The sequence below is a fragment of the Trachymyrmex cornetzi genome, unplaced genomic scaffold (assembly GCF_001594075.2).
Source record: "Trachymyrmex cornetzi isolate Tcor2-1 unplaced genomic scaffold, Tcor1.1 scaffold88, whole genome shotgun sequence".
Classification (NCBI taxonomy): domain Eukaryota; kingdom Metazoa; phylum Arthropoda; class Insecta; order Hymenoptera; family Formicidae; genus Trachymyrmex; species Trachymyrmex cornetzi.
Window position 1 is genome coordinate 806,865 of NW_017300223.1, and position 63,907 is coordinate 870,771.

General features: G+C 34.5%; 1 protein-coding gene across 1 annotated transcript; it reads left to right on the forward strand.

Moving 5' to 3' along the window:
- Positions 1–18,058: 18,058 nt before the first annotated feature.
- On the forward strand, positions 18,059–49,363 carry LOC108769244 (zinc finger protein 628). The gene is made up of 6 exons (XM_018520120.1): positions 18,059–18,367; positions 25,064–25,366; positions 25,687–25,905; positions 27,013–27,233; positions 34,488–34,638; positions 48,083–49,363. The coding sequence occupies exons 1-6, from the start codon at positions 18,361–18,363 to the stop codon at positions 48,394–48,396; spliced, it is 1,215 nt and encodes a 404-aa protein (XP_018375622.1). The 5' UTR covers positions 18,059–18,360; the 3' UTR covers positions 48,397–49,363.
- Positions 49,364–63,907: the final 14,544 nt, after the last annotated feature.

The window sequence follows — 63,907 nt, forward strand, 5'->3', positions numbered from 1 at the left end:
ATCTGTCAAAACGTCTACTCGTCGGTACAGCAATGTAACGAATGGACTTGCAATTAACACGGGTTAAAATCCAGCTGAATTTAAACGTAGCGCGTAACAGAATCTCGCAACGTTCCGTCTACCACGCACACTGTACACCGGCTATATCAGTTCGAATCGACTGATCCGACCGTTATGTCGACGCGCACAGGCATCGCGTTATAAGTAGAAACGCACACGACGACGCGAAACATCCATGTGCTTTCGGGGGCTCGCCGAAGAGGGGCTCCTCTGCTTGCCAGATGACACCAAGTAACCACTGTCCGGATCCACCACGGTTCCCCGAGCGTGTCCAAACACACACCACACACAGGCTCGCATATAAGCGAAGGGTCCGAAAAAAAAGGGGGCACCTTATGCCCCGTACCCCCTTGCTGAGCGTCGTGTGCCAGTCGCGTGCCTTTGATAGACATTCCAGGATTCCTTCCGGGATTTTCTTGATTACTTTCTAGCCGCTATACAGACGATGAAATATATGTACGAATCCCTCAGTTTCATTATTATTGAAAAAAAAAAAGATATTTTTTAATCAAACAAAAATTTAACAAAAATTTTTCTTCTTTAATTCGGTAATTATCCTGTTACACGGAGATAAAGTAGAATAAAAAATTTATTTAAAATAAATCTACGAGAAAAAATGAATCCAATGAGATCCAGAGTTAAAAAAAAGTCCCGTGAATTCTTTTCTGCTGATATGTCGGTGGCGAACTTCTTACTAATTAGAAGGCACACTGCAATAATTCAGTCTCTTCCTGGATCTGAAATGTCAAAGCATTAATCTATATCATATGAGTGGACGCCTATCATCATATGCACCATGCCATTAAAATACATTGCAACGAGGTGGAGATACGTGGAACGAGAGTAGAGATCACGTAAAAAGCGAAGGTGGACATTAATTATCCGTTACGTGCGACAGGTTTCCTCGCTGCGTGGACATCGCGACTAATTTTTCCTTTTGGATCCGCAGCGGCAGCACGCGCTCATAAATTTGAGGCCAGCCCGTGCATTTACGCGTGATACTTCTTCTAGTGTGTCATGTCTTTATTAAATGCTACAATTACGCTTCTTCACGTATCGACGGGGAGAGAGCGGGAACAGACCTTCTTTGCCTTCCTCGGCAACCGCCGGATTAAATTAATCCACGTCAGACGAACCATCTTTTTTTACCGTCGCGCATGTGTGTGCTCACAGTTATTGTGGGCCAACGGTTTGGAATCTGGGCTACCATACGAAAAACGAGCGAAACTTTGTGCAATTTCAAGGAGCCGATTCAGATTATTATGGGACAACTAAAAAATTAACGGAAGACCCAAGTTCTGTAAATTCATTTGAAGAAGTGTAAATATAGTGCCGCACTTGAAGAAATAAATTAGTCGTAAATCGCCCGCAGAAGTCATTAGCGTATCCAATTATATTATATATTTGTCTGGATTCTCCCTTTCGAATCGACAGCACCATCTTACATGCGGGACGTCAGAAATAATTAATAACTTTCAGTAATTGAGATTATTACTTAAGTAAATAATCGATAATGTATTAACTTTCCATTTATCTTTTTTAATAATTCTCTAATGATCAAATTCCGAAATATGAGAGAGTTAAAAGAGAATTACATTATTATAGTTACATGTATATACACAATTTTGATTTCGAAATTATCAGTTTTATCGCTAATAACAATAAGGATCGTTACATTGCGCCAATCAATTTAAAATGCGCGATACGCGCTTGATTTAACGAACGTTAACAAATGTAGATGTAGGATGTAGATGCCGGCGCAGGTGTAAATGTTAAGAGTAGACACACGGTTTACGACTAGGCACAAATCATTCGATGTGTATACACGTTATATTGTTCCTCGAGGCTGGCGTTTCTAGTGGCAATAAAGCCACTTGGGCCATGAGTGGATAAATGTAAAGATAATATCGTATTTTAGCGAGACCGGCCATAAAGTGATGACGCGTGTACGAAGAACGCTCTGCCAAGTAGGCAAAAGTGATGCCGGGATCGCGATAATTACTTCTTTATAGCCTCGCATAGGTCTCACACAATTCAGGCTAACAATTATTAAGGTTAATACTAATGTGTTAAAACTGGTAACCCTGATGCTATCGTTTTTCACTCGTTGCTCTTGCTCAACAACATTGCGCGGTGCGATTATGAGCATTGATAATTTTAATTCTCTTCATTTATCTATACAACTTTCGTTTTCATATCATTTAAATTAATTCTTTGCTTTCGAATTTTCCTGATATGGGCTATAATTACTTTTTAGCGTACATCAGATCGACACTTCTTTTAATCGAATAGTTATATATTTTTATAAGCGATAAAACATGTAGCATTATAAGTTAAACTTGGGCAATTGACTCTTCGACCTCGACAGAGCGACCTGCTTCTTGTCTAAAGTTTTTGACGATATAGGGGTGCAACAGCGTTTCACGGTTGGCCTCCTTCATGAATTGTGATGCTTCATTTAATCACCCTGCAGGGGATGAACGGCCACCATACACGCGTTCCCTGGTCTGTACCTATGGTACTCTGAACCAGGTGTTCCCGTCCACGACGCGCCGACTTTTAACCGGCTCTCGTCGTGGTGTAAGTGGTTTAACTGGGCAGACTTTAACTTCGTTGTGTTTGAATCCAATGGTCGTTGTCGCGATTGCATGACATATGCTATGAACGCACGTTTCTCATTTTATATGAATGGAAAACATATCATGTACATTTTCTGCAAAACCATTTTTCTCATGTTTTTTCGAGTTGCGTAAGAGATTCTCTCTGCGTATAACAATTTTTTTATTTTCATAACAAAACTGCATTATATATGATAGTAATCAAATATATTGACTAAATATATATTTGCAAATTATTATAACGTTCCTATATTATTATAAATTGTTAAAAATAACGTTCTAAAAAGGTTGAAGGTTTTACATGGAACATCTTAATACTTTTAAACAAAATGCTGACCTCTGTATAAAAAAACGTACTGCAATATATCTACATCTAGCGAAAGTGAAAATGTCAGTGTTTAGATGTGTTCAGCGTCGAAAACAAAGTATCGAGATACTCTGTTATTGTCGAAGTATAAATCTAATTGTAAGTAAGGCGTATTTTGTTATAGCATATCGTTGAAGCTTCCGGGCTACCGGTGAGACATTAACTCGCCTTCACACGTATGCGGCTCTTTCTCGTTTTCCGCTCCTCGTTTTATTTAATCGCCATTCTCCGCAAAGCGTGTGCGGGCGTATACGACCGTTGGCCTGCAGCTGCTTCTTCGCTTCGCGCACGCACACAAGTGCGTGTACGCATCGTCATGACGTCAAATGGATAGAGGCTCATATATAGAGGCTCATAAAAAAAAATCGGTTTATCTAATCGTAAGTTAGTTGCATTTAATTGCATTAATTCCTTCATTTTTGTATTTTTGAATAATAATTAACAATTACGCGAAATTTACATATCCGTGAAATTTCTTTCTGTAAACAAATGTGTATGTATTTGTTATCGTATAGCCATAATTACAGACGTAATTAACATGTATAATTTATAATTGGTGTCTAGATAATTATTAATTAGGACTAGAAGTAAATTTGAAATATAAAAAAAAACAGATTTATTTGCACAAATAGCATTATTACTTACTATTGTAACATATCTTCCAAATATACTTATATTTATTAAATATATATTAAGAAGAGCTACAAACCAAGTGAAAACACAAAAATGTAAGTGCTAAGCAAATATATCAGTAAGCGCTAAAACAAATTAAAACAAAAATAAATAGAAATGAATATAAAACAAACGGCGTTTCGATTCCAATCGGGTCATTATCAATGTTAGACGTGTAAAAACTTTTAATAAATTAATAATATAAATATATTTGAAATAGCAATGACCTATAACTAAAAATTACAAACTACGAAAATAAAAACTTTTGTAATTGTACTTTAGCCGGATGTACAAGAAAGTAGTAAAATAACATACTATAGTTATCGCAACGGTATTAAAAATATTGCTGTTGTATCCAATAGAGATCATCTTTGTAATTGTGCGCAAGATGGTACAGAGAAAACTCGCTATAGACATGTCGCAAAACGTTAGTTAATGTATTAAGTCCATGTTGATGAAATAGCTAATAAAACAGTTCTTCGAAATATTTTCAATGTTAAGTATTAATAACATCAGTCAGAATGTGAAAATATATAATATCGGTTGTATAAAAATTTGAGATTCAAAAAGCAATCAGTCTTAAAATTAGTTCCAATGTCAAATAAAATGATATCAGTCAGAATATAAAAATATTGGTAGAACAAAAGGTTTAAAACTCGAAATACAAACAGAGTGTGTCGATATATGTACTGCAATAAGATAAATAAGCAAATTGCTATGGTGCTTCCTTGACATCCAAAATGGTAATCCATTTATATTTATATTTATGAATACATATCATATGTATTGGTAGAAACAAAAATATGTATAAAAGTTTTCAGAGTCGTCTGTGTAGAAGAAATCGAATGAACAGTAATATATTATAACATGAATCTCGTAAAGAAGAGGGATTAAAAGTGTCTCTCTTGAAAATTCTGCACGCGGCAGGTACCTTTATACGTAAGTGGTATGGAGAACGTGTCACGTGTTCCCCGCTTATTGAATAATGCATGTCGCCGTAAAGCGAGGATTTTCATACGACAATGACACTCCTGCGTCGAATCCGACAAGCGTTCGTTAGAACTTGCAACGCACTTTCACGTATTACTTTTCGTGTCCATTTATAACGCGACTTATTGTTTCTTCTTTCCGGGTTAAAAATTTTTATTTTGAGCATTGTTTTTTCAAATGTATATTTATCATCTCTTTGCAATAGCGATTATATATTGAAAGTCAATGTTCAATTTATTATAATTTTTTGTGAGAGAAAAATTCTAAATTTGCATAGAATTTTTATTTAAATTTATATAATAATTTAGATAAATTTAAATAATTCTATCACGAGTGAAGTTAGGCAAAACGATATGATTTTAAAAAGCATCAAATAATGAACTCAAAAAGATTATTAATATTTGTCATTGCAAATTAGATTAAAAGATATATTTATCCATATATGTGTGCGCGCATGTATATGTGCAAATACATGTGTACGATTTTTTTTTATGTATGATTGTAAAGTAGCAATACAGTAAAAGAAAAAGTTACAACACTGGCAACTTTTTCTTTTAAAATAAAATTGTGAAATATTCTTTAGATAAATCCTTTCTAATCTCGGATTCAAGTAATAATTTTAAATTGGCGAAAAATATTAAACGTCAGGATAGACCGCATGTGAAGACACTTGCCAATATAAAGACAAGAGAAATAACTATATATGAAGATATCCAATGCAAAGCAATAAGGAAGAAAACGTGATTGAGAGAAGGAAAGAGCGTTGAATGAAAGAAAAGGAAAAAGAGTAAGAAAAACTTAAAAAATAAGTAAAATAATAGCGCGCACAAGCCGTATATAATATATAAACGAAACAAAAGACGAAAAATGCAAGAAGGATTGAATCGCTACAAGAGAAGATAAAACCCATTTTCGATAATATGTCATTTTTGTCATAATTCAAATAATTTTATACAATACAAAAATAAGATGATGAAAAAATCAGAATATGTAAAAACTGTATTGCATATAAAATTAAAAACAGAATTCTATCTTGAAATCTGCTGCGAATAATTGATCATCCAAAGTAACGAGCTTAAAATTAGAAAATATAAAAGATAAAAAAAAGATATCGGGGGGGGGAATGAACAAAAAGAGAAGATGATGGTAAATAGAAACAAAAATAATGAGAGTAGAGTACATTTGAATTTGGCAGAAAGACAAAAAAGGAAGAGATGGAAGAAAAAAGAAAGAAGTTGTGTGAGACAGAGAGAGAGAGAGAGAGAGAGAGAGAGAGAGAGAGAGAGAGAGAGAGAGAGAGAGAGAAGAGGGAGTAAGAAATCGAGGGAGAGAGCGAGAGGCAAAGTAAGCGAGAGGCGCGTGCTCTCCGTGAGAAACGTGGCGCGTGCCGGCGTGTGCCCAAGTCACGTGCTCAAACATTGGCGTAATCACTCCTTAATCCGACAGGTAAGATTGTTTATCAGAACAATTGTGAAGTCGATACGAGTTCTTTTGATTGCAATAAGTAGTAGAGATCACTATAATATGTAACATTATTTCTTTTAAACGGGAAACAATTCACTTCTTCATAAACTACAAGAAAATCATGTCAAATACTTTCACAAATATTCTTTCGCAACGATGTAATATTCTTCGTAACGTAATCTTTTTTTAAAAATATAAAGTCATCTAATTAACGAATAAGTTTATTGCTTGCTTTAGAAATGCTTATTAAGAGAAAGGTTGCAGATAAACAATTTTTAACAAAAATGTATTAAAAAGGCGACTTTGAAAGAATAATGAAATTTCTTGAACATAATTATTCTTTACAGTTTCTGATCCTTGATGATTTACATCGACACGTTGTAGGAAATATTAACCGTACGCCAATGACGTATTCGCTTATCTTTTTTGCCCAGGGGAAAGGAAGTCGGTTGTATCCTCGCGCGAACGTGTGTCGGGTGCTCGTTCCGGTTGATGCATCTTTAGGTACATCCTTCGTGCACGCATCTTTGACCGATTTTAGGAATTTAACGCATTATGAAATATATAATATAAATAAACTAAAGCAGAGATATTGATTTCAGGAAACATGTTTTTCGACAATATTGCACGCTGTACAATTTTCTTAGTACATATATAACGAAACCGCTTACTTAATCTTGGTGGCGAGTGATGAGCGCAGGTGGCCAGCCCCCGCTGGCTTCGTGCACGAATAAAAGATTACAAATTCAAATGAGAAAGGGTGGCATTTTGTGAGCGAATCCTACGATTGGCTTACCTCCCCATGAAACGTTACATGAGAATTCGAGATACACAGTGCGTCAGAGTGTATCTCACAGTATGCACTATTACGATCTCGTGTTTATAAATAACGCTAATTTTTTATTAGGCAACTCGAAATGTTGTGATATCTTCTGATTTATGGTTAAACGACGAATGATCTATGATTGCAAATAGATGTTATACCTAATACAACAAATTATATCTTAATTCTCATGTTTTGCTTATACTGAAGTATTAAGTTTTATTTCTCTAAAACATATACTTGGAATTAAATTAATTTCATTGAATCACGCAAATTTTAATATTGATTTCTCGATTTTGTGAACTGATCTAATATTCTTGATTTGATTCAAAAGATATGCGCGACTTTCATACGTTGATGCCAATCAATGCATAATTTTATATACCTAATTCGAAAGATGAGGGAGAGAGATAGTGAGAGAAAGAGAGAAACTATAATATATAATATCAAAAATCATCGTCGGTGATAGAGGGAAAGAGTGAAACCTGTTCTTTTCGAGCGCCCGTATATTTCATATTGCATGCAACAACTTTGTTGGGAGAAGCTTGTCAGAGGAACATATGAAATCTGCAACCGCCTGCAAGCTTGCGCGTGCACACGGGTAGACACGCGACAAGCGGTGCGACGAGTTCGGGTTGACTTGGGCGGGTCCTGAAAGCTAACGGGAACCGACGAGACGATCCGCAACCGAACTGCAACGTGTTATCCGTACGTTCTCGACACGTCGGTATTCTCTGCCTTCTCTTATTCTCTTCTCTCTTCGTCGCTCCAGCATCCTCGTTCGATGCGTTTTCGTAATTACTCGTATCTGGTTAATTGCTGCCTCATTTTATCCTCACCCCTCCCCCTTCTGTCTTCCACCCTTAAATCTCCTACTGGTCGTATGCGCGACAATTTAACATACACCTGCTGCGAAAATATCTTCTCTCTTTGCGTTTATGGTAAACATATAATGTCAAGATAAAGCGGGAATGTAATTTGTATGACGAGACTTTGAGACGCTTCGCATGACAAAGATAAGAATTGAAGTTTTTAATGGCACCGTCTCTTCGTACGACTGAATGGGAAACCGGTCATTACTGATGGTTATATCCTCTGGTTCGAGAATTAACGGTTGTTACACCGTAAAACATAACGATAAATTTATTCGTGATTTTAGCGTTGCAATCGTATCACTCGACAATCTGAAGATTGTATATTTATCACATTTTTAGATATATTTATAAATTATGAAATTGCATAAAGGTGCGCCGTAAATTAATTTAATGTGTATCATCGAAAATGAAAAAATATACAGTTTTTACCTTCTTTGAAATCATTATATAGAAAGCAGAAAAGTATTATTGCAAAATATTTTTGTTGGAATACAGTGTTTTATTTATATTAATTAATAGTAATAATTTTCTTCTGTGTGTTTATATTTACTATTTATGTTTATATTAGTTATTGTTTATATAATATTAATATTTTATTATTAACGACTAACAAATTAATCTTTGCAAAAGGGGAAAGTTGAAAACAGTGTCATATTTTGAGGTAACAAATACTGAAGTAATAAATTATAACGAATCTTTCTTAAAAAAAAATTATATGATTAAAAACAATAGATCTTTGCCCTCTAAAGGAAGAAACAGAAAAAAGTAAATTATCAAGAAATCATTAGAGACAGATTGCAACAAGCTTTTCTAATGTTTCTTATTTTTAGTACTATGTTTCCTGTTTTTAGCTCTATGATTAGTTTAGATTTTTCCCGGATTTATTACATTGCCTGTCGTATTAGCACATCCGAAAATGAAGCGTTGTCCTCAAAAGGACGAGAATTCATCGAAATGCAATTACTTACGCTCGATATAATCCATCAGATTAAATTAATTAAGAAATTGAAACTGGATATTACGAATACACGCTCACCATGCGATCGATAATTATGCTGCCCTTGCTGTTAATTATTCCCCCCTACTTGACATTTTTCTCCGCTGTCGTCCGCCAAGCTTGTTATGTCGTTCTCGTTTTGCACCTGCAACGGGAGTTTCGTCCCAGAGCGATTTGGCAGATCGCGATAAAAGATTAAGGGCTACAACCCAAGACAAATCTCGATCGCGTGCTGGATTACAAAATTTCATTACGGGATGCCGTTGCATTAACAAGCGATAATTATCATCGGAATCGCTGCTCGTTCTGTCCGTTGTGCTTCTTTCCGTGAGTTTAGTTCGACTGTAGCAACATGTTTTCAATGGAAATTAATAAATCTCCGTTAAAATAAATTGATTAATTTGCCTTATAATTGAGAGATATGTACTGATATACTAACCTGCAAAAAACCGACTTACTGTAACGTACATATAACTTAATTGATTCCTTTAATGACTATATATAAAAAATTCTCAGTATTGATTAATATAATAACATTGCAACGAACGTAACGAAGTAGTGCAGCTAAAAATAAGAATTTTAAAAAGTTCAACTTGATTTGTCTTATATTACTGAAAATCTCATTAATTTTAATCTTTTATGGATTAATTTGACTTATACTTTGCTTCGATAGACGTCCTTGAGTATCTATTGCGGATAATAAAACGGGATTTAAAAACGAAAAACTCAAGCTATTTTAAGAAATTTTGCAGACGAACAATTAGACGGATCAACACTGTGAAATTATAATAAAATAATTTTTCCCGAAATTTTAGCCCTACTTTCAATCTCAATTAAACCTTATACACCTGTTTTGATACTTAAATAATTAAATAGGATATAAAATATTTTTTTAATATTAACTAATCTACAGCTTCTATTTAAAAAACTTTTTTTGAACCTAAAAATAGGAAATTTTCGGATAACTGCCATTTACTCGACGTAGGAATTTAATTCATTAGATTAGAACCTATTATAAATCTCTAGAATCTACATACGTCCTAATTATAAATCTTTAGAGTCTACAACGTAGACTCTACATACATCCTAAAACTTAGGTTCAAAGTAGGAGCAAAATTTCGACGCAAACATTAAATTTTGAGAATCTCAAGTATATTATTATATTAAACATAGTAATATGAAATATTTTAGAGTATATTTAATAATCCGCAATTTGATATAAGAAATATCGATAGTGAATTTTGACCGAATAACCCAGTTCAAGTACCTAACGTTTCACTTCGATGTTTTGGAGAACGAAACCGCAGACATGTATATAAAATCGACCGCGACATGCGAAATGGACAATCGCGAATGATCTCTCCCCCGTCCGAGATACACCTCATCTCAAGAGAGTAGAGAGGAGACGCTCCCCTTAAGATTTCCGGTCACACACGGGTCTGGGAAACGAGGGCGTCCAGAATTGGCACGATGGGCGTAGCTCGAATCGTTCTGGGCATTCTCCCGAGCAATGGTAGAATTGCGAAACTTCCCGTGAATTGCGAAAGTGGCGTGGATTCGTAACGGCGCTGAAACGTGGATGCGATCCGCCGTCGTTGTCGCCGCGAGAAAGATCACGCATCACGCATCGAGCCATAAGTACTGGCATTTACTCTTAACAAAGGACGTCCTCGTCCTCGGTTAAAGGAGACAGATCGCGTACAATCCGACTCAAGAAAAAGTCTGTTAAACATCTTTGAACACTTTCATCCCCAGCGAATGGATTTGAAAAAAAAAAGCGGAGTAGATTATTTCAAAGTAATATAGATTGAAAGATAATAAATATCTGTGCGGATATAATTCGCCACGTAAAAAATACGTCTAAATCTGTTTTTTCTTCCTTCTCAGCAGCAGTTTTTACAAAAGATAAATAATACTTACTGTCGAAATTATTTAACAAAAATAATTTTTAACGCTTGCTTATCATCATCTACTTAATAATCAGAAAATATCCATATGAGATTAAATCTGATCGCGACACACTCATTTCTCACGATAATTCTCACTTTTTCAATTTACTGTACTTGCGACGAGATCGCCTGCAATTTTGCTCTCTTTCATCTCGATTTCGGTCGAGGTTTTCAAGGAGAGAGATTTCGCGCATCCTCATCGACCGATATGGCAGGAAAGTTTCTGGCGTGAACCTTCATACTTCCGCGTCGTACAAAGACGGCCGCATTGCAGTGACATCGGTTAACGTGACGTGGAAGTGTTACTTTTGTTTTCCCTTTTTTGAGAAGAAAGAGAGAATGTTGCAACGGTTGTCTTCTTAAAAGAATGGGCGTCTCCCGAAATTTCCCGCGGCCCGACTTTTGACATCACTTTCCCGTCACTTCGCCGATAGGTACTTTCCACCGAGGAAACGCCTTCTTCCTTCCGAATGTGTCGTTCCGAACGGTAGTTGTCACTTCGCGGATATGAATAGTGACCGATTGCATGTTGTATGGATGTTTAAAGTAAAAATGTCGCGATAACGGGATGACCGTGCGAAGAAAACTTTCGCGAAGGATCCGTTATCCTTTTATACCTAACATCACATGCATAATATTCGTGTTATTTTAACGTGTCTTCTTTTCCTCTGATCGTTTTATGGAGAGATATCTTAAAATTTTATATAATGTTTCATTGTTTCACGTAAAACTGGCAATATTATATTAATGTGCTACAAAATTAAGAAAATATATATTACGCTCAATATGAATAAAATTCAATTAGTATACAATAAGGGCTTTTCGAGCCTAGCAAGATAACGTATGCTATAATTAAATTGGTTTATTAACCTTCATATAAACAATATTTCAAACGAAAAACGTTGAAAAAAGATCGAAACGTTTGAAATATTGTTTATATGAAGGTTAATAAAACAATTTAATTATAGCATACGTTACCATGCTAGAAAAGCCCTTATTGTATACTAATTAATGTACTAGTTAATCTGTTATAATTGAACAAGTTCTTGCAATATAGCTTCTTTTAATTATTTTATATATCGTATGTTAACCGGAAATATCCTTTTTCTTCTTCTGTAAGATTCTTATATGTCATAAGATTTTTTAATACAGTTTTTTTTCTTTATTTTAATCGCATCATGACTAAATTAACATTATCTATTTTCAAAACTACCCGCATATTGGATATTCATACTTCCCATATATACGTAAATATTAGAAAGTCTGAAAGCAGCAAACCTCTTCTACCACAAATAATATAAAAATACAATTGCGATTCCAGCTGCAATTACAATAATACTCACAGTTGCGCTTGCCCTTCGAAGCGCGACAATTAACGCAGTGTATTTGTACAACATATTAACTTCTACGAATTTATCGATATTACTTCAATTCTTGGAATCGTGAATTGTGCGTGCCAAATTAAGTTGTATCTGGACACAGCCGACAGAGGACACGATGTTAATTGCGGATTGTAATTAGCTCATTTTGTTGCGAGCCATTTCGAGAAAGTCACTTAGTGCCCTCGCACGTATGTGATATTGAAGGCGATCGCGATTTGCCATAAACGCGATGTTAATTAAGCATTTAAAAAATACCCTCCAAATAATTTATTTACCTATTGCAAAACACTCTTTTGCAATTGCGCCTTTATGACAACGTTATAATAACGGCAACTGTATTAATAATCAACCATGGCTGATCAGCTCTTTCTTTATTCAGATTTTTCTTTATTCAGTAATAATGAAGAAACTTATTTCATATGCATTTTTTGAATAACTGTTATTAATGTTAAAATAATTTCCGCAACAATGTATGATAAAATTGTTTCGTTAACATTTTCATTGATTAATAATATTTTACGTTTTAGTTAACTTACTGCAAATTGCAATGAAGATGAGAATTGCACTAATGTTTACTTTAATCAACAATTTGTTATATTTATTAGTAAAAATAATTTGAATGTCAATGTATCTTGGAGTTACAACTTAATAGAAACGGAAATCAATCGAATATACGACTAGCGAATCAACTTAAACCGACGAAAAGACGTTGCGTACGTTGGAAAAAAAAATTTCTAATAATACTCTAAATAATAGATAATTAAAAAAAGTATTCAACAACTTTTTCTTATCAATGATATATATACAAACGTGTTGAGCAGAGTATACTTTACGAAAAGTTTAATTGAGGCTTTTAAGGAAAAATGCATTACAGGGCTTCTTTACTTATATGATAAGTATTATTTTACCTCTATTTACGGTCTAATTGCAAGTTTCTGTTCTAGCATATCGTTATATCTATCCGTAATTACCGTCTCGCTACAAATTGCACCGTATCGCGACTGGCGACTGGTATTTTATCAATTGTACTACGCGATATTTTTACCTGTCTGTAACGGTTTGGAGTCGTTCTAACAAAGCGTGGAATGTGTGCTAAAAAGATTGCAACACTTGTTTAATGTATCTTTAATTGCCATTGTCTAATCTAATTCACTACATTCAATACTTTACAATGCATATGCATGTATAAAGAATATTTCATAGACACAATAATTTGAAGGTAATCTGCATGCACATAGAAGCAAATAATATATTGGTAATACGCACACATAGATTATAATTTTTGTAGAATATTTGTAATTAAAAAATTCATCACGTATTTACAAAACACTGTATCTTTGCATCATATTATTCAAAACACTGTATGTTTGTATTGTATCATTCAGTAATGATCATCTTTCTTATCATATATTTTTATTAAGTTGTACTTTTAAATCTAAATTTAATCATTGAGACATTCTGTAACGCAAATCTCTTTTAATATCTTTATAATCAGGGATTCCTTGTATACGTTGTTACAGTTACTTTTTTATAACGATTTAGTAAAGACGTTACAAGTTTTATGTCGGTAACGATAACGCCAAGGTTGAAACAGTCACTGTTGAAAGTAACTTGTTACCATTAAGCGTTACTCATTGAAAAAAAATAACTCGCTATTTTACTCGTTACGTCATGAAAAATTGTAACATCATTTCCAAATCATTATTATAAAAAGGTAACGCTAATGGGGCGTTATAAGTAACCCCGTTACTCGCTATCCTTGGCAATTACCTATATTGGCTACTCTCGAGAATATAATCATCCCTCGCGGGAAACCCAAGTTCTATCTGTAGATAGATAAATATACGTGCGACTTCTCGGCCACATTTGTAACCTCGATGCAGTCGTCGTCATGCAGACTTCATAGTGCAGGCAGGTGACTAAGAGGGGCAGAGAACGAAGTGAAGAGAAAATGAAAAGGTAAGAGCGACGAGGCAGGGCGAAGGAAGTTGCAGTGCGCTTGCATTGTTCGCACAGCTGTTTACCCAGTTTTCCAGCAGCAGCAGTGGCGCATTGCGATGCTAATTTCGTTTGCATTGTGCGACGATATACGCGCATGCATTCATAGCGCGCCCCGACGCGACGGATCGAGAATCGTGGAGGGGAAAACAAGAAGAAGAAGAAGAAGAATGCCTCGATCGTGATCTATGCGGCGATTCACGTCACCGGCCGAGCTAGTCTTGCATGTGTGATGAGAACACGATCGTAGTGAATCATTCAATTAAGTCGAATCGAGAAACGTCAAATCAAACCAGAATTCAATATTTTAATGGTTGCTTTTTAGCCTACCTCTTGATTGAAAATAACATGAACTGCAATCCACTTCAGACCATCCCATTTTCAATTTTATATTGTACGTTGTTGCGTCACAAATTGCCGAGGATTATCTATCCGGTATATAACGAGGCGAAGGTGACGATAACGGCAGCTAATGAAAGCCCTTGCGCAGTTGATGACTCGGTTGGTCAATCGTGATTAACCGTACTCATTCGAAAACTTGCCATGAGCTAATCGCAAAACGTTATCTCCGCGAGGTGTGCAACACGTTAATCGTTCCGTTCAGACGATACGTCGAGTAAATATACTGCGTATCATGCGAAAATGTCGTTGCGAAATATATATAACTATAAGTGCCTTGAACTAATGGAAGCTTCAAACTCCTATTGGCAAAAAAGAAAAAAATCGAAAATCAAAAGTCTGGATTTCACACAAATAAAACACTATCTCTAAATTTAAGATTGAGATATCAAATTTTATTGAAAGCTATTTTGAAAGCGACGTGATTTAAAATCTAATCTGGATTTTGATTACCGGTGATTTGATATTAGCAAGAAAAAAAATTGCGAGCGTCGAATGTTGCGACGCGAGAGCTAATCGGTGAGCTGTCCAGTATTTCAGAAATAATTAGTCCACTTTTCGAAGCCATTTATGTTTTTCCGTCGCGTAAAATTGTGCCCATAGATAATGGTGCGGTAATTACGGGTTTTTTTTTTGTTACCTCACCACCGAGGTAGAGTAATTAAAGTATTCTGGTACATGCGCATTTCATTCCCGATCATTACGTTTAATTTCTCACTGATCCTTTGGTGATATCATCTGCATGCTTTACGATAATTTAGAGATTCGATCTATGAAAATTATTACATCATTGTTACTATGTCATTTCGAGTTTCATGACTTTGACATTACGTTACGTTACATCACGCGACGTTGATATTATATTACATTTATGTCATATATTTTACTTTAATTACATCATGCTTGTATAGCCACAATTATTTATATAACCGGTTGGCTGTATTAAAAATTATCGTTACAATATTTCGCTCGCAATTATGAAACGAGTAGGGTAAACGATGTCTAAATTTAATAATTTGTTTGTTATGTAAAATGAACATACATGTAAAAGAGGACAATGTGCCATCAATTGACAAATGGTGATAGACAATCTTGACCTAGATACAGCAGTTTCGAGTTGCGCTTGTCACAGCGACTTCAGCATCGCGATTATACTTACGTTTAATTCCAAGGTCATCGCGAAGTGATGTTCCCGGCCCCGCTTATCATTCGCCTAGGATACGGCGGGTTTATGCAAGCGAGACGGCACCCTGCCTCTCTCCTAGGAGAGAGCAGCCAATAGAGAACGATTCCGACGGCGGCGCCGACGCACTCGGCCCTCTCCTACTCTCCTGAGATAGTCTGCCGAATCAAATCTAACGACGGATATCTCGTGCGCGCGCACGGCCGCTCCGGAGAGTGCCTATTGGCGTCTGCACCCAGGCGCCGAGTTAAGATGGACGTTGCACGATGGTACCCTAGATCATGGACCACGCATCTGTGATGTTATTAGACAGCATCATCGAAATCTCCAGTTTCTATTTTTAAGATGACTTTGACCAAACGTCAGTCTACTTAATTGATGATTTACTTATCGAGTGCTACCTCTACTATTTTGTTAACATCAATCAAATTATCAAGTTTTTATCGTTTAACATATCGAGAAAAAGATCAGGGATGACAAATTATACAAATTATACAAATTATAGAAATTTTGCTTCGAACAATTCTTCTAATTAATCATCGATTAAGCTAAATGGAGTATGAACCAAATCACCTTCATTGATTATTCATCTTTAGACGTTGATGATATGGAAGTTAGAATTAACACGTTTACCTTAATTAATAATTCACGATGAATTTAAAAAGAAATTTTACAGCGCAGTATTATAATAAAATATCGTGTTTAATTTTAAAAAATTGTTGCTACAGAAAATCACTATAGAAGTCCGAAAGACCACAATACAAAAGTCGTATTAAGATTCAGTAGATTAAGCAGATTCAACATCTTGTTGAACAGCCAGATCTATTTCCAGTCACCAAGTGAATTTAATTTGACTGGATGAATTTAATCTGGCTCTCTTTGTTTGATAAGCCTATTGAATTTATTCATTCATTTACATTTATTACGTAATAATGAAAATGATAAAAGTTATAAACATCTCAACAACTGCTATCTAATAATAACTATTTTGAATAATTATGATTTAACAATCTGCATATATCTCTGTATTTCAAGAGATATTAATCACGATTGATTAGATCATTGCGATCGGGATAAATGGGTGTTAAAGTTATTGCATAAATTAATCTCTTATGTAGCAAAGATAGCGCGCCGTACCCAAGAATCTGTCACGTGCTATCGCCATAAGCCAGACAGACGCGCGCGATCAAGAAATTTCAATTGCAAAACAGGCAAGTGCAACTTAAATTTAAGAACACTCAACGCCGCTCGATCGTTTTTCATGCGCGGAGAGTCGCGGAACCGTTAATTAACTAACGATCCACGGCGCGTGTCGTACGAAATGACGGTGTCATACAGCTTGAACGGGAACGTCGCGTTTCCAGCACATCTACGCGGACGCATTAATTCCAGTCGCTCTTCACGGGGCAATTAATCCGCTATTGAGAATTTCGCGTTTTGAAACAGTGATACGGTCGAACACCTGCACCTCGCGATCCCTTCCTGCTACGGCTACGACAAGGAGGAAACCGCCCACCGTTGGTGCGACGACGCTTAGAACGCATCTCCCGCACTCAATCTACAAAGGTGGTGGTGTGGTGGGGTTAGATACCGTGGAGAATACACGTTTCTACCGTGCTACCAGCGATTTCCGCGGGGGTAGGCGAGGGGATGAAGGGGAAGGAGAAGGAGGATGCGCGCGTTGTGTCTTCTCTCCGTTTCCCACCACGTCGAACGCCGGCGTACTCGGCCACCACAACCGAACGATGGTAGGCGGAGTCTCCAGGTAGCACACGAGACCGACGCGCAGGTGAGAGAAGAGCGAAACCTGAGCGAGGAGAGACAGACCAGGTAAGGGGAAGCTACGAGCCGGCCGACACATGTTCGTCCTCACACGCGAGAGACCGTGCGTGTCCTCCTCGGCCACACCGCGGGGTCAGTCGGGGTCCTGCTCTTAGTCAGGACGCTCCGAGAGGAAAGAGTGAGAATTTCTTCTTCTTCTTCTTCTTCTTCTTCTTCGCACGGGCTGACAGCTACCCTCTGCTAATCTACTATCACCTCGGGCTACTCTCGGCGATACGTACCGTAGATTAATGTGTTAGTCGTCACGAAAAACAGAAGAAACAAAAGGAGAAAGTCTACGTAAAGATTCTGTTCGAGGGATTTAAATCATCTTGTTATTCATGATTCTTCGAGGTCTCAAATTGGAGCGACTTTAAATATCGACGAGGATTGGTTCGAGCAGTGATTTCACGTCTTCATCACGATTAACCTTGATGAATCACATGACTTCCGGAAGGAGACTTCGACTGGCCGGTCGGTGGTGAACGGGGGACCAGTTCCAAGGCCGTCCAAGAGAGAACACTTTTAATCTCGCATTTAACGGGCGCTCAAGACCGCGTGCTTCCGCGAAAGTATTTGTGCGAGAAGGAGGCGACGTGTGCCGGTAGTTTAACGTTTGCCAAAGAAATCTGTGTGATTCGCGCCGAACTGATCTAGGTAGGCACAGTGCGTGAGGACCACACCTCGGGAATAGTGCGCGACTCCATGAGCGGCATACAATTTTAGCACGTCGTTTTCACATCGCCACAACACCTGAACGTGATGTGTGGTGAGTAAAGGATTTTTAAATATCTTCGGACAACAACGATCAACACGTGATACTTGCCGACTGACTTAACTCTCCGGTAAACTTCGACGATCGCGATCATTTTCATTTGTTACGCACTTTTATCGTCACACGCACTTGCCGAGAATTACATTTCATTCTACGCGTCAGTTTTACACATATATCACGTATAACATTCTGGGATTGGTAAGAGAAATTTGTGTTACAAGTTTTTAATTGTTATATACGTGAAAAGGAAGGAACGTTAAATTATCCATAGTATATTGAGTAAAATTTATTACAAAATTTGATTTATTTGTGCGTTTTATAATTTTATCGAAAATTGACGTATGTATAATTTCTTCTCTAGATGGAAAAAAATTACGTTGTGTGTCGAAGATCAGTACAATGAATCTATAAACTGTCAGTTATAGAAACATGATCGAATATAAATAACAATAAATTTATTGTGCATGAGAATGTGTCAACGTCACGTACACTATTAATCATCAACGATTTTATCAATCGAAATGATATAAATTTGATTTTTAACATCGTACAATAACACGATTTAAAGCTAATTTAAAGTTGACCTTTCTTGAAACTTTCCACGACGTCAATCGCAACTCTTATCAGAAGTCAGAATTAATCACTTGTGTTTTTTTTTTCGCCGATCCGTTGATCTTTATCATCGTATTTTAAATAGTCTTGCAAAACAGTCTTCGTGAAGATTACTCTTGTCCTCGTCAACTCCTTGAACATATTCCGCAATTATTTTGGCGTTATCATTTTAAACAATGCCAAGCATTTTAAACAGACGCATTTGCATTTTTTCGTGACACAAAAGTACTTGTTATTCACTTATCATAATAGTAATAATATTTAATAATAATTTACTTGTTAATAAAAATCATTGATAAGAGTACATTTGAAATCCGCTCAGAATTGTTTCAATTCGAATATAAACAAAATTATAGCTAATTACTTAAAAAGTTATCGAATGTTTCATTTAGTAGCTATTGTGCTTTATGTGATATTATATAGATGATTTATCTCGAATATTCAAGAGACGGCAAGGTTTCATCACATTTTCTGAACAAACTTCTATTGCCAGGTCACACATCTGCAGTTGATGAGATTTCGTGTGATTCTTCTATAAAAAACATACAGATTATTTGCGTAAACTATTCTAACAAGTGACATAAACTCTCCATTTGTTTTTTCATTCAATACTTATTCATAATTCTATAATTTCAGATATTAACTTTAGCTAAATTCATTCCGTATGATTTTAAAGACTCATATCTGCAAAATATATTTTTCTTTCCCAGAAATTTTGTCATTTAATTTGCGTCTTAATGGATCTTTATTTGAATGTGTCCCCCTAACGCGGAAACGCAAAAGATTTTTGTATCTTTGAATTGTAGTTATTTTAAAATAAATGAATAATATTTCATTTATCTTATTTGACTTACTATTTGTTAGTCGTTTGCGTATCTTAAAATAAACTTGTTTATTATACTGCTTGTGTTTTTACTTTCATACACGATTACACTTAAAAAAAACGTAGGTAATGTTTATGAAGCAGGTAACATTTATAAGAAGGGCACGGCTTCTTATACAAATGAAAGATTTTAGCGACGTACGTATATTATCCTAATCGCAAAAGCGAAAAAGTACTGCGGATAAGCTGCACGATGATAACCGAAGCACGAGGCATTAGAATAGCTAGTATTTTAAACATATCACGAATGCAAATGTAAGAAACATGTGTAAATTTCCAAAACATCGTCGCACTTTGGCTGCTTGCATAAAATGATGATTAACATGCATATGGCCACTCTTTATTGCATAAAAAAAATGTATATAAAACATTAATGTAATAAATAGTTTTTCAAATAAAACTTTGCAAAATTATTATATATAAAAACGTTTAATTTAGATATTTATAATAATTGTTTTTGCATAATAAGATAAATCATTCAGTATAATGAAATTTTCAGAAAATACGTTACTTTAATTCTTAGATTCTTAAATATAGATAGAATTCTTAAATAAATTTTTTTCATAATGAATCAATTATTTTTAAATATTTTTATTTTTAATTTTATTAAATCCGTTAAAAACCCGCATATGAAATAATGTGTTATCACATAATGCCAATGTCTTGTTTAATGTTGTAATATTGAAAAACTGCATTTGTCTTTAAAATTAAAAATTGAATGCCTATTTTAATCTCCGTTCAAAAATGTAGCGACGACAGTCATAACTTAGTCCAAAAATCCGTCTTAAAGAGGCTCAGGCGGAAAGAACATCTGACACTTGTTCACACAGCTTAATCAAGGCTTTGCGTAAATATTCATGATTGTTTTTTGAGATTTCGTTGTGACGTTACGGTGGGAGTTACTTTCGAAATTAACGAACAAACAAGGTTAGCCGTTTACGAGGCCTAGAGTTCTGTTTGTTATCAATTAATTAATTCGTTAATTGACAGATGTCTTCTCATTGTCTGCTAAGTCATTTGAACTTCATAGAACGAAATATACAGACTGTCGTTAAATTTTGCTGTAATTGGAAATTTCCGTTAATATGTGTGAGTCACATAAATAAAAAATTTTATTCGATTTCGAAATTTATATGAATTGAAAATGTTTTGTATTCACGAGAATACCGTAAGTCAGAAGTGATTAATGAATAATTAAGAAATATCTATCTGACCGCTGTAATTAATTTCTATAGTGAGAAGATAAACGACTCATCGATTCGGAATTTATTTTGTGAATGTGAAACGCGTCGAGCCTCAAGTGTGAAATTAAGAAATGACGTAGTTAATGTATCCCGAATCTGTTAAAGTTCCACAGGTGGCCATACGCTAAGTCAATTAATCTTCGTCATTAATCGTCATAAAAGATTTTTGGTATTGCACCGATTATCGCACACTCCTCAGTTTGTTTTTATCTTGTCGCGTACTAAAGATTGCAAAAACACGTTAACATTCGGTATTAAAGGTGTTACATTTACAAATTCAATGTTGATTAAACGCTAACATTTGAAGTGATAGAACATATTTTTTACGAAGCAGTGAACTTTTATTTTTGTTTATTTATTCTGTCCAATCGATAATAAATAAGCGCACTAATGTATGAACGTATATACTATATAAATATATTTTTAATATTACCATATATTATGTTATTACATTTTATTATGGAATATATATTATATTTTAATTTACATATTACATTTTTTTATCATACATATTACATATTACATAATGTTTTCGACATTCGTGTTTGATATTATTCACAATTTATTGCTTATCGTCGCGTAAAATTGAAAGGCTAGCAGGAAATCGGGTTTGTAACGCTCATGATTTATTCTTACACATACAACAAAAAGAACATGGTTTTTTTATTCTGTGGGCAACGTAATGCATCGATGATAACAACGTAGAAGTGCAGTATAATATATCGTTGAATTAGCCTCACCTGTTTAAATACGTGCCTATCTAATATCGAGACCTCGAATTTCAACACGAGTCATTGAAAACTTTCCATATCAAAATCGTAGTTCTCGAGCTGCTTTCCTTTTCCGCTTCATCTTTAACGAGCAAAATTTCTATAACATATTTAAATATATATTTTATCTCAAACCATTTTTGTGCTTCTCTAATGTCATATATTTCCATTTCAACTTATTATTAGATTCGAAACGAAGATTGATACATTTGAATCATCTCTCTTCTGCTTCCCTTTCTCTTTCTATGAATGATTATTTGATAAGTTTGCCAAGGAATTTTTCATGACGTTTATCAGCGGCATGCTTTTGTTCCTTTTTTTTTGCAACTATGTTGGACGCATCTTTATGAGCTTATTTCCTTTTTCAATTCGCTTATTTAAAACCGAAGAACAATAATTCAAATTCGCAATGAGAACATCCTCCGGCGATTGGCAGGAAACTATATCATGCACGGCCGTTATCTATGGAAACAAGTAACAAATTCTCGCTAGCGATGCGTTCGCGCATGAATTATGTAGAAATGCCGCCTTGTAAGAGCGCATTACAGATTTATTCAAACAACGAGTAGTGGTCATTAGTCGTACTTTATGTCCAAACGTGATCCTTATCGATACGGTAGGACCTTCGAGCCAGTGATTTACTTCGTGGTTTACCATTTGCGTCACCGACTTTCCGACACATCGTCGTTTCAAGCAAAATGGCTATTTCTACTTCCACTCATTCGTGTGTCTTACAAATGAATCGCTCTAACGCAACACTATATACATTCGCATTGTGCTCTTGTTAATTATTCGTTTGTTTATAGCTCGTTAAAAAATATCTTTTTTACTAATCATAAATTTACATGAACTAAAACACATTTTTTTAAATTTCTTAAAGATTTCGTATACTATAAAATTATACACAATGTTTATATAATAAAAATTATATAATTATGTTACGTGGATTTTTTTAGAAAAGACATGCAAAAATCATTGATGCCAATTAAAATTTTCTCCTTGATTGCACCGATCTGTAAAATTGTCCGACGACTCGAGAAATCAATATAAGGGATGTTGCGTGATGGAACGCAACCTGCGCGCAAATGTATTTAATTCATTATTACTAATTATCACAAGTTGATCAGCAGTTGGTGCTCGTTTTGAGAGCTTGTCCCGTCAAGTTTGTGGACGGAGTAATCGGAGCATTTTATCGTGGACTCGTCGCGGTGCGGTGCAGAGCCGCGTCGAGCAATCACATCTGTCCGACCTCGCGCGATTAGGATCTCGTCTCTTGATATATTCGTCCGATGTCCGATACTCGTTGCGATTCGCGCACGCACGATTTATAATTCATTTCACCGAGTGACAACCGGCTGCGCGTTTGTGATTTCTTCCTAGCGCGTTCGCTCTTTCGCGCGCGTAAATTTTTCCTTTTTTTTTCTCTTTTCTTTTTTATTATGTCGTGAATCTGATACACGTGATACGGCGCTGACCGTCGTCGACAATGCATTAAATGCATGCTCGCGTTTAGTTTAAACGCAGCGAGGATAAATATTCCGTATTCATTGATGCGCAAGATCCGCTGTACGATATGGAAACTAGTAACAATTTAAATACCTCTTTTAGCAGGGTTGGACGACTGTTATGAATATGGAGTTTATAATCGCCAGCATTTCAATTCTTTATTATCGAACGGATGAGATTGCTATAAAGTGCAAGCGCATAATTTGGAAAAACTCGACGTTTATATCGCAACTCAGTTTCTGATTAGTTATACTTCCTGCTATAAATTTGTTGGATTCTGATAAGCGGAACATGTATCGTGTTTAACTACTCCATAATGTTTATAAATCAATTTTTTAATCGACAAGAACAAACAATATTTAAATTGCATGTATCTGTTATATGTAATAATATATAACTGCAGAGAATTGTGATAATTTCTTATTTAAGATTCTTAATATTTAATTTTTGATATTATTTTATAAGAGTAAAAAAAATATCGCAACGTTCAAAATAATTTGTGAATATTTTTAACAACTGCGCATAAAATATTTTGTTACAAATAATACAAATAACAGCATAATCTGCTTTTATGATTAATTTTTTACCATATGTTTGCAAAGCAAATTTGGAAGATACGCATGTTGCGCAGCGCGACAATTTTGCTTTGTAATTTTTTTCGATCAACACGTTCCAGCAAGCCGTGATTTTAGACTGTAATCATTCTTCGTTTATGCGATCGAAAGGATTTCAGATTTTATGCATCACGAAAGAATCCGCTTCAAGGCTCCATGTATTATTCATTTCTCTGTTAACGTATATGTTTCGTGCATGTAATGAACGCGTTTGTGGAATGCAGCCTCTACGCATGCTTTTACACAAAATATGTATAACTCACACTTTACGTGAGTTTCTATAGTTTCTTTATTTCGTAGAGATTTTACAATCACTTTCGATATTAAACCATACAAAGACATAAAATCGACGGAAAATTAAAAATTTGAAGGAGGAAGATAACATAAATATTATAGTTAAAAACATCTACTAGAAGATATCAAAATAATACCTATAATACATTTATCTAAAATACCTATCTTTCTTAGAAACGATCTAAAAATTAAATAATGTGTTAGATATAATCTCTGATAAAAAAAAGATTCTGTGGATTAAGAATACCTATTTCACTTTAACGTCTTCTATTTTAAATATTTTCGTTTTTATCTATGTGGTTCTAGCTCAAGTATTTAATATTTATAAACTTGAAAATTACTGACTCTGAAGATTTACAAAAATTACCAAGCAATGTTATTTATAAGTGAGAACGGAATAAAATTTATTTAAAATTATTAAAAAATTTTATATAAGATGATATTTTTGCTATTATATGAATTTTTCAATTGCACTAAATGATATTTATGCTTAAATTAAACGCTATTATTTTTAATGGCCTTTCGAAACATTATTTTGCAATTTAGCACATGCATAATGATAAGAATTATCAATTTATCTAATATAGAGTTTTATCTACACATACAGACGTACGTTTATTGTACTTTAAATACATACTTTGAGAAAAGTTTGTTGCTAATAGAATGATACGGTGTTATTGCGATTTTGAAAATTATATATTGCACGAACATTTTGCGTTGGTGCGTGGGTACGAATAATAAGCCAAGTATTTGTTCTCTCGTGATAGAAGCGGTACCTCGAACTTGGCACATGAAACCGGAACTTCATTGCAATCCCGTGGGAGTTCCGGCGGGCGCCTTGTCACCCCCGGCTACCCTCTCGCCACCCGGCAGCCCCAGCATAATCACGCTGCCATCCTCGCCTTGGAGCCCAGGTGTACCGGGAAGCAGTTCGAGCATCGCATCCACCAATGCATCTTCGGGTCTTTGTCAACCCGTCCCCGATCGTTTCAGCGCCTTCACCCTCGTCTCGAATTACAATCCCGATCTGAGACTGCAAAGTCCATTCAGCGCTAGCGTTGCCGCGCGAGGTAAGTCGCGTGGATGGTGTGAATTTTAGAGTAAATTTTTTTATATTATATAATCTGACTTTATATACTCGTTTATCAATCTATAATTAAACCGCGAAATTTATTTAAAATATTTTTAATTTGAAAGTATTTTTATATATATAAAATATTAATATTCTTTTTATTCTTATATACAAAAATATTTATTTTAGTATATATCTCTCTTAAAATATGACGGCATAATCGCCAGAAATATTTTGTAAATTCTCTTTTACTTAAAAATTATCACACTTTCAAATTCCACGCTTTGAAACTCAGCACGGTTACCTTTGTTGTCTCAGACATGCGTTGCGGTCTCATGTACGGCGGCTATGGGGCATCTGGGGGTGCCTGGTGGCGTCACATGGGCCTGCTGTTGCCACATAGTTTGCTCCCGCCTACGAGAATCCCATCCCAACAGACGACGCCGGTCACGAATTGCTCGCCTATTCATTCGGAACCTCTCAGTCCGGCACGTCCCGGATCACCCCGAAGATGCACGCCGGAGAAGGCCAAATTCGGTGAGATTTCATTGAATCTCTCTTAAACAAATCTGCAGATACTTAACACGTTGTGACTGAAAAATATATAGAGAAGAAACTTCTCGGAGGAGGCGACATCATTACATTGAATGTAGTTCATATAAAATTCATCAAAAAATACTATTTTAAAATTATTTAAAATTTTTTTTAATTACTTTCAAGTATTACCCTAGTAATAATTTGCATAATGTAATTTATAACATTATGATTTCCTTGATTATTTTATGTATTGTGAAAAATGTGGCTGAATTGGACATATTCATACGTTTATGAGCATCATTTATTCAATATTAATTGGATTAATATGTGTGTACAAGTTTAATAAATGTAGAGACAAAACATGAATATTTTAATGAATTAATTGATGAATTTATTTTCATTCGATAATGATTACGATTTAGTAATCAAGAGTAAGTCTAGTAAAGTTATCTTTAGCTAGCTTTCCAGAAAGACTATCGTTAGAATATTTAAAATGAGTTCTTTTAAAAAAGTAGGCCGGTTAATGAGCAATTATCTGTAAGTGGGTACTATCGATCGACCAACGTTGTCATACGAGACATCATTTATCGCTCGACTTCGCTGCACGGATATTAATTACGATCAATTAATTGCTCTCTGCGTATATATATATATATATATACATATGGTGTGCAAAAACTATAAAATTTCCTCGCCTTTAATGATGATGTTACATGATCCATCATAAATTACCACTTTTTTTCGATATCGTAACATAGCGATAGTATGAGGTTTCTTGTTTCTTTGTGCTCTCTATGTTATAAGTTAATTTATGACGCTTACTTTATGATGAAATATTTCTACAAAAACGCTTAATATATGTATACTGATTTTTTATTTTTAAAATATGTGTGAATTGATCTTTACATATTTTATATGTATTTATAGAATTTGAAGAATTTTGTATTATTTTACATGAGCAAAAGATTTATTCGTTTTACATGTGAAACAAATAAGTATTGCATTTGATATTATCATGAATGATATTAAAATTTTTTTAATGAGAGACAAGCAGTGATTTGACAAACGCTTGAATAACGACATAGACCGATGATTTTTTTGTTTCAGAAGAGGAGGCGCCATTGAACCTCAGCACGAAGCCGAGCGACGTCTCGTCGAGTATCGGCAGTAGGAAAAGTGAAATTTGGTCGCCGGGTTCGGTGTGCGAGAGGGAGGCCAGGGAAACGAGAGCACCGTCCTCCAGGAGTCCGTCCTCGACCCCTATAATTACGCGGCAAATTCATCATTCACCACTTACACCGCCCTCCTCGACGGAAAGGACTTTTCAAGTAAGTGTTCCTGTATTATACCTCTTTATTTTTATTCGCGCACTTTCCTCACTTCATCAGATATCGACTAAAGTTGTTTGCTCCGTAACCAAATGACTTGTAATACTTTAACGAAGTAATACTTAAAACAACTTAATCGTGAATTTTAATAATAATAATATGTAACATTACGAGGTAATTCTTCTTTAAAAAGATGTCTCGCGCGCATGGGAAAGATTTATTTCGTATTATTCTATAATAAAAGAAATTTTTAAAAATGACATGGATAGAATTTCTTGATTTAAAAATCGCCATCGATGCCAAAACCGATGTTACCGTTGTAAAGAAAGATTTTCACGACGCTAGCGTCCTCTGCGTAAATCGCATAAGCGAATCATTGCGAATCTGTTATCGCAATGATGAAGATGGCTTTCGAGGAAGGCGACTAATATCAGTCCTGGAAATCTCGACGTGCGATTGTCCATGATATTTGACCCATCGGAAAATAGACCGCGTACCGTTGCATGCATATCTCATACAGTGCCAATTTTACGAAGTCGACAAATTGACTCGAGCTTTTATTGGCAATCGCGTCTCGAGCTCGTAAAGAAGTTTCGATTTCTATACGCGGTTTGTATCGACCGAACGTCCGATCGCGACAACCCCTAAACGTTGTATCGCCAGCGGTAATTGGTCCCATCTTAGAGACTTTCCCCTCTGTTGTTTCCCGTTCTTTCCCTCCGTTTTAGAGCTTTGATGCGACTTATCTGTTTCTGAGAATCTAACCACACTGTCGTTTTAACTGACAACTATAATCAACCCATTGATATTAATAATTTCCTCGACAGGAGAACAGGCTATTCGTTGATTGTTTGGATTAATTCTATTTCTGTCTTGCTAGTAGTAAATCGTTTGATTACCAGTAATTATCTAAAGTGTGGATAATTTTTTTCTTATATACATAATGTGTACAATATTAACAGAATATTATAAATTCAACATAAAATTGAATGTGAAACTGTAGTAAATTTTTTTTAATAATTATTTTTTTTAATTAAAAATTATCACCAGTCATAAGTACCTAAAAAAATATAACAAAATTTAGAATTAAGTAAAAAATTAATAGAAATATTTAAAATGAAGTAGACTATCCTTCTTAATCATCGTATTCAATCACAATGCTTCGTAAATAAGACTTTCCTATAAACGAAATATTATTTTTGGTTGGATTAATAGTTTATAAGCTCCTTAGAACATGATAGCTTTTCAAAAAGGTCGCCGATGATCGATATGTGGAACTACTTGATGACGTCCGTTTTTTTACGAGCTACAAGAAAGCAGGATTGGTAAAGACTAATGTTTTTTTTTAAAAATAAAACATATTATGTTTCTTCTTAAATATGTTTTTAATGCTTCAAATATGCTTTGAACAGTACTATAAAAAAACATATTTAAAACATATTAAAAACATCAATTAAGCATGTTTTAAATTGTTTAAAACACGTTTAAAACATGTTTTTTACCAACCCTGCAAGAAAGTGCTTCTCGCCACCCTGATTGTTAAGTCACATTGATTTCTTTGAAAATCGATATTTTTCTCTTCATAGACGAAAATTTTTATCACAAAAAAAAACAGTTTATTTAAGTAAATGTAAAAAAAGACTTACGCAACTTACTTATTTTCCAAGTTATGCACAATTTTTAGCAACAGTAAAAATTTCAATTTTTATAGCTAAGTCAGTAATTAGTGATTACGTTTTAGTCAGTAATTGATTTAAGCAATGCTTCTATTACAGTAATATTTTCCAAAGCAAATATAAAAGATACATATTCCATTAGGCAGAAGACACTAAATATATTCTAACGGGTCGTTATTAAAGAGGTCGTAATCATTCTATGCTACTTTTCAGCTGCTTTAAATGAAACGTCGTCAAATGCCTACGTTTAAATTAGACGTCATTATCAGGACTATCACGCATCTGTTACAATATAGGCATGATCTAATTAACATAACGAAGCAATCCGGACGGACAAGTTGTCGAATACGTGTCGGTCCATCCTTGACTTTATCGCAACGTTTCCTCTCGATACGCACAGAGGCGATCAGGCTTTTACGCGTGCCTACATACCGTGCGTAAAACCGGTCGATCTCCATTCCGTTCGGAGAAAGAAAAAAATCAGACTTCGGAGTCACGCGATATGAATTTCTTCGGGGCGCGCAAATACCCTTAAGTGCGTTGGGGCGAGGAAACGGGTCAAACGTTTTTGACGAGTACACGGACCTCGACAAAAGACCTCGCCGCTTCAATTACGTGTGATTGAATGGAAGTAGAGAAACTTGCCTCGCCGTGCCGTGGTTTTACGTCCATGACACGTAACCGTAACTCGACATATTAGGATATGTGGGCCGCACACACGCGTGAGCGTACGGGTGCACATATGTACGTACATGTGTTTGTGTATGTATATATATATATACGCACGCAGGTAAATACGCAGTTTTAATGTGATATTGACATTAAATTTTTAATATCACGCTTAGCCTAGATTTACTATAGTTCGCTATTAAAAAACTATTAGCTTTTATAAATTAACGTGAAAACCTTCATGGTCACACTACAAAAAAGCCACACGATGGATTAAAATGACCTGACAATCGATAGTATTAGTTCCAATGATTTCAAAATATTACAGTATATAATATTGCAGTATATAATGCTCGGAAACATCAGACGATTTGACAGTTCGAATCTCAAGTTCGAACGTTAAATAGTTCGGTCTGAATGTACGTTCGAACTATTTCAACCCACTTCAGAACTGAAAGTTCGAATTTATTACATTTCGAACTGAGACATAACAAGTCCTCAGGATTAACCTGAATATGTTTGAATATGACTTTTTCTTTTTGACATTTTTGTAATGTTTGTATATTTAAGTCTCGTGAAAAACTACTGTTTTGTTTCCAAGGCATACCAAGGCATACCAAGGCATACTAAATATATTTGTTTACTGTCTTCTCCGAACTCCAAACATAACGAATTGACATTTTATATTGGCTACGTTTACACCATTTAGGCCGCGGCCTATACAATTGATGTCCTTATTTATCCTGTAGGTTAAACAAAAACACCTATCGGTGTAGCTACTGACCACTGCTTAAGCTCTAACTGTTCGAATTGTCCGATATATTCCAATTAGATGCTCATTTTTTCAACTTCGAACTATTCGAATAGATCGAATATTCAACATGTTCGAATCTTTTGTCTGAACCCTAGTATATAATTTTATCCTTTAAAAAAATGGAACAATGGCGTTTTAGTAAAAAATTGAATTTTAACACCAAAAAAAATCTTAAACATATTAAGTTCAGAAAAATGTGCTTTTTTACTTAAAATATCGTAATTTTTTAAATTTATAATATTTTCAAATGCAATTTTAGCCTAGTACTCTTGAGATGACGTATTTTACAAAAAAGTATGTTACACGCGTTTCAAAAAAGGTATTTATTTTGAAGGTAGAAGATGGTCGCTTTTTAGGTGTAAAAAAGATGTTAAATTTGGGTAAAAGGTTATTTATTATTAGTTTAAGTTATTATTATTAATGTCAAAATTATTATTATTATTATTAATATTGAAGGCAAACATAAGTGAAAAACATAAAATACAAAAAATACATAGAAAACGTTACTCTTTATTACTGCAATCTCCGTACACAAATAGAGTCTGCTCTCTAAATCTAAATCAATGGATAATCACTGATTCAATGCCAAATATGCCACTGTTAATTAATGAATGAAATGTGTTATCGCTAACCTACAGCGAACCTTGCTTCAGTGTATAAGTGTAGTGTAAGTATAAGTATAAGTAGTAGTATAAGTATATTCAACGTATATAGTATTGTAAGATTGGAATTACAATGTGCTAGAAAAAACGTGCAAATATCGATATTTTATATAATGCTTAAACTTCTATATTTTTAGTATTAAGAAAAATTACGCTAATTGATAACCAGCGTCGACTCCTATTGCCTGTATTACATATTTCATGATTTTATTAAAGGAGTCTGTAAAAACTTATTAGTTTTTTCGTTAATTTGTGATTTATCATTGCTTAAACTTCTTTTTTTTATATAGTTGAATTTCACTGATTATCCAGTGCCAAATGTGCTAATATGATATGCTGATAATTCAGTACCAAATATCCACTGATTCAGATTTAGAGTGTGTTTATCACACATAGGTCGTAGATACCATGGACATTCTTCCTTCATCGTTTTTTTATTCTTATTTGAGGGACACAATCTACAGCTTTGTTATTTTTACAATTTAATGTAAAAATATAAATTATAAATTTTTTAATGAAAACTAGCGTTGGCCACACTTATAGACGCTTTGATCAGAAAAAAAAACGCTTTTTGCGCGAATGGCTGCTAGGCGCATACTAACAGTCCGATTAAAAAGCTAAGCATCTTTATCGATGGTTGAAGCTTCAAATCTCTAATCGATTGGTAGGAACGCGTTCTTCTGATGCCGAGAAGGTTCTGAAATCTAGCGTGAAAGATGATGCTCTGGTCATTTTGACCTAGAAGGACCATGAAAGGTTAAAATAACCGAATTTCCAAATATTTTAAGATTATATTTTTTTCACTTATTAATATGTATCTACTATAGTTATATCAGTGCTAGCAGGAAGAGTTTAAATTAAATTTTTTTATCTATATTCTATGCTATATTACTAATCTATTAAATTTCATCATTTTCACAAAGATTTTGTTTTTAGTATCTGTCTTGACGAAGTCTTTTCCAATTAAAATTTCTTTATAACAAAATATAAGTGTTGTGAACATTATTTAGTACAACGTCATGATTTTGAAATTTATTGTTAACCAATCCGTTTTAGATAGAGTAAATTTTAGATTACATCTTTTTGATAGATTTATAAAATTAGGAACACGAGTTTCAAAACATGTCTAGAATTTTCTGATCAAATGATTCTTTAATTTTTTAAGCTTAAATCTTAAAAAGTGTCTTAAGCAACGTAAAACCTAGCTATCGCGTCAATCGGTTGTTGTAATGATCCACGGAGATATTTAAGTAAAACGTCCGTGGGAAAGCCACAGTCCTTTTTATTTAATTCGCGCCTTCGTCGACGAGCGACAGATGTTCCGGGCTGGGCACAAAGAGCGTTGCAAGAGATTAACGGTAATTACGCGATTTCGAGGAGCCGCGAATTGCGAGGAGTGCAGAAACTGGAAGGCGGTCGGAGAGCAAAGACGTCAGGGCCGGCAGGCTCTGACTATCTCTCTCTCTCTATCTTGGCTTTGTTTCCGAACCATACCGGAAGCAGACGCTTTCGTGCGGTGACAATAGCGAGACTGCTTCGCCTCATCCACCTTACTTCCCACAATCCGTCGTTTCCTTCGCGATCTCTCGACACAGGCGTTCCGGCGGTGCTCATTAATGAAAACCCTCCCACTACATGGCACCGCTTTCCTTTCCTTTCCTTTCCTTCGTATATCCGTAAACGGGATGACGGTGTCCCATCGTTGACCGCTCCGAGAGCTCCCATCTTGCCAGGTGGACGACAGGAGTAATTAAGGGTGACAATTGTTGTGTGTGAGAGTCTATTGTCAAGATCGGTATACTAACGTGACCATCTTGCTTTAATTACAGTTTAAATACTAGGGTTTTGTGAATATATTGCTCTATTCTTCTTTATCCTTTAACGTTTTATACGAACCGTTGACCGGAATAGCTTTCTCATCATGAAAGATAAAAAACAGATGACGTCGTTGCGTTTAAAATCTTGAACGTATGACATAAATATTGTATGTAAATATACAGTGGTACACATTTACGTATTAAAATAATTATACCCCAAGCTAATCTTGACCAGTATTTAACGTCGAAGATGATCCTTTTCCTTTGCATGCGTTCAAATATAATAAATTTTCAATAATTTTTAAATATGCATTTCAAACGTTGTGATAATCTCTTAGGAGAGTAAGTACAATATTGTAGTAACGATCGCAATTTCAGTTATGCAATCATTCATCTACCGATTTTCGCCGGTCTTACCTTCGGATCCTGTTGAACAATGAGAATTAAGATTCACGGTGATATCGTCGCAAAGAAGTCGCAAAGAATGTCGCGCGAAGACAGGTCGCTCTTCTCTATATAATATATTGATCGTAGCGCGACGTGAATCATGCGTGCGCGCAATAATATTCCGCGGTTGGCATATTCATACCCTGTATAAATTGTCAGCCTGGACACGCATCGAACCGCACCGTCGGGGCATTGTGACGACTGGCGCCCGTGTGACAATGAACTAGAAGAGTGAGAGAGAAAGAGAGAAAAGGAAAGAAGTACGCGCGCGACGCTTCGTGAACACAGGTGTGCCTGGCGTCCCGGCGCCTAGGAGCGGTGCGTCTTCCATCTCCCCCGTTCCCTATCTTATTCCCTTTCTTAAGTCTGCGGTTGAAAATCAACAGACTTTATAGCGTTAGCAAGTCGCACTAAGAAAGTGCATACGTTTATGAAGATAATAATTGGCATGAGTATTTGAAGAGAGAGAGATATAAGTTTTGGGAACGAGAATTTAAGGAAGTAAGGAGCTCCGTCGAGCTAATGTATTACTGTTATCATGATACAATGCAGACATCTTCAGATATGTTCAATAGATAAATAGATAAATTGCAGTAAATTCAAGGAGTTATCGTGCATCATCGCAAAGTGATCTCGCTAATAAATTCTGAATGAACATTGGTATATGTGATATAATATATATAATAAATATTACAGAATACAGATTTCTATGAAGTTAGGAAGCGTATAGAATCACGAAAAGAATATTCTTGAGAGGGGTGCAATCAATATCGCGTGCGGAAACACGAGCTGTCCAGGAGAAATTGATAAATTAGCTACTTAACGGTTTAACAGTTGGACGATGGCGATTTATCAGAAAAAGGAAATTGCTATTAACGGCAAGATGGAAGTGATTTTGCATTATTAGATATGAAATCAGTAAGATTAGATTTTCAACTGTCGGGTGCAAATAAATATTAAGATAATATTACTTATTATTTTTGTAACACCATTATTATAGGATGAAAAAATAAATTTGTTCTGTCTTTGTTTAATTAAAAGCATAAAAAAATAATCAAATTCCAAGGAATGTATCGTATGTACACAGTATTCGTATTAAGAATGATAAATAGCATTAAATAAATAGACATAGCTCTAAGGTAAATCAATTGCTTTGTTTGTTACAATAGTGTAAGCAGTGCGGTAAGGCTTTCAAACGGTCAAGCACGCTTAGTACTCACCTGCTGATCCACTCCGACACGAGGCCTTATCCCTGTCAATATTGTGGCAAGAGGTTTCATCAGAAGTCAGATATGAAGAAACACACCTACATCCATACTGGTGAGTTCTCATTAATCCAATCTACCGCATGATTTTTAATTATATTAACGAAATTGCGTAAATAATTCTCAATGAATTAATTACGCAACAAATTAAAAATTTACTTATGTATCGATACTTAAAAAATTTTATTTATGAGAATGCATTTCTAGCTTTTTACACAGATAAATTTATAAAAATGTATGTATATAACTTTCACTAATGTCCCACATCGCTTGATAATATATAGAGTCTCAGAAATGTACTGCATTGATCTCTTTGTCTCGTCAGCTTCAAACTTCCAAAGAGAGATTATAATACGTTAACCGGACAAAGCGGGAAACCATATGACAAAGTTTCGGCATACGAGGGTATTGCGTGAGCATCGATAATTGCGATCGTCAGTAACAAGCCTCTACTTTGTACATCTAATTTTTACGTTGCGACTATACTCGTATAAGTCCAAGTTTTGTCCTCGGAATTACAGCTTGTCGCATGTTCTCCCTTAAACTTCTTTCTCCGCGGTCTTCGACCAAATGTTGCTCTTGCATACCGCCGATCGATAACTACAATTGCTGGTAACGAGCTTCTGTCTTTAGTCTCTACATCCAAACGGAAGACGCAAAGCGAACAGTTAAAAATAGTTTCCATAGCAGGACACCGCGATGGCTCTTTCTCTCTATTACTAAATCACTGAAATATAATAATTAATTGATCTAACGTATTATGTATTTTACCGTCGATACTCTTTGCTAACATACTAATCTCTTAAACAAATACTTGAAAACAAAATGTATAATAATTTTGATATTATTGCAATTGTATGTTATTAGATGTGCTCAATGTTTGAAATCATGATGATGATCATTTTTGTCTTGAGTTGTAGAATGTAATATCATTATTCTTTCATACTTTATTATGAATCTAAAAAGATGCATAATATTCTGCGCGTTACTTGGAACGAAAGACGCGCGATCGGCGTCCTCGGCGGGTGGTTTTCGAATTATTTATGAAGGCTGCCTTGTTGCCACCGTGGTAGACCATTTTGTACATTATTCAGAACATTGGTGTCCTGTGATCAGCGAAATATGTTCGGACATAAGTCGCGCAGGTCATATGGAACGAAAAAAAACCGAAAGTACCTCTATTCTTCCTTAGTTTTTGTGAATAACAAATGAGATTTGCTGAAAATGTTGATATCCCGATTTTATATACAAAACGTATTTAAGCGAAATTATTAATCTCCACGAGGGCTTTGTGTTAGTCTGTCGAAAGCGACATTTTAAGACAGATTAATAAAAAACAGCGGCAAAAAAAGTAATTGAAAAAGTAATTCCATGGAATAGTGTCGACTGAATTTTGATGGATTGAATTCGTTAATATATTTGTGAGATATGACGATTTCTTATAAATCAATAATACGTATATTATAATGCAATTATTGATATACAAAAAGATCATATAAATATGTCAACGAATGAAAGCGCTTGTGAAATAATTTTTTCGCGCGCTGTAAATTAATTAAGATTTTAAAACATTGTTAATACTACTCGATCCATTAGGCGTAATACATCTCGTATGCTATTTGCAGAGACACTTGCAAAAAGTCGCATTTGCTTGATGTGCGTTATCGCGTAAATGTGATTGCAACGCGCATCTGTTCGATCAAGCGCGACGAAAAACGGAGGGACGACGGACTTGCGCGCGACCACACCTTTATAACAACGCACACACGTTTAAAATGTGTGCGACCCGCGACGCATCCTCAATAGGGTGTCTCCACGAATGTCGCACCCACGTCTCTACGCGACTGACCCTTTTCGCATATGAAAGAATCACGTAGGAGGCATATACGCGATACCAGGAATCGATATCGCGGCATCGCGTACTTTAGATAGAAAAGGGAAATAAAAGAGAGACAATGTATAAATCTATCTTTCGACATGTTCCTTCCATATTCAACGAGAGACCTCTTAAACGGAATCTTCAAAGATCTTTTTAAAAATGTTCTTTGTAATAAAAAAAGACGATACTTATTCCGAAGTTGAATTGATATTTTTTTTTCTAATATTTATATACCTCTCGCGAAGAGAAGCTATCAGCGCGTCGCGCGTAGTTAAACTTCAGCATTGTCATTTAATTTGCGATACAGGAACGCTACGACAAATGATAAAAGGTAAATCACTTGCTAAAATCTAGCTTATATGCAAAATGTCTGTCATCAAAACCGCTCTTCGCTGTTTCATTCGATAGCAGTGGATAGGATAATTACCCTCTTTTACAATAAAAGCCAGAAAAAAATAGATTGGCATGCAATCAGATTAGCTCCGGATTTGATTCATTCGAGGTTGATGTGTCGCGGGAGACCCAAACGCGAACACGCATATTACCCGCAATAAATATATCGGCAGATCATCAGGCTCTTTCATATGGAAATCGTGTCTCGTCACGCACATTCTCTTTCAGACGGTTATTTTTCTTTCTTTCGTCCGAAGTAAAAATTAATCTGTTGCATATGGCAAAATGTGTTGGAAGCGATGACGATTATCGTAAAATTATGGTATTTTGAGAACAGTTCTCTTAATAATTTATAAAGTAAAAATTTTTAATATTTTTTCTACATATATTTTTGAAATTTTGTTTATAAAAATTAATCAGTTAATTATAATCATTTAATAATAATATTTTTACATCACGCGCATATTTCAATTCTTGACAATTTACATTAATTTCAATGATATGTTGCATTAGGTCATATTTCTATGCTTGTAATGTTCGGATGTATCGCCTTTGTTTTTTATTGTTTATGCTCATAGCTACATGAAAACCGACTTAAGTTAAATCTTTGACAGTTACTCATTCGATTGCTAACTGTCGTCTTGTTGACGCACATAAGTTGTTATTAATTATGGATACGGATATACAGCGAAATTAATTTAATTTTTAATTTATTATGTTCACAGTTTGATAGGTGAGTGATCTTTCTAAAGTTTTCATTTATTTTTCATTCTTTCTTTATACCTTAATAATGGTTGGATTATTTATATAGAATTCATCTTCGATTTATTTGGTCACCTGATCTGTTAACCTGGTGTCTTTATGAATGAAGCGGAATGACTGGGCACTCTGCTATCTAACCAGTTAAGAATTTTGATTGTATGTGGATCAGATACACTGAGGATGGCTCGAATGTAAGCCGAAACGTCTGATTTTTTCGTATTTAATAAATCATTTGCTCGCACGACTTACTGCGAAAAAACTCTCATTAGCCTGTTCTCTGTTTATATTTTAATAATAATATATATTTCGTTTGAATACGTTTTAAAAAATTTTTGTAGCGAATATGAGAATGTTAAATATGTATAAGTCATATTACGGTTTCGTGATATGGAATAAAGTAAAAAGAGAATGTATCATGAAATGAAATTTGAAATTTGTTCCTCGAACGCGATGTAAATTTACAAAATGATCCAAGATTAATATTTGATGAATCATTCGCGATATTGAAGGTAGCTTCCAAGAGGCGATTTGATGCTACGTACAAAGAGATAATCTGCAGATGGGAAACGTATTTGCATCGTACATCAAAAATGATCGTATATACCCTCGCACCGAGTGTACCTAACGAATGACCACACAATCGCAGCATGATTTTTCTACAACTCACTGCGGCCTATTATCGGTAATTTCTCGAGAGAAGAAAATAACTACTCACCGCAACCTAATGATGATTTTTTTATGGAGATACGTAGATTTGTTGTTAAAATGATTACCTAGCCCTTTAAAATATTCATAAAAATGCAGCGTATTCTGTTTTGCTTTATGTGCGTTTTGTGTTATATTTGCCGTTCTAGCGTTACTAGAATTACTAAAGGAAAATAAGAAATCTTAGGGTATATTTTAATATTTCAAATCGCGTACGTGTGCGACAGAGCATTTTAGTTTATAAAGTGATAATTTTTAAAAATTCCTTAAAAAATTTCTTGTTTTTCTCGGAAGATATACATAAAAATTAAAAGTAAAATTATTATTAATAATCTTTTTATTACATGAAATGTTCAAATATGCCATGTTTGTCGTTGTCATAAATATAAATATGGATGTCCCAGTAAGATAATTGTTTCGGTGAAAAAATAATTAATCGAAAACAAACACCATGTTCGTTGTTGCCATAATTTTAAATATGGATGTCCCAGTAAGATAATTATTTCGATGAAAAAGCAATTAATCGAAAACATTTTGGCTGACACATTAAGCGATAAATTGAATCCCCGCATGTATCGAATAACGCGTGATCTGATCCAGCCCCCACCCTCGATATAAATTGCGGACCCGAGAGTTTTTCTTAAGCGATCGGGTCCCGTGGCGAAAGCAGGACATGGAGGGAAGCGTCGATCGGGAGCGATAAGGAGATATTTTAATGGCGATTTAATCAGCTGCCTCGGCCACGTTTTCTCGTGGAAACGGCCGGAAGGAGCGCATGCACGATGGGAAACGGTCTGTTTGTCGCGCAAAGCGAGTTTCCGGCACGCCACGTGCCCGACACGGGTCGTCGTGGGGCGTGCGTGTCCCGTGCTAATTAGCGGCTAAGAGAACAAGCCGCTCGTCGTGGGTTAGGGACTACCGAGAAAGGGAGCATAGCACCCTCGAATGCTCGAGGAACTCGCTCTAGCCACTTTGTACTCTCTACGTTTCTCCGCGAGGGGTGAACGTAATGCGAATTTAATCGACCCTTCTCCCCATAGGCAGCGACTTTCCGCTACCAATTTTATTCTCTCTCGTAACGCAGCACCGCGATATAGGAATACTCCGGATTTATTAAAGTATCTTAATTATATCTTCAAAGAGCGACGTAAAAGAATTTGATTAATTAAATTAACCATCATCCAATTAAACGAACGTTTTGTTTTATATAGAACAAAATCCAGAATGTATAAATAATTTAAATTTAATCAAATAAATTCACGACGAGCTTCTAAAACGCAGTATATTGTTTAAATTTCTTTCCTCGAATTTATATAAATATTTTGCATATATATCTTTTTAAAATTTAATATATTTCTTATTTGTGAAGAATTTAATGTATTTCTTTTATTCGTGACTTTAATAATTAAAAAAAATTTATTTTATAACACGGCAATGATATTTTTCACTTGCTCACAGTTTTTTACATCGTTATATGTATTTTAAAGCTAGTCAATACCTTAAAATGAAAGTGCAAGTAATCAGCGACACACAAATGTTTTCGCATTATAGGTAATGAAGGAAGATAACGTAGAATATGTGGGAAGTAAATGTGCTTAAATATGTTGTTATCGTTTAAATACCTTCAATATACGAATCACCGATGTTTGCAGCAATTTCCAGAAAAGCTTGTGCAAGCTTCTACGTCATCGAACTCCTTGAAATGTAATTGTGGGTGATAATGAACTTATTAAAGTTTATTATATACGCAATTTGTGGTTGAAATTTATGGCAAAAACTTGTATTTTAAAGTGACTCAGTTGAAAAATATTTGATACTATCCATAACAATACTAATGCTAGTGACAGTTCGTGCAGGGTGACATCATCAGCGAAGTAAAATCGATTGGGGCACAAATTTTTATGTGAAAACTACGGTGACAAAAATTGAAAGCAAACGTAAGAAAAATAATGTAGATGATTGCAAAATTGAAAATTTTTGTCACTCTTTCTCACAAAAGAATATTATATCCAGCCATTAAAGACTTTTTTTTTTTAAGAGAACGTTCTATAGCTTCAATCATTTTGCTAAGAGCTACGCTTCACCTGACACGTGTCATAATGGGATCTTTCTAAGAAATAAAGATTTAGAGGCATTTTAACGCGAAATTTCACGCGTTAAAAGTTCTTAGGAAATACGCTATACGGTTTCAATTTTACAAAGTATAATGCTTCAACTATCTTTTCTAACGTATGTACATCAGTAATATTTTTCGTTCAAGGAAAGTAAAGATTCAGAAATGTTTCGAGGAAGTTTTTCCGCGACGAAAGTATAAATAATTCCCAGACGTGGGATACGCGCCAGGTTTCTCATTGTCACTATCGTCGTATGACGTATGGCGGTGGCGTCTTTGTTAGGGTAGCGATGTCGCCACTGCAATTTGATTTCTTGCATAATTGATGATTGCCTATCATGATTCCTTCGCGTCTCAAACGCAGCATATACCTTGCACACAATATGAAGAAAACACGAATTGTATCGAACGTATAAAGTTCTTCATTGCATCGAAAATTTAAAACTTAGTTGAAGTCTTTCTAACGCCCACTTCTACCAACGTAGATTAACTTTAATCTCGATTCAACTTACTCTTCGTCTTTTTCTAATCTAAAGAACTAGAAAAAGACGAAGAGTAAGTTGAACCGAGATTGAAGTTAATCTACATTGATGGAAACAGGCATAATACCGTCGGTTTTAAACTTCAGCGGCTTGTTCTCGAAATCTTTACTTTCTCTCCCTTTGAAATTATCAATTTACCGCAAGGCTACTATTTGATTGAACGTTCTAGCCTTTCCTGTTAGTCTTTTCCTTGAAATTGAATAGAAAAGAAACGTTGGAAACACTCGAGCGCTTAATTCTAGGAAATGAAATTGATGCCTTGCTTACAGAACTATGGATCGGTAATTATCTTCTATGTTTCTACGAGTATCATCTGTTATTTACAATGATTTGATATTCTCCGAATGTATTTTTATAGCTGCAAAAAAAGTTCAAATAATAACGATTATTTATGTACATACATATTCTTTGATTAATTATTTACGTGATGAAAAGTAGCTATCGATTGATATCAAGTATCATCGTGCCATGGTTGATTGGTGAGTTCAACGCGATCGAATCGGCGACGTCGTCACTTCGAGACGAGCATTCGCGATATGATAAAATATTTGCCAAGGGGGTAACCACTAGCTAAAATATTGTCCCACAGATTACACGATTTCATCTGATTAGAAATAATTTTTTTCACTACACTATGAAGTAAATTGATAAAATATACGATTTTATTTAATGTTATACAATGATTTCTCGTGGTTGCATATGCAATTATCGGATTATACATACAGATTTTATATAAATTTTATAATGATTTCGAGGATTCTGTCCCACGATTACATTAAGTGGTTACTCCCTCGATATTTGCGTAATGTACCCCTTTCGCGTTGCATCGCGGTAAAATAATTCATCGCGCGGGGATGCACCCCCGCCTTTCTCGACGCGATAATCGGGGCCGCGATGACGGTCATTGATGAAAAAATTTCCGCTGTCTCTCGCGCGCACTTTTGTTATCATCGAGGCACACTCTTACTCAGCAATTTTGATCCGTCTACCGGACTTTTCCGAGCGGATCGATAGGATATCCCCGTTCACCCCGTTGCCGCCGGTCGAAAGGGGAAAGAAAAGAAGAGAGAGTGCTTATACGAGAGTAAGTCGGGGTGATGATCGCTTCCGGCGATCGTCGCCGATGGAGGACAACTTTTTTCCGCATGCCAGGCAGCAATTGGCGGGAAAAAATACGGTCGGCTACGACGATCATCCCGCCGCGCCGGCTGCATGTTTCCGCGACTGTGAACTTTCGCCTATGCAAGCATCCGCGGATAATGCGCGCTGATCGTACGGCGTATCTACCTCGTCGTTCGCTGAAATAACCGTCACGAGCGCTCTGAAAGAGTAATCGAGGCGAATGCGCGGGTATCAAGCGAAATGTTACGTTGTCCGCAAATTGTGCGCCGGCAAACGCTATGATTTCCCAGTGCGTCATTGAACCCCAAACGGGGCGGGAAAACAAAGAAAGGGGCGTTTGGTGGGCTTTCACGAAACGCAATTTCTTGTCATCACTCATGTTATTTTATTATACATTTGTTGCATTGTGCAACGACGAAATTCGTTGATCACCGTGTGTCTAAATGATAATAAGTATTGAGGATATAAGGACTCGGCAAGTATAACTGCTAGTTATTATTTCGTGTGTCATATTACTCTCTAAAACTTTTACAATGAATTTCACTCTTAAGAATAAAATCTCACTCTTAAAGATGGAAAATTGAGCTACTCTTTTTTTAAGACCGGATCACTCTTCAAAGTGAGATTCCACTCGAAAGAAATTAGAGAATACAAATATCGTTGAGTGAAAAATTATGATTAACAATTAGATTATTAGTTGATGTTTGCTGGGGAATTGTCTTCTCAGTGAAATATCGGTTCTCTATAATTTAAGTTCGGACATTGCAAGGATTTGGCACTTTTCCCAAAACTGCTATCGCGTGACGTTGAAGATCTTTTAACGAGCTTCGTTTCCCTAGCGCGAAAAATCCGCACGAAATCGATGCTTCCTCTCCCTTCCCTTTCTCTCTTTCTCTCCGTCATCGCAGTCAATATCGCCGCCATTACATCACGTTCGTTAAAAGAGACGGACCTGCATAATTAAGAGGACTCGCTCCGCGTCCCGCACATACAAAGAGAGAGAGAGAGAGAGAGAGGGGGGGGGGAGAGGGAGAGGGAGAGAAAGGGAGAAGCGCGCTATTCGCTCCTATCATTATAATCGGCCGCGAAGCAAACGTTTCAGCCGGTAAATATTTAAGTCGGCCGGTAAGGGGCCGGTAATGAGAGTCGCGAGATGGATCGATAGACATAGTACGTATAGGACGAGGTGTATACGCACGTTGTATGGGTCGCTGACACTCTCGATAAATATTGTCGGGCAGCCCGCGAATCGTACCTTCTCGTTTCTTCGTGTGTCCGTGCGCGAGAGATGACGGCGATACCCACCCTCGTCCCGGAGAAATTAAAAAGTCTAGGGCAAACATCGCCCTGTCACACTTTTCTCCCCTTTCTCCTCAACCCCCGGAGTCGCTCTCCCTCCTTACCTCGTTATGTTAGTCTTGAAAGGCAAATAGACGTAGCAAATGTGATTTAATCGCCGCTTCGATACGAGAATATTATATCTCTCCTCCTGCCGTCTCTCTTCTTCTCGAGCTAATTAAATATTAGTTCGCAAATACGATTGTTTTATGTTTTAAACATGGACAATTTCGTGTCCTAATGACGTTTTCTTATTGAGTTTCGTTAGCTCTAATTCCGCAAAGTGTTCACCCCGTCGTGCCTTCAAGGCCGCCACGAGACTATGAAAGCCCTGAACGCAAATTCCTCATAAGTTTTCCAATAAAGCTTTGTGCATAGAAACGACATTCGCGTTCGTGCTTTTTAACTTCCGTGATATAACGCATATCATTCCTAAAAGTACAATCGTATTTCTTGCAATATTTTATCCCACTCGTTATTTAACACGAAGACATAGTTTTCGTCGCCAGACAAAAAACGGTAGAAAGATGTTTATTACATTGTGTCAACAATGTTGCGCACATGCCGTTCGGAAAAACGAAACGTAAAATAATCGTGGAAAATAACAATCGGTCGCATTTGCTTGCTCAAAGTGAATGCTATAATTAAGCACGTTTGCAAGTTTGCACGCGCAATTTTTACCATCCCATTAGTTGTATAACGAGCTTAGTAATAAATATGCGGCATGTATCAGTGCGATACATTCAACAGACATGTATCGTAAATAAAATTACCAAACAAAGTCGCAGGTACATTGCGTTATCGACGAGTAATTTTCACAGTATTGATTTTAGCGGCGCATTCGCACAAAGTTCCTTGTCAATCCCGCATATTGCTTCAGTTATTTTTTACTTTAAAATAATTTTAATTATTTTAAAGTAAAATAAATTAATTTAATTATATATTTTTTATTTTAATTATATAGAAATTGTTATCACAATTATTTTAAAATAAGAAAAATCGTCGTCTGTGTTTTGCGACACAGCTATAATCCAAAATTTTTTTTATTATTCACGAGCGTCAGTCTTCAAAACACAAGAGATACACGTTGAAACGTATAATTCGTGTTATGAATTCAATACATCACATTACACTTTAATTATCATAATATTGTTTCTTCTGATGTTAGTTTAGCTAAATTATTCACAATTTGTTTGCTTTACACAATTATCTTGTTCATTATTAATACAAACGTACGGGAAATAGAAGTATATTGCAAAATATACGAAGTGAAATCGATGTATTTGCTCTAAGCTCATAAATTGTCTTGAGATATTAGCGGCATATGATAGCGCTTTTCTGTGCGTCAAGCAGTATGATATAAAATTGAATCGTAGGTGGTACAATTATGATAATTGTATTTTCCTTTATATAGTCGTGAAGGATGGTAAGAAACGGAGTGTGTCTGCTTTCCGACAAAGCGACATTGTCATGCACTACGCCCATGTTGCGGGCGATAATTCCAACAATAATATATCGAAACGTCAATAAATTTAATTTAAAGGAAAAAACATGCGCCCAATGAGAGAGATGAGTCAGAAGAAAAGAAACTAATTCCTTTATTCCGAGCGCACGTGTGAGATACGAGAAATCAATTTTGAAAGAAATTCTTTCACATATTGAGCGATTTGGAATATATAATTAATTTACGAACACTTTTTCCAACATCTATATTTTGCCGTGATATTGCAAATTAAAGAATGTAAGATCGAGTAAACGTAAATTGAAACGTTTTCATCACCGCGATCCTATCTTCTGATGCGAACATTAAGTATCTTGCGATTACTCGCCGCGCTTCGCATGATGACATACAGTCTTTACTTTTTCCACAGAGTCGTTTTTTTCCCCTTCAGGATATTCGTGAATTTTCTCCACTGTTTGTCCACTGTATGTTTGAAAGAGAAAGAGAAAGAGAGAGGGAAATACCGCTTGCGCAACGTCCGCTCGCGGAATTAATTTCTTTTCGATAGAATCTTAACGACGACGCCTTCCGTCGTATTACAACATTCGGAGGCGTCCGTTCACTTTTATCATCGCTTTACAATCATAAAATTGTTTGCTCGGAATTTCGAGCGAAAGAGGAGGGAATCGTCTCCGCGGGTACAGGTGTTTGCTCGGTATTATCACCGCCGGTCGATCGTCGTTAGACGAGCGACAGTGGACTTTTAGAAGGCCGTGACAAGAATTTACAAGTACCCTCTTTTTTTTCTTTCTTCTTTATTATTATTATCTACCACGAGGCTGCGATCTGCGTGCGGGACGTTCGTACTTGAATGTCAAGATTCGCGAGAGCGATTAACGCAGAAGCTGTTGATTTTTTTCTTTCGTGTAACGATATCACGAGAGCAATTGCAAGATGCGTGCGAGATTATGCGACTGACGCTAATAAATGATGTCCGTCGTGACACTTTCTGTTTTCGATGAAACCGCATTTGCTGGAGAATTACGATGAAATTTATAGTTTCACGAGTTAGTTTTATTACTATGATATTTTATTATCGAAAATTTCCGAAACGCGGTTTCTGTGCTTAATTTATAAAAATTGACAAATTTCGTATACAGGGAGTATACAGGGAGTTACAAAAAGTAAAAAATTTCTGATGTATATTTATCAAGACGAAAAGAATACTTAGTTATCTGATCGAAAAATTAACCTTGTCAAAGATAGAAGCGATTTTCAATCTGTTAGCACAGGTGATTTACTTACATTTTATAAAATATGTTTCTTTTTACATAAATCAATTTGTACCAAAATATTATCAGGGTAAAGTATTTCTGACATAAAAAAAATCTAAGTATACTTTTTTTTATAAGCTCATCCTATATGTAAAATAATTGAAAAAGTCAATTTGTGAAAAAAGTCATACGGATTAATTTCTTGATTTTAATTAGACATTTTTTTTTACTTCTGATGGATACTATAATATTCCTGTAATTTTAAAAAATACTCCGTATACGTGATGTATAATAAGTACGATTATCCTTCTTTCACTTATTACGTCTGACGGTTATCGACACCTCCTTCAATTTCTCTGCTAATTTTTCTCGAACACGGCTTCAAGCATATCGATTATTTGTCAGCCATCATCATAACAATGTCGCGGACGTGACGACACACTTCGGTTGCTTATTTTACATGTAAAATAATTGTTTTTAATTGCACTTCATACCTGAACTAAGCTAACGTTGTCTTTGGACAATCGGTTGTCTCTGGAAGTACCGAGCAAAGGTTTTAGTCATCGCTGTCAGACGCGCAAGTGCCGGTTGACGCCACGATTTATTAGTTGATTCAGTTGCGTTTGGTTAACCTTGGTTCATTATTTCAGATCGCTCACCGGTTCTCTTTCTCGCACGATAATCGAATTTGCAACGCGTATATTTATAACTCACGCCTTACATCTCACAATGTAGCTAATCGTCGTCGATCAAACTTTATCGTGTCTACCGTATTCACGAGTTTATTGATGCTAATATTTAATTCATTGATTTTCAATATTTCTTATGATTTTTTAATTAGACATACGACAATTACGTTGCAGGATTCAGAAAAACTTTTGACATGTTTATACATATATATATATATATAAATGTTTTTTTTAACATATTAATTAAGATAACCGTATTCAATATGGCTTACATAAGCTTTGGGCTTTTTTTTTAATGTTTTGCTGAATTAAAAATTGGAAACTGTAAGTTGTTAGATTCAAAAAGGAGAAAACTACATTTTTAACATATGATCTACGGAATTAATAACTATTACTTGGTAGTGTTATAGAAAGCAATAACTTAACAGGGAATGGAAAGTTACTTTTTAAAAGTATCTTGTTACAGTTACCGTTACATGAGAAAGTAACTTTTCGTTACTTTTCCGTTACTTTTTAAAAATCGATTACCACCAATCACAGCGGATGGATGTCTAAGGACTTTCTAGTCTCAAGCCCAATGAGTGGCTTGTATCAAATCGAACAGTGTCCAATCGTTTGCAAAGTAACGATTGGATAAAAGTTACTGTTAAAATTCGTTACCGTTACAAAAAAACGTAACTACGTTACCGTTATAGTTGCCAAAAAAGAAAGTAACGCAGTAAAGTTAGAAAAAAAAAACTTGTAACTGTAACTTCGTTACAAGTAACGAGTTACTTCCATTCCCTGTAACTTATATGTATATGAAATATTCGATCGCAATCACAACAGTCTGCATTTGACGTTAATGATAACAACAGAATGCATTGAGCAATTAATTGATACAAGCAAGTCACATAGACAACTTGTATGACATACTAGTCCTATATATTGAATTCAATGTGTAATTACCTGCAAACAACGAGTAAATCATTGGGTACTAGGCCATACCTTAATTAACAAAATTATACTTGCTAAAATGGTATTTGGAAGAGTGTGAAATTTTGTAACTTTTTCAGAAACTCAACGCAAAATCTGCGATAATAATTGATACTTTAGACCTGCAGTTTAAAAATATACCTTTGACTTACGCCACATTATACGTTTGAACATTTTTTGAAAATCTTATAAAAAAATAATTATAATCGAAGGAAAGTGCAACAATGTATACTGATCCATAAATTGTTCACAATTCTATTTTACAGGTGAGAAACCACACAAGTGCGTCGTGTGTGGCAAGGCATTCTCCCAGAGCAGCAACCTGATCACGCACATGCGTAAGCACACCGGCTACAAGCCGTTTCAATGTGGGCTTTGTGACAAGGCGTTCCAGAGGAAGGTCGATCTACGTAGGCATCGGGAAGGTCAACATCCGGCGGCGCCGGCGCTCGATTATCGCTCTCTGCAGATACCACCACAGCAGCATCAACAGCCAAATGGCAATCCGCACTCGCCGTTACCACCGCATTCAGCATCCTCCGCGGGTTACCACGTGATATCCGTTCCCGGCAGTAGCTGAGACTCGTTCATTTGACAGACACTTCGTCCGTGAACGCGCACCAGGCCCTCGAACCGGATAACCGAGCGGTATGTATCGTTGGATCACGACGCTACCATGATCGGTTGGGGAAGGGCAATATTGCGAGTATCGCGAATCGTCTACGAGATCGGCTGCTGGAAGCGAGATCTCGTAGATACTTAAACTCCGGAGTTGGTTGGACGGAGTAACAAACATATCACTTGCGCGTAAATGTGCGTGTGTATATCTGAATGTATCGAAATGTATTTTTGAGACAGCGACACCTGCAGGAATTCGGCGTCTTTTACATACTATTATTGTGAGATAGTTTAACTACTGTGCGAGATTGAATACAGTAAGGTAAAATCAAATCTCGGAAAGATGTAACTTCGCAAATTGAAGTAGAAGAAAGGCTCTCAGTGCTTTTCTTTATAACTCGGTACGTTCTATATAAACGAAGATAATTTGTTGTCTCTCTGACTCTCATCAAAATTGTATATAACATCGGAAATCTGAGATATGTTCACAGATTAAAAATAACGCTTTTGTCTTCAATTTGCGTGACTATCTAGTTTGGCACATTGGTGTTATAATATATCAATACTGAGTATCGAAAACGGCTCATGTCCGCATTAACAATTGTCGTTTCAACGTGAAGACACGTGTGCATTTTCAATTAATTTTACAAATAAATGACTGACGTGTAGTGATGCACGTGTATCAAAGAGAACCGTTTCGAGATGTAGCGCTTCGCATTTGTCATATCAGTGATTATACTTATTCTCTCTATGGCGTGTATATGTATGCAACATGCTAATACAGCACCGTTGTTATGTCGTATATCCATGTCGGTTGGAACGCGAATATAAATTACATTAGACACGATGTGTACTTTCGCATCGAATCACTTCTTTTGTTTTATCGGCCTGATTTAACTGCAAGTTATACTCCAATGGTCGCAGCTGTAGTGATGGTAGTGATTTCGGAATGCTCAGAATATCTCCACGAAAGTGTAACACGAGTCATCGAAATAGTATGTGTATTTCGAACAAAACGAAACAAATCGACATATTATGAAAGTAACATAAATCGGCTTTTTTTATCTCAAAAACGATAAATACATACAGCCGCGATTGCACGCGTGATTGCACGATACAGATTCGAGGCGCCATGTAATTCAAGGATCGTCAGCCAACGTCGAAGCTCGCTGTCTCTTCGCGAGCCGATCTCTCTTACGCTCAGGTGAGAAATGGAATTGTAAATATTTTCTGTTCAATTCACCACACCGCGATATCTTTTCTTCGAAGGTATAATTATTAGAAACTATAAATTGATTAATTTGTTTGGCTCGGTATAATTATTATAAAGTGTGAAGCACGTAATCGAACGCAAAGTATTTACTAGTGCTCGGAAACATCAGACGATTTGACAGTTCGAACAGTTCGAATCTCAAGTTCGAACGTTAAATAGTTCGGACTGAATGTATGTTCGAACTATTTTAACCCACTTCAGAGCTGAAAGTTCAAATTTATTACATTTCGAACTCAGACATCACAAGTCGTAATCAACCTGAATATGTCTAGGATGGCTCAAGATATTTGTATAGGACGATATCAATAAATATAGAAATTTTATTTAAATTTAATATGCACATTCAATTATATATATTGTGACGTTGTTACACATGTGTAATAACTTTCCTAATGTGACGGATTGAAAAAAATCGAAAAATTTTTTTTAGATGTAAAAAAGACGTTTGAGTGTAAAACGAAAAAACGAAAAAAATTATTTCTAATAAACTAATATGCTAATTGTACGAGTAAATCTTTACGTCGGCTTGTGCACAACGGCTTTTAAGTGCACTTTAAAATATTAAACTATAAGAAATTGCAAAAATAAATATTAATATTAATATTCCCACACGTGACTTTTTCTTTTTCACATTTTTGTAATGTTTGTATATTACAGTCTCGTGAAGAACTGCTCTTTTGTTTCCAAGGCATACTATATTTGTTTACTGTCCGAACCGTCAGAACTTCAGACATAACGAATTGACATTTCATACTAATCACTGCTTAAGTTCGAACTGTCCGAAATATTCAAATTAGATGCTCATTTTTTTCAACTTCGAACTATTCGAATAGATCGAACATTCAACATGTTCGAATCTTTTGTCTGAGTCCTAGTATTTACATAAATCAAATGACTTTTTTGTTTTTCATTAAAACGCATCCAGTGCCTTGGTATTTCTGTATCATCCGATATATTTTTAACGTAAATAGAATTTATTATTACATAAGTTTTGATATATTATTTCTGATATCTTCGTCCATTTCTTTTTTCTTCTTTTTTACGTCGCGTTGTCTGATCGAAATATAATTAAGTACGACAAATGAATCTAAAAATGTTTAAAGTTCACACAAATATAAGATTTTTTTGAGACATCAATCTAATTGTCTTGATTGTAAGATGCTGCACTGATAACACTAGTTTACAAAAAATTTTTTTTTTTAATTACTTTGAACCGAACTACGTGTCTCTTATAGATTTTTAAATGCTGAAAACGATGCCGCAAACGAAAAAATTCTAGCACGTCAGATTTCGAAGATAATTGAGGTTTAATACTTCAAAAAGGGCTTTTTTGCGACATTTGACACTTTTTAATAAAGAAGGTTAACGTTATTTTGAAATTTCGATCAGGAGTCATGAATGTATTGTTCATCCCCTATAAAATGCATTTTTTTTATTTCAATACCTTACTTTTTAGCCATGTTACGAACGCTTAAAGATAAGAGCTATTTCGAATATGAGGACCGCAATGTCATATACGCATTCGGTAACGCTAAAATCATTTTAAAACAACAACAACGCACATACATACACACATAGAGAAAGAGAGAGAGAGAGAGAGAGAGAGAGAGAGAGAGGAGGGGGAAGAAAGAGAGAAAGGGGAGGGGAGAAAGAGGGGAGAGAGAAAAAATTATTTTATGAAAGATATGTAGTTGCATATTACTAATTGCATTTTTTTTTTAAGCAACGATGTGTATTTTTATTATACCAGTGGATTAGTCTCATAATTCTGTGTATATAAAAGTATCAGGGTACAGTTATCAAAATGTGACCCTAAGAAATTAATCCGCATACACATACGACGCTGCCGAAGTCACCATATTCAAAATAGCTCCTATCTTTAATCGTTCATAACATGGCTAAAAAGTAAGGTATTAAAATAAAAAAAAAATGCATCTTATAGAGGATGCACAATACATTCATGACTCCTGATCGAAATTTCAAGATAACGTTAACCTTCTTTATTAAAAAATGTGAAATATCGCAAAAAAAGCTATTTTTGAAGTATTAAACTTCAATTATCTTGGAAATCCGACGTGCTAGAATTTTTTCGCTTGCGGCATTGTTCTCAGCATCCAAAAATCTATAAGAAACACGTAATATGGTCCAAAGTAATTTTTTGCTGTAAACTAGTGCAATCAAGAAGATTCAAGTTTCTAACTCTCTTTTAATTTTTTAAATATTTTTTGAGGTTCGCGCTTTCACTAATATATTACTCAAGTTAGAGTATATTAATACCAATATAATAATAATTAAACCTTCAATATAAAACTGTCGTTAAAAATGATAATTGTAATGGCATCTGCAAAATTGAACGGTGAACACTGTACATATATATAAATATACATATATTTCTTTAGGCGCGTATGCAGAATATTGCATGTATTCGTAAATAAATTTCTACTTTTACAATTATTATTATTGATGTTTTGATGCTTACAGCAAGCGCGGAAACTAAATTAGAAAATTTTTATTTTAATTCGGACTACTAATTGTCCTCGCAATAAATGTATGTAATTCGATTTGATTGACCTGAGGTTGCTAGTAAAACAAAGTGCCTGAACGTGCCTTTCTTTAGTATCGTCGTATATCCGATTCATATTCATGAAATATCACTGCACTCTTACTATTAAAAAAGTGCATCTCCACCTCTAAATACATAAACAATATGTGTGTGTTTAACGTACATTTAAGCTTCATAACACCTCGATGCAGATATCAAAATTATTTTTAATACGTTCCTTTAATTATATATTATTAGTTTTAATATAACCGTTGAAGAATGTAACATTTCTTGTAAATTTTAAGTAAGCATCTTGGTTGATAAATTATTAAGACTGCGCATAATCAATAAAGTCATGTAATTGATGTAAAAATTAATTTGTCGCTTGGAATAATCGAGAAGCTATTTTTTATATGTGTTATTTCAGTTTTACATTGATATCTAACAAATCTAAATATGACAGAATAAAAATGTATAAATCGAGAGCTATGAGCTAAATACTATTTTCTATCACATATCATAGTCTATCGAAGCCAAAGTCATCCGTTTTTAAAAATGATACTATATCGAGAAACGTCATCTATTTAACGAGATCAATTTTGATCATTTCATGATCTCTCATTTGATTAATATTTTTTAATTCTTCTATTTGTTTATTTGCGATTCTAATTTGTATCCTCGCTCTTTAGCATACATTTTTATAATTATCGGTACAATATTGACGTCGATTTTATACGTCATTAATTAAGATACGCTTCCCGCGGGAAGTTATTGCTGTGAAAGAAAAACGTGAATGGAAGTGATTATTTTTGTATACGTAAAGGAAAGCGAAATGTGTAACTTAAGTGATAAGCACGCTGTACTTTATCTACACAGAAAAAAAGAAACAATTAATGTTACAATGTACACGATCGCAGACTCGCGTATAAAATTTTGAAATATAATAGCTTTTAAGCACTCGCGAAAGCTTTATGTAAATACGATATATTTCTCCTGTCGTAGGAATATTCAATTTTTCAAAATCTTCGAAGTTATTATCCGTCCTCGCGTGAACGTAAGCACAAGAGATCGCGAAAAGCGACGATGCAAATGAAATTCGCATATCTGGCAACGAATCATAGCGGCTAGAGGACCAAAGATAGCATAAGTTGGACCTGATCGGTTGGTAGCGCACAATCGGGTTTTCTCTTTTTTCTTCAGAATTTAAATAAAATACAAATTAAACGAGTTATCGGACGAGGACGACGAGATAACTCGCGGAAACTCGAGGCTTACCAGAGATCCCGGTTCTTCGTACGTACGTACAGATTGTAACATACCATTATGATTAACTAGTTGATTAATTATGTGCGACGATTAAGACTAGTTTAGACTAATTGTCCGACAATGACGTTTCATTAATTCGCTAGTGATGAAAGTCCCGCGACGAAGATGACGAATGACGAATATGATCGCGCAGAGGCACCGTTCTCCCGGTTTAATTGATTAATTAAAACGGGTAAATTAATTAATTAGCGAATACTATTAGCGCGACACGTCTGACACGAGGCTCGTGCGTTAAGCAATTTTGTGCTATATATATTATGATTATATAAACGTATGTGTAGAAAAAGATTGCGATCGATAAATCAGTAAATAGGTACCTTTCAAGATATTTGTGTGCATGTCCATCGACCGTGAAAAGAAAAATAAGCGCGTATACAAGTGAATGAGTGTGTGTGTGTGTGTGTGTGTGTGTGTGTGTAAGAGAGCAATAATGATAAGAGATTTGCGAGCATGAGCGAGCGATTCATGTTAATCGGTAAAACCAAAAATATGTTTATTATTGCTAAAGAAAATATTGATCGAATAAATTGTTTTTCTTATAAACACCTTGTATTTTTATAGCAATTTCCTCATGCATTTATCCTTTATATTATCATATCTGTGTATTTTGAAAAAAAATACATATTGTTCACTGCATAATCTATAATGCTGTTTAATAATTATGATAAAGCACCTATATTTTTAACATTTCAAGGCTCGCTATAACTACCGCTAATAATTTTCTCTATCTAAATGTCTATTATTTTCCTGAACATTTTCCATTTGTAAATATCCATTTATAAATATCACTTATTTAAACGTATTTGCATTACTCTTATTATGTAAATTATTTATAAATTATCATCTGCAGTTACGAATTGAATTGTCGAATCACCAACATATTTTACAATTTACGTGAAAACTTGTACTTAGAAATGTATGAGATCATTAAAAATTTAATAAAACATTCTTCTCTATTCTTCTGCTTCTTTTAAAAAAGTATGTACTTTACACAAAATTTTATTCTTCCAATTGTCCCGTAAATGTAAACTGTTTGTTTGTACATGCGATGCATGATTATTTTGCATTTTTTGAACGTAAAATCGTTGTGTTGTGATAACTTTACGTAATGTAAAATTTTCCTGTGTGTCATCTGTACCTTGCTAATGCTCCGCTTTTGGCGCGCATTTTTCCTTCGAAACCGAAGGTCAGTCATTGCCGAGATAAGATAATTTTGTTTGTTCGAGTAATTAACGACATAATCGTTTACGAAGGATTCCAACATACTGTACATGTTTAGAAACGAAAACGTAAGTTTTGTACATAAAAATAAAAATAATATACAATTAAAATAATATACAAATACGTAATATACAATTATATTAAACTGTGCAAGAATCTGTGTACAACTTTTCGTATAATTATATGAACTATCGATCTCGAACGCAATCATCGCATATTCGTCCCAATTCCGATTCGATATATTTATCAATTAATTAATATATAAAATTAATAATAATAAAATAGATAACAATACATTTTATATTATTGTCTAATTTTATTTTACACGATTTTAAATTGGATTGGTATCCTCGGAAAACACAAACACTTTTATTCATCTAGAAGCAGATCTAATAATCTTTTTTCGTTTCACCAAAATGTTTATTGTTAATTCTCTAAAATTATATCAGATAGAACTATTGCATTTATTAATAAATAATAAATATGTTATATTATTATGTGCCGAATTGAATATTTAGATATTTTAGTACTAAATTAACACGTGATATACAAAACGACTAATGAGTCGACATAATCTGGTTAATACACAACAAATGCGTTATATGGATCGATGGATCGATGAATCGATCGCAATGTTGTCGTATTATCGCATTGATTTCATCGCGAGAGAAATAAGAAAAAAAGCGTTAAGCAAGAGCTTACGTGTCGATGCAGCATGTGCGCGATGTAATTACGTTTCCTCGAAAGAAGATCGGCTCAGATGTATCGTAATTACAGTGAACTGTGCAAGCAATCAGTATTTATGATTCCACACCAAACGTGTAATGCATCCCTTAAAGTGTATTTCTCGCCGGATTAATGATAAATGTGCCACAGTAAAGCCGGAAATTGTGCCACTTTGCTTATGACCTTCCTGCATGTTGCAGCAATTGCTCATTGTATCGTGTAATTACGAACAACCGGCGTAATTACAAAGTAAGCGTCCAAATTACGATAAACCGTCGGTTGTAACAAGCAATATGATACGCAAATTCATGTATTATCCAAGTAATGTATTTTTTTTTTAATATTAACGTATTTGTTAAAATCTCTAAAGCTCACGAATTATTTCAAACAACTTTTGCATTACAGGCAAAACAACACAAATTTTAAAGAAAAATTTGTAGCACATAAAAAGTTAAACATTAAATTTTTTTACATAAATGTACATATAATATGTACGTACAAAAAATTTTATTCACAATTCATATTTCATAAAAGAATGCAACAAGAAATATGTTCTCCATAACGATGTAAGTAGAAATAATATTTTATATTATTTTTATAGGCGCGTTATCTCTTGTAGTTTAAAGTATAGGTACTCTTTCTTACCCGTTACTTTTCTGCGTATAACTCTTTGAGAGTTATGCGCGCGTTTCGGTCAGTAAATTAAGAAATCCAAAAAGTGAGCTAAACCACCACGCACAGTGTCGACGATGTACACGTTGCGCTCGTAATTGGCCAATTTGCATTTCGCGATCCAGGGCGAAGGCGAGCCGCGATACGCGAGATAACAGAGGAAAGGAAAGAGAAAGAGAAAGAGAAAAAGAAAAAGAAAGAGCGAAATAATCGGGCCAAACCGCCCGATTTCTATCGGAATGCGGCAATTTATACGATCGGCAAGATAAGCCGCCGCCATCCTCGCCGTGAAAGACTCTCCGCTCGCTTCTTCAATTCACCTGCGTGAGTCGGCGATGCGCAGTCTCGAGCGGAGCGTGCTCGCGCGCGTGCTGCGTGATGTGCGTGTTGCACTCGCGTGTCAGAAAATTTTTCAGTTACCGTGCAACCTCTGTAGCACTTTTGATGTTTATCGTTTCCGCCATTTTAAGAAATCTTTAGAAGATATTGGTTTGAGTCTCAAAAAAAAATTTTTTCGGTAATATTATTATTATTATTATTGTGAAATATATATATATATATCTATATGTATAATATATGTGAAGATATATCATTAAATATCATTAAAATTAGATAGAAGTAACGCAATAAATTGTTATTATCTTCCAGATCATCTGTCGATTTTCTTTGAGATTACCGTTTCACAGCACAATAATTCTACATTATCATATAATGCGTATTATTATTAGCGTTGGTTTAATAATATTTAATTAACATCTTAATGTCTTTGTATTATGTACATGGTTAATTGAAATGCTTTCAATACTATTATAAGTATATTACTACCTTTAACACACAACCCTTAAAAATTTCATCACCGAAAAAATTTTATTCTAGATTTCAGTATATCCGACTAAACTACAGACAGAATGTTTACTACTAAAATAAGCGCCAAGTATATATTACTTGCGTTTGATAATTTTTTTAAGTCATAAAACAGACAGAATGTTTTCTACTAAAATAAGCGCCAAGTATATATTACTTGCGTTTGATAATTTTTTTAAGTCATAAAACATTATTTAAAAATAATGTTGGGATTAAAAAAAAATTGCTCGAATTTTATTGCAATTGCATTCTGTTTATTTCTAAATTGTATTTTCAAAGTTCCTTTTACGTTATCATATTACGACCTACTCATACATATCAGCCTCCGAACAAATACAAATAAGATCTAAGACGTGTTTCAATTGTATTAATTAATTTTATAATCACTAAACTACAATTAACCCTTACCGTACTAATATGGGTAACTAGTGACCGAGCGATTCCTGTTTGTGCAAGTTTCTTTGAGTCTTTCGGTAATTATAAATTTTAAGACCCTTGATGGTATGGATGAGGCATCAAATTGTATATGGTATGGTAAGGGTTAATAATATTAAAAAATTATTTTCAAAAATTTGAAATAATTGATTTTAAACAATAATAATGTAATCTTTTTACGGACTCTCCCAAACTCAACAACAAAAAACTCCAAAACCGGGACGAATGAGAGTCAGCGTGGTAATTAATACGCAATCTTAATTCTTCAATCCAAAAATAGATTCTTTATTCCAAAAATAGTACGTTTCAGTTTACTTTGGAACAATCTTCAGCAAAACAAATTTAAAATATCAATCCCTTCATGTCAAAGAAAAAATCATCATCAGATTAGTAGATTTGATGTTATAATCTATTCGAAACATTAAAATTATCTTAAATATTTCTATTGAACAAGTTTCAAATTAATAATAAAACTGGTGACTCACCCCAAGACATAGAAAGAATTCGTCTCAACATTGGATCAACTAATTACAATTAATATTCACTAAAAAGTATCAAGTTAAAAAACGCAGGTTGATCGCAGCTCGAACGGAACATGATTAATACACTTATAATCGGAAAGACATGTCAGGTCAAATCACGAAAATAAAAAGAAAAAGATAATGTCGATATATAAACAAAAATTTTTGTATAACCGAAAATATATAACTATTTGATGTCTTTTAATAATTGAATGTAAGTATGATGTACACCTTCTGTATCTGAGCGTAAATTCAGACTATTTTGTTGCATTAATATATGAAGGCTTTCAGATATTAAACGTTTATTCAGAAAACGCTCTTCATCTAAAATCGCGACATTCTCCCAATCGAAGTCATGATCAAAAATTTCAATACGATATTCTGTGATCACTGATTGGTTGTTACTATTCCGGTTAATATGATTGCGGTGCTCAGTCTAGTTTTTAGTTTTCTTTTAGAGTGTCCGACGTAAGAGGCATCGCAAGATTTACATGAAATTTTATAAACCACATTTTTTCTTGTTTCTCTTGGGAGAATGTCTTTATGTCCCTTGATCAAACTATTTAATTTATTTAAGCTAGTAAAAGCTAATTTAGTATTAAAGGTTTTACTAATTCTTTTAAATTCGTCTGAAATTTTTGGAACATAAGGTAGTACAAACCAAGAAGTACAATCCCTCTTGATTTCGTCACTTGATTCTTTCTGTTGTAGCGTACCTTTAGGCGTCGTCTACAATACACGGAGTAAGAAATAAGAGTAAGAAATTGACCAATCACAGTCGATTATTCTTCTCACATTCGACTGTGATTGGTCAATTTTTTACTCTTACTTCTTACTCCGTGTATTGTAGACGCCTTTATGAAAGAGAATTTTTAAACGTGCATTAAAAATTAAGTCAATATAATATAATAATTATTTCTTAATAATGTACTAACAATATGTTCCAAATTTTTTCGATGTGAGAAGAGGATGCCGACGTAGAGGACGAGAAGGGACGAGACACACAAACCTCTCTACGCGACAGCGTCTCAATCAAGCGTGACATTTTCTCCTCTAAAGCTGCAAGACGATCTTCTACTCTTTCTCGAACTATGTGAAGATTTATCCATTGTGAAATGTAGAAATGTGCTAAATCGTAAAAAATTTGTCGAGAGTGACCGTTGAGAACACGCAACAGGAAAACAATGAAGGCCCGCGCCCGCACATGTGCGGAGGACAGCGGCGTGCGGCTGTTTTCACACTTATGTAACTTTAAATTATCTTGTTGATTAGTGCATGGAATGCGACTACATATATCCATCTGGACGAAACCTGGCAAAATTGAACATCAAAATTAATAACTAATTGAAACAATCTTTCAACGCGTTCATATGCTATTTTATTATTGATGGGATTTTTGTGAGGATAAAATGACACCTTTTACTTAGTTTTATATCCAGTAGAAAAAAGTAAATATATTTTTCATTAGTCTCAATACAGAGAACAATAACACTCGTGTATATAAAAAAAGGAATAGAAAGTATACGCCGAGAGACACTCTCAGCATCAATACCACAGCGCTGCCGTTCGCCCGCGACTAGCAACTATAGGAGACTGGATGAAGCGCCATTATACCGACAATTATATTCCGTGTCGCTTTCGCGTACATAGTCCAATATGCTTCTTACAATATATACATCTAAATAATGTGAATTTGAATAAATAAACAATATATCTATTTTAAATAACGTCAGTATTATCTGTCAGTATTATTCAAATATAGGGGAGACTGGGGTCAGTAGACTATAGGGGTAAGTAGAATAATCGAGGTGTTACAAATAAATCGCGCGAGATACGCGTAAACGTGTCTGAGCACGCAGCAGCAACTACCGCTCAGTCTGTTGTGATATCTTGAGACGGACGCGTTTGTTGTAGAAGTTACGAATTTAGCAAAAGAAGCATTGTTCTGCATTGCGAATCGAAATCTTAATCGTTGAAGTTTGTTAGGTTAGGAAATCTGTCATTCGCTACGCTCTGGAAAAAACATTGATAGAAAATGATAGAAAAGTCCTATCATTTTGAATATGAAATTTGATTCGTAAGTTCACTAATTTGAATCAGATCTTATCGGAACCTTGTACAAATCTTATAAAATCCGATAAAATATGAAAGGATTCATATCTGATCAATCGTGCTCGTGAGGTCAATCATAGAAAATGATATAAACTTATAGAAAACGATACAAATTGATAAAAATCCTATCGTTCTCTATCAACTTTTTTTACCAGGGTAATCTCACGAGATCTGTTCCATAAATAGCTGTATTTTCACTCTCTTTGAGATTTCACTCAAAAGAATTTAGAGAGTATTCTTTTTTATTTTAAATGCACCTATAATGGAATAATTTTTATTGTTTTAATGAATTTTAATAATAAAAATATGCAATAATAGTTAAATTATACGTATAAGAAATTTTTCATGCATGAATATGTATAAATATGTATAAACATACATAATATGATAAATTACATACGTTTATAAACATTTATACATAAACATGTGTAAGTATTCCTAAACATATATAATTATATATGAAATATGTCCATATATGTTTATACATTCTTCTTTCATTTATAAAATTACTTTTAAGTGTAATAGAAGTAGTAATAATAATATGAAAACATTAAGAATAATGAAAAAGATAATTTTGTGAACATGTGGGCACATGCTAAATGCATAAAGAATAACTTATTGTATTACGTTTGTTATAACTGCAATTTGGATAACGATTCGGATTAGAAAATAAATAAATTATTATTTATCTAATAACAAGGTATAAAGTAATACATTTTTTATTTACGGGGCCTCCGATCTCCTCTACTTTATAATTCTAGTACAGGATGTCTCATTTGAAGTCATCGCGTCGGACGCAATTATCCCCTAGACCTAGACTATTCGTTATTCCAAAACATATTTCAAGTAAAACTTAATATCTTGAATTAAGTCACAATGGAACTTAATCACCTGATGAGTGAGTTATAGGCAGAGTCGGTAAAAACATGTTTTAAACATGCTTTAAATAATTTAAGACATGCTTAATTAATGTTTTTAATATGTTTTAAATATGTTTTTTTATATTACTGTTTAAAGCATATTTGAAGCATTAAAAACATATTTAAGAAGAAACACAATGTGTTTTATTCTTAAAGAAAACATTAGTCTTTACCAACCCTGGTTATAGGAAGTGAAAGTGCGTAAAGGTTTCCTCTAATCCACGCAGAACAAAAAATCATGATAATAAAGTCATGAAAATGACATCAATACATCAATGAGGTTTGATTTTATTGGTTTTCTTGATTTCCAGGAGCTTGCAAAGTTGTATCGTCATTATGAGAACTTGTAGCCATATTTTCTGCTGCCACGAATTAATGCATCATTCTATACACGTTACTTACGTTAGTTTCCTCTTGAAATCTTAAATAGCCATTCGTAACATAACACTGATAGATACTTAATCTTTCGAGAGCTTTCTCACTATAGAACTTTGAGTCGCGAATTTCGATATCGCTGATATCAGTAATATTTAACATATTAAAATAATAACCTCTGCTGATCTACTTGATGTCCAACAGCTTACCAGTTTGTACCGTCATTACGAGAATTAGTCACATTTTCTGCTGCCACGAATTGATGCATCATTCTGTGCACATTACTAACGTTAATCCCTTCTCGAAATCTTAAGTAGCTATTCATAATTTGACATCGATAGCTAATTAATCATTCGAGAGCTTTCTTACTATAGAACTTTGAATCACGAATTTTGATATTACTGATATCAGTAACACTTCACATATTGAAATAATAACACGTACCTCTATTGATCTACGTGATATCCAAGAGCTTGCCAGTTTGTACCGTCTTGAGGAGAACTTACATTCAAAACACCATGAGCAAAGAATACTATGTTATTCATGTTATTTCCTTCAGAACTTGATATATATTTATTAGTAAATATTACTTAAGTTGGATATAAATATAACATTGAAATCATATTTATTAAATGTTTGACTCAAATTTATGAAGTTTATATATTTAAATGTTAACTGTTCAATATAATTGCGTTAATTATGTGTAATAGAATAGAATATTTCAAGAAGAATAAAATATATTGATATTACTATCAAATATATTATATATACGTTATATTTTCAGCTGCTATGTCTTGTTGCATCATTCTATACTCGCTATTATCTGCAGCTCTTTCTTCATACCTTAAATTTTCATTTATATAATATTGACAGTGAGATCTTAAGTCATTTATTCCCATGTTGCTATAAAATACGCTAATAGTGTAATTGCTGCAATTATGGCAACTTACAATTAAATATTTTGCCGGTTGCAAAATGTTGAAGTAAATTAAGCAACGTTGAAGTAAATTTGAAACGTAAAACGTAAACGTAAACGCAAACGTAAAACGTTGAAGTAAATTTGTAATGTACTTAAAATGTACATTATGTATTTATAGCTTATGAAAAAAAAACATTAATATTTTTATTACATAACAGTTACCTTTGTTCGTTTTGATTTCAAGAAGCTTGCCTATTTATATCATCATGATAGGAGCTTGTATTTACATTTTCAGTGGCTATAGATTGTTGTGTCATTCTGTTCATTATCTTTAGGTTCTTATCGAAATCTTAAAGACTTATTCTTTTTAAAACAAATGTAATGTATTAAGGCATCTGTCCCGTAAAATATGTCCAGTTTAACATTGCAACGTTTGCATCGTGCAATGAATTCTTCCTCATGGACTTCAAAATATTACGATAGCGACTTATTTGCAATTTCTTTTTGTACAGCAGCTCTTATTTTTTGACTATGCTCTTTTCGCAGATGCGACTTTAGATTTTTTTATACATATTCCATTACGAATATCCTTACAAAATTTACATTTTCCTTTGTATAAGTCTACTTTGTCATAATATTGTCATATCAAGTTATTGTCGTTTTCCCATTTTAAGCGATCTTCAGTCCATATTTCATGCTTATGGTATAAATGTGCCTTTATTCATGATACCCTTATATGTTTCTTATAATAAATTTGATCACAATTATTGCACTGTACAGTAAAATTGTTTAATTCAAGAACATGTTTCCACATCTAATTGTCTGATCTTTTTTGAGGTCCCATTGTATCCACACAGAGTCGCGATATGTTACTAAATACGAAATAGCGATTATGCCAAGGAGAAGATATTCGGAGAAACTGTTTAAGAAAGGTCAATGAAAAGAGGGAACAAAGAGAGAGAACGAATCAGTATCTATTCACTAAGGTGTAACCATTATTGTATTGACTGAATTTTTCAGTTAAAAGTCATTTTGTTTCTGTTTATTCGATTGGTGTTGTTAAACGTTCAAATTAAAATTAGTATTATTTGTTTTACTCATCTTGACTAGAAAATAAAATTTATCCATGAAAATTAGTACAGCTTAAAATATATTTCTTGGCTTTTTCCATATGATTATTACAATGTCGATTATTATAATAAACATCATTATTGTAATAAACACCTTTTTAAAAAGGGTAAAAAAAGGCGCCAAGTATGCATGTATCTCCCATAAAAAACTGTTACATAAACTAAAAAAAAAACCGTTACATAAATAATATAATTCAAGTGGTAATATTGTTCATTTTTTATTATAAATTACCCCTCAATAGTACGTATGCATGTATTAAAAAAAAATAAAATAAAATCTTTAAATTGCGCCAATTGTAAAAAGAATATATATTTTCTTGCAACATATAACATATATTATTGTAAACAATATATTTATGACCGTATATTTGAGAAACTCAATTAATATTAGGGTGTAACGGCCTATTACGGTTGGAGCTGGATCTTCGTTGCTTTTT

What these genes read in the sequence shown, in the direction of transcription:
- LOC108769244 (XM_018520120.1), top strand. An exon ending in CGACGGAAAGGACTTTTCAA is followed by an intron (nt 27,234 to 34,487) that starts GTAAGTGTTCCT and finishes TTGTTACAATAG; the next exon opens with TGTAAGCAGTGCGGTAAGGC. An exon ending in ACACACCTACATCCATACTG is followed by an intron (nt 34,639 to 48,082) that starts GTGAGTTCTCAT and finishes TCTATTTTACAG; the next exon opens with GTGAGAAACCACACAAGTGC.